At 45.3% G+C, this 70,478-nt stretch overlaps 3 protein-coding genes and 1 pseudogene across 10 annotated transcripts; 3 read left to right on the forward strand and 1 right to left on the reverse strand.

Moving 5' to 3' along the window:
- The first annotated feature begins 2,595 nt into the window (after positions 1-2,595).
- ACKR2 (atypical chemokine receptor 2) lies at positions 2,596-40,387 on the forward strand. Of its 5 annotated transcripts, XM_040479962.1 has the most exons (3): positions 2,596-2,815; positions 8,627-8,815; positions 34,952-40,387. In XM_040479962.1, exon 3 carries the CDS (start codon positions 34,981-34,983, stop codon positions 36,139-36,141), a length of 1,161 nt encoding a protein of 386 aa, XP_040335896.1. In that variant the 5' UTR covers positions 2,596-2,815; positions 8,627-8,815; positions 34,952-34,980; the 3' UTR covers positions 36,142-40,387. The 5 variants fall into 5 exon arrangements, with proteins under 5 accessions (XP_040335896.1, XP_040335893.1, XP_040335892.1 ...); XM_040479959.1 differs by lacking the exons at positions 2,596-2,815; positions 8,627-8,815 and adding an exon at positions 19,174-19,200; XM_040479958.1 differs by lacking the exons at positions 2,596-2,815; positions 8,627-8,815 and adding an exon at positions 23,819-23,971.
- On the forward strand, positions 21,026-34,879 carry LOC121034160 (putative uncharacterized protein C6orf52; annotated as a pseudogene).
- Positions 39,310-42,630, reverse strand: CYP8B1 (cytochrome P450 family 8 subfamily B member 1). The gene has a single exon (XM_040479957.1). The coding sequence runs from the start codon at positions 42,554-42,556 to the stop codon at positions 41,051-41,053; it is 1,506 nt and encodes a 501-aa protein (XP_040335891.1). The 5' UTR covers positions 42,557-42,630; the 3' UTR covers positions 39,310-41,050.
- Positions 42,631-51,349: 8,719 nt separating this feature from the next.
- Positions 51,350-59,414, forward strand: ZNF662 (zinc finger protein 662). Of its 4 annotated transcripts, none has more exons than XM_040479967.1 (5): positions 51,350-51,369; positions 53,249-53,375; positions 54,026-54,139; positions 56,194-56,295; positions 57,273-59,414. In XM_040479967.1, exons 2-5 carry the CDS (start codon positions 53,342-53,344, stop codon positions 58,301-58,303), a joined length of 1,281 nt encoding a protein of 426 aa, XP_040335901.1. In that variant the 5' UTR covers positions 51,350-51,369; positions 53,249-53,341; the 3' UTR covers positions 58,304-59,414. The 4 variants fall into 4 exon arrangements, with proteins under 4 accessions (XP_040335901.1, XP_040335900.1, XP_040335899.1 ...); XM_040479966.1 differs by lacking the exon at positions 51,350-51,369 and adding an exon at positions 51,376-51,502; XM_040479965.1 differs by lacking the exon at positions 51,350-51,369 and adding an exon at positions 51,509-51,637.
- The last annotated feature ends 11,064 nt before the right edge of the window (positions 59,415-70,478 follow it).

The following is a 70,478-nucleotide window of genomic DNA, read 5'->3' on the forward strand; positions in this document are numbered from 1 at the left end:
ATGACAGTTTATCTACATGAGAAACCGTGATCACAGGATCTGACCAGGTGCCAAGACAAGGGCCTTAGGAGTTTGGGCTTGTCTGCTTTGTCTCTCTCCATGCCTGGGAAAGAGTCCATAGAGAGTTTCAAGGTTGGAATCCTGATTTCCAGCTGTTAGTCACTGTAGAATCCTCTGGCAGCTGGTTATCTAGCCTCCACTTGGACACTCTCACCCACAGGGAGAAGCCCCAACACTCTCCACTTAGGATTTGATGATGTTGTTTGCCAACTTTGGGCAGTGAGAGAAAATCAGATTGCTTTTTAGCCTAGATGTATGCATCTTTCAATCTTTGCCTTAAAAGAAACTACAGGCCTGAAAAAAAATGTGTGTAAAGTCAACAAGGAAAGGAAAATAGCTCTAGTCAAAAGGTTGAATTCCAGTGAGATAGGTCAATGGATACTCACATGCTGACGTTAGCTAAGGAATGTCAGATCAAATTCATCCTGAGAGGGTCACTTCTGGGGAGACCAAAATGAATTATTGTATTGCGGACTGTTATCCTTCCAGAGCCCATGTGTATGTGAATGTTCTGGGAAGGTCTGAGGGTATGAGATTTAGAGAGGTGAATTCATTCCATATACCAGTTAGACATTTTATTCTAATTCAGGATAAAGGCTGATAATTTTGGAGCTAATCAGATATTTCTCATCAGGAATGCAGTGTGATAAAGGTTTTCAAGCCAGAATGTAAAACCCTTCTCTAGTAACTTCTCAAAATAGATTTATAATAGGAAATAAAATTATAATATGAAGTACAATACCTGCAATTGTGGTGGTGCCAGTTAAATAAAACAAGGGGATAATACAAGGGCTGGCCCACGGTTTATATAATAGTAGACAAAATGTGTGGTGTCTTTATCACCATCATCATGGTCATGTTGATTTACAGCCACCGAGGGGAGGGGAACACTAAGCCATCTGATGTTGGAGAATTAGAGAAGGGACAGAGCAGGTCTCCTGGTGGGTAACAGATGTGAGCAGGGTGAAAAAGAAGAGATAAGGTCAGCAAAAGGGCCATCGAGGTTGGAATGTGTAAGATATATGATTTGATCAATGCAAAGTACCCAGAAAGTTGCACACCTGGGCTTTGGTAGAGGCAAGGGACAGGAAAACTGCCACCCCTGTGTCCACCTAGGTGTGTCTGGACTCTTACAACTTTCAAACAAGATTAGTTCACTAGAAGCAAATAAATCATCCACATGACTGTGCTCCAGGCAATCACCCCTACTGAATTGATGACTAAGGCAGTCCACCTATGACTTATCAGAAATTCTCTTCCCAAGGAGATCAGGAGGGAAAATGGGTGTGGTGGACCAGGAATTATGGGCAATTCTAGGTGAGCCAGAGTGAGTCACCTTCCCCAGTTGACTTCTGGCTAATACTGGAGACTAGGTCAAGGGCTTTTGCTTCTGCTGCTCATTCTTTTCACCTTTCCCCCAAATCCTTGCTCTGTCAGCTCTTCGATTTTTCTGATAAGGCTCTGGAGCTGGAGCAGCTCTAATTTTATAGATAGGGCTCCTGAGACCCAGATTGGAGAAGAGATTTGCCCTAATTCCTATAGCACATTGTTTTCAGAGCTGAGAGTGGACCGCCTCTTGACTACCAGCCTCTTGTGCTCTGTCCTCCACCATGTGACTTTCCTCTTTGAGTCTTTTCCCCATTGTTCCAACTGAGAGGCAAAAAGGACACAAGACATGGCAGAAACTTGAAGAGGTTATCCCTCAACTGTGAAGTACCCCATGGAACATATAGAGACTAAGGAGGAATTTGGGAGCAGAGTCTCACCTTTCATGACCCTATCCTCAAGAGAAAAATCCAGTTTCAGGTTACAATTTCTAAAGTGTAAACTCTGAACTAATGAACTCTGTGATGCTTTCATCAATCTCTAATATTTTTCTTGTGGGATTTCTTTTCAAATTTTTGTTTTCAGTATCCCCCCTTTTAAGTAGCTTTTTTAAAATAAATTTTTTATTAAGTATAACTAACATACCGTGTTACATTAGTTTCAGATGTACAATATAATGATTCAACAATTCTATACATTTCTCAGTGCTCATCACATTAAGTGTACTGTTAACCCCCCTTCACCTATTTCACCAACCCCCCAACTCCCTCTGGCAACCACCTGTTTGTTCTCTGTATTAAACTTCTAAAAGTTTGTTATCTTACAACAAGATCCATATTTCTCTCCCCTGATGAATGTCATCTTTCCTGCCTGAATGTCCCAAGGCCTCTCTTCCTCCAGTGAGCACAAAAAAACCTTGGAGGGTCCTTAGGTTGAATCCAGTATCAAAGGGAGTGTGCAATTTCCCTGTGTAAAGAATTGGAAGTCCTCGTCTCTCCTGCTGATGAGCACTCCCCTCCTTCCTTTTGCAGTACAGTCCCTATAAGCGAAAACATCTTGCTTTTAAACCTTTTCTGTACCCCCTTCTCCCAAAATTTGGCCTAGTCAATGAAGTATAGAACAACACAGACTCCAAGAGGAGCAGAAGTGTAATGCAGGATGAAGCAAGTGCCTGCTAATGAGACCCCTTAATTTCTTACTTTTGTGTCCTCTTCTGGGCCTGTGGGAGCCTTCCACTCCTGGAGAGGCTGCATCTAAACTCCTACCCTGGGCTTTTCAGAAAGGCTTTGTTGTTTCAGGTAAGCATCATAAACTAAAGCTGGCTGTGTATCTGTTTGACTATCTGTCTGGCCTCTGTTGTACCTTTCATGTCTCAGACTCCTCAGGCTCCTCAAAATCAAGTGTACCTATTTCTCCTCAGGCTAGATAGGTAAGTGTTCTGTAGATGCTCCTGTCTGGGTCAGGAAGACAACTCCAACTTCCCCCAAATCAGTTACTTTACTTTAATTTTTTTTTAAGTTTATTTATTTTGAGGGGCGCCTGGGTGGCTCAGTTGGTTGAGTGTCCGACTTTGGCTTAGGTGATGACCTCCCAGTCTGGCAGTTTGAGCCCCGTGTCAGGCTTTGTTCTGACAGCTCAGAGCCTGGAGCCTCTTTCAGATTCTGTGTCTCCCTCTCTTTGCCCCTTCCCCAGCTCACACTCTGTCTCTCTCTCAAAAATAAATAAACATTAAAAAAAAGTTTTATGTATTTTGAGAGATAGAAAGCACGAGTGGAGGAGGGGCAGAGAGAGAGGAGAGAGAGAATCCAAGCTGGCTGTGCACTGCCAGTGCAGAGCCTGATGCAGGGCTTGAACTAATGAACCATGAGATCATGACCTGAACCAAAGTTGGACACTCAATCTACTGAGCCACCCAGGTGCCCCCAAATCCGTTAATTTCAAAGACTTTGGTTCCTTTTATGTATAATTAGGGATTAGTGTACAAGAGATGACCCAAAACTTCCAAGATTGATCCTGGAACCATAATATCTTGAAATGTTTAAGGGAAAAAAAAAAAAAAAAAAAGGAAACTCTCATCATGACCAGATTGGGTTAGAGATCTGTGAGAAAAGGAGGCTTAAAAAGTAAAAGCCTAAATCCTTAATTGCCACCTAGAAGTTGTAACATCTCATTAAGGATATTTCTAAAAATTCTTTTCTGGAAAGTCTTTTATGTACTTGCACAAAGCCCCTGATAGCAAAAGATCAAGCCCTCCTACGTTTAGAGGAGGTGTGCCAATTATCACTTAATACCTCCTTATTTCAGATCTATCCTTCATTGCTTTGCTTGGGATACTAGAACATTTCTTCCTTAAGCTCAATGTTGATCTTTATCAGTAGAGAGTGCTGGAAGGCCAATTTCATCTACATAAGCAAGTGGTTTCTTCCTTCTGGCTTCTGCTTACTAGTACCCCAGCTGTGGGGGAGTCCTGCTTGCCCCCCAGTGCCCACAGTTTCCTGCCTCAGCTACTGTGTACCAGCTCTGGCTAGGGCGATCTAGTGTGCTACTGTGTCATCTGATGACTTGTGACTGCAGTCACACCCTCTCCGGTGAGGTCAGTGTCCCAGCCTTAGGGAGAGGCTCCACCCACCCCTGCCTCCTCCCACCCCCCCCTCACCCTGTCCAAGTAGGTTCTTTTGGTTACCCTCCCTCTGCCTTAGGGTATTCTTTAGAGTTCTCTTTTATTCCCTCATAGTAGTTAGCTCCCTTTAAGTAGTTAATAATTCTTTATATTAAACTGTCCCTGCTCAAAATACTGTGATTGCTATCTCCTGAATGTCCTTTCATTGACCTTGATGCTGAAAATGCAATTACTGGTAAAGGACGGTACCCTAGTAGGTCAAGGTTTTGATAAATTCAAAATCCATTGAACATGTGAAAATACATCGGTCCTAATATTACTAGAAACTATACAAAATGAGTCAGAATGAGTTTTATTCAGCTGGAAGTCATATCTATGAATTTTATATTTAGAATTGTTATTAAATCATTGTATAGTTTAATGGTAGTGAAATGAACTCTAACAAATTTTGGAGACTGAGATTTCTGGAATAAGAGAGTGATTCTCCCTTTTCCTTGAGTAGCATCAGCACCAAGAATAGCAAAAAGTCTCAATTTTTTAATATTTTAGATATCCAGTTCTTTAAAATTGGCAAAAAAAAAAAAAAAAAAAAAAAACCTCCCCAATCTGTCCATCAGATTAAGAAATTCCATTGCCACACACACAACATGTATGACTGACTCTAGACCAGTGCTGTGCAGTAGAAATAGATGGTAGGCCTCAAATGTAATTTAAAATTTTCTATGGTCACATTAAAGAAAAGTGAGAAACAGGTAAAATTAATTTTAACAATATATTTAATTTAGGGGCACCTGGGTGGCTCAGTCAGTTCAGTGGCTGACTTTAGCTCAGGTCATGATCTCATGGCTCGTGAGTTTGAGCCCCGTATTGGGCTCTGTGCTGACAGCTCAGAGCCTGGAGCCTGCTTCAGATTCTGTGTCTCCCTGTCTCTCTGCCTGTTTCCTGCTCACACTCTGTGTCTCTGTGTCTCTCAAAAATAAATAAACATAAAAAAAAATTTAAAAAGCCCAATATATTTAATTTAATCCAAAGTAGTGAAAATATTATCAAGATAATAATCATTATTAAATTATTAATTAACATTAAATTGTTGATATTTACATTCTTTTATATGTACCAAGTATTTGAAACCCGGTATGTGCTTTATGCTGTAAAACTTCTCAGTGTAGACTAGTCACATTTCAATGTTTATTTATTTTTGAGAGAGAGAGAGAGAGAGAGACAGGGAGGGAGAGAGCATGAGCAGGGAGAGGCAGAGAGAGAGGGAGACACTGAATCTGAAACAGGCTCCAGAGTCTGAGCCGTCTGCACAGAGCTGGACACTGGGCTTGAACTCGTGAACCACGAGATTATGACCTGAGCTGAAGTCGAATGCTTAATTGGCTAAGCCACTGAGGCACCCTAGACTAGTCACCCTTCAAATGCTCAATAGCCACATATGGCTAGTGGCCACTCTGTTGGACAGTGCAGCTCTTGAATATGGGTTGACCACTATGTGAGGTCACAGGAGCGACTTTAAGTTGTGACTTTTTGGGACACAGTTAAGAAAAAAGGAACTGCATGAAAAATATTGGACTTTATCCTATAGCTTTATTGAACCTATTAATATTGTATTTTAAACCATTTTTTGTGTTGGATACAAATAAATGTAGTAGTGATGATGTGTATTACTTTAGGAATCAAGAATTTCAGTATAAAAGAAAAGGAAGTGCAATTACAGAATTAAGAATCTAGGTTGGGAACACTGTTGGGCATTACTGTGGAGTTTGTTACTCCTGTTAATCCTGTTGATCTGAACCCACTTATTGGTAGCATGAAGATTACAGAAACTGTTAAAAATAGCAGTTTGGAGACATTTTCTGACTCAAAGCATACTTAGTAGAATGAAACTGTAAGTTCCTGACTTGACCTTGAGTCAGGGGAAGCCATGTGAAATATCCAAAATCCAGTTGGATCTAATTTTAAAGATCCTTAGGAGTTACATTGTATGAATATGACAGAACACAATTTCATCAGGTCTTTGTGTCTTAAAATTAAATTCAAAAGACATTACTGTGGAACCTCAAGTTTAAGGGTCTCTAGATACATCTACATATCTTTACTTTTTAATGGAAAGATATTTACATATCTTAACATATGTAAATTTATATATCTTAAGATTTCAAAACTCAATCAAGGGGCGCCTGGGTGGCTCAGTTGGTTAAACGTCCGATTTTGGCTCAGGTCATGATCTCATGGTTGGTAGGTTCGAGCCTTGCATCAGACTCTGTGCTGACAGCTCAGAGCCTGGAGCCTGCTTCAGATTCTGTGTCTCCCTCTTGCCCTGCCCCTAACCTAACTCATGCTTTGTTTCAAAAATAAATACATTAAAAAGAAAAAAACTCAAGTAATCAACTTGACTAGGAGCTACAGACTTCTTAGGGAGAAAAACTTCAGCAGGGGAAGTGGGCTAGGTGATCACCTCTCTATTTATATATTTAGGTATATATTTTCTTTTTTTTTCCTGGAGTATTTTAAAGCAAATCCCAGATATCATATCTTTTCACCCAGTTATTACCCCATGACATTATGAAGTCATTAACATAATCATATATAGAGTTTAGGGTTGCTGATGGGGTCTCAAATAAGATTCTTAACCTTGCAGCCCAAGTATCTGCTAATAAATAGCTTCGGTTCACTGGTATGCTAATTGCTTTCTTTAGGTGGGTAAGCATCTTCTAACCTTAGAATAAATCATAGAAATATAAAAGAGAAGATACCATTAGTATTAATATTTTTTTGTGTTAAGAAAGTGGCTTCGGGGCACCTGGGTGGTTCAATTGGTTGAGGGTCTGACTTCGGCACAGGTCATGATCTCAAGGTTCATATGTTCAAACCTGGGCATCAGGCTCTGAGCTGACAGTGCAGAGCCTACTTAGGATTCTATCCCTCTCCTCTCTGCCCTTCCCCCACTTCTGTGTGTACTCTCTCTCTTTCTCAAAAACAAATAAATAAAACTTTTTTAAAAAGCTGCTTTGCATATTTGATGGTTTGTTTTTTTTTTTAATGTTTTTATTTAGGGGCACCTGCTTGGCTCAGTGGCCAAGCGTCCAACTTCGGCTCAGGTCATGATCTCACAGGTCATGGGTTCAAGCCCTGCATCAGGCTCTGCGCTGACAGCTCAGAATCTGGAGCCTGCTTCAGATTCTGTGTCTCCCTCTCTCTCTCTGCCTCTCCCCCACTCACACTCTATCTTTCAAAAAACTAAATAAGCATTAAAACAAAAGAAAAAAAGTTTTTATTTATTTTGAGAGAAGCAGAGAGAGAACAGGGGAAGGGCAGAGAGAGAGGGAGAGAGAAAAATCCCAAGCAGATTGTGTACTGTCAGCACAGAGCCTGATGCAGGGCTTGATCACACGAACCTCGAGATCATGACCTGAGCCGAAATCAAGAGGCAGACGCTTCACCGACTGAGCCACCCAGGTACCCCTGCATATTTGATGTTTTATAGATCTGTCACAGGAGGATGGGTTTGGACTGGTAGCTTTGTAACTAATTTGGAATGTTTGAGCAATACAGATTTTTTATTTTAAGATGAAACCTTATTAAATTATTCTTAATATTTTGAAATATCTAAGATACCTTTGGATTCCTAATATTTATACACCTAGGGTATTGGATTTACGAGTATGAATTTCTACCCAGAAAGTTTTGCTTATTATAAGTTAAAGCACTTGAAGTATGTAAAGGGAAATGCTGGAGATGAAGCAGTCCACTATGTGAATACATTTATAAGCATGCTCTTCCAATCCCTAGCTCCTTGTCACTTTCCAATGTAAGAATGACCACAGAGCCTACAAAATGGGGCTGCAATATAGAAAAGCTGCCCGGACACTAACAGGTTGCTAGCCTGCCCTATGTATTTATAGCTTCCACCAAGATGGGCGACTTAGGGACTTATGGTCTCTAAGTCCCTCCCTGCTCATCAGAGCCAGCCAGCATCTTAACACACAATTGAATGAAGGAGCATGATAGAATGAAAAATGCTAGGTATGCACCTGGGTTTTGCCATATATTGATTTTTCATTGTGTGCACTGCCTTCTGCCACCGTAATGTGGGAAAGCACCCTAGAAGAGATGGTCCCAGCATTAGGAGCATCCACAGGGCCAGAGCTGTTATGCTTATTCTTTGGGTAGCCTTGAGGCAACCCCTACTGGCAGGCAGATGCTACCATAGTCAGAAGAACTCCGAAAATGCATTCCTTCCTGGAAAAAGATAGACTCCTATCTAAACTCAGACTGATGTCTCATTTTATGGGACAAGTTGTCCAACATGTGCCTAAATTACAAACCACACATCCCTTCCAACTTCCAAATCACTGGTGAGACAGAAGCAAAACTATGGCACTAAGCAAAACTATATAAAACTTTTCAGCAAGCAGGCTTTATGTGGCCTGAGGCTCTACTAAGGATCAAGATGAACTCTAATGCTACAGTCCACCAGATTTTGGGACTCAGTCTATGTCAATATTATTATCTATCTGGTATTCCATTAGTGTCACTCCAACCTTGAGAGCTTTCTTTCTTGTCTGTTGCCTCCTTATTGTCAAGTACTCACTTATATCCTGGGTTCCTTTGCAGCCCAGGTCACCCTGGACATCATACAGCACATATGTTCTAGCAGGATGTGAAAAGGAATTTTAATAACCCAGATGGCAGTAGTCTTATGACATTCTTTTGACCATCCCCATGACTCTATGGGGCTCTAGACCATCCTTGAGGCTACAAGAGTGACAAGCCACAACTACATCAAAATTTGTAGCAAATAAGGTAAGTCTGGAGACAATTCATGGCAACTTTATCCTAGGGGGGGAAAAAAAAGGAATTACTGTGTGGCATTCAAGATGGACTAAGTGAAGACCACAAAGAAATTTTGTAGGGTGTATGGAGATACCAGATAAATAACCTCAGGTCTAGTGTATGAAATGGGAGACTGGGCTAAACCAGGATTCTTAAGTCCTCACCTTGCTTACCACCATAGTTTACTGCTGCATATCAGGAAGGTCCATCTTCCCTGCCCTTTTCCACCATAGCTCTTTCCTTCAGATGTCTTTGGCAGTGGTAATTCATGGCCACTGAGTAGTTGGTACACAACAGACTTTAACATTGTCTGTAAAGTTCTTGGCTGCATATTCCACCTTTGGGATGCAATGTGCTAGATACTATAAAAATTCTGCCATCTAAAGGTTACCTAAGACATGGATCCTCCCTGACATTGTGTGTGTGTGTGTGTGTGTGTGTGTGTGTGTGTGTGTGTGAGAGTGAGCTGCTTTGGAATATAAAGAACTCATCTTTAGCGACATTTGGTTTTATATCCTTTTTCTAGCTCTAATCCTTGGAACTGGGATTTTTGAACTAGAGAGACCCATTGTAAAACCTGTGGGGATTCTAGAAAAAGGCCTAATGCAACTAGGGATGCCACTGGGGCTCTACAAACCAAGGAGTTGTCTCTTACCTCTGTAAAGGAAGAATAAAATAGCTCAGGAATTTTAACTGTGATTCAAGGAAGATAGAAAAATATAACCTTACAATTGAAGAAGTATTCCAGTTTCTTTACAAGAGAGGAACAATGCATTAATTGGTTTGGGTAGATCCTGGACATTGGTGGACAATTACTAAAAGTTATTAATTACTGGGGGTACCTGGGTGGCTTAGTCGGTTGAACATCTGACTCTTGATTTCAGCTTAGGTCATGATCTCACAGTTCGTGAGATTGAGCCCCATGTGGGAGACTCTGCTGGCAGCATGGAGACTGCTTGGGATTCTCTCTCTCTCTCTGCCTCTCCCTTGTTCTCTCTCTCTCTCTAAATAAATAAACAAACTCTCCCCTCCACTTTTGGGTGGTGGGGGAGGTGCAGAGAGAGAGGGGAGAGACAACTCCAAGCAGGCTCCGTGTGCCATCAGTGTGAAGCCCAAGATCATGACCTGAGCCGAAATCAAGAGCCAGATGCCCAACCGACTGAGCCACCCAGGCACCCCTAGTCTGACTCCATTTTTGATGTTTGACCGCTGACAGTCCTCAAGCCCCATCACTCCCTTTTTCCGTCCTGCCGCACACCTGGACATGCTGCTAAGAAAACCCAGGTTTCCTTGGTGTGGATGGGAATCCAAGCCACACAAATCCCAGCCTGTGGAAGAGGGAGTCTTCATCTTGGACCTCCTCCACCTCCAGTCACTATAAAAACCCAAGCCACTTGCCCCTTCTGCTCCAGCCAAACAGACTGGCTTGAGTGTTGGCCATGCTTGCCCCCGAAAGCCTCACTATGTGAGAATGAATCTTTCAGACCCTCTTGGTGAGTGTATTGCATCACCATCTCCAGCTCCGAGCCAATTTTGGATGGGTGGATACCACCCTCCACGGAGCAACCACAAAGCAAACCCCAAAGTAGAAACTATTCAAATGCCCAGCCACCAGATAAATGGACAGATAAAGTATTGCATAGTCACCCACTGGAACTTTAATAATAAATGAACCTCTATTTCCTGTAATCTTACAATGTTTAACAAAAGGAACGAACGCAAAAGAATATATTATTTTATTATTATTTTTTAAAATTTGAGTGTAGTTGACATAATGTTTCACTATTTTCATGTGTATAACATAGTGATTCATAGTGATTCCATACATTATGCTATGCTCACCACAAGTATAGCTACCATCTGTCACCATACAATGTTATTACAATATCATTGACTGTATTCTCTATGCTGTACCTTTTACTCCTGCAACTTATTCAGTCCATAACCGGAAACCTGTATCTCCCCATCCTCCTCACCCATTTTGCCCATCTCCCACCCCCCTTCTTTCCGGCAACCATCAGTTCTCTGTATTTATAGGTCTAATTCTGCTTTTTGTTTATGTATTCATTTGTTTTGTTTTCTAGATTCCACATATGAGTGAAATCATATGATATCTGTCTTTCTCAGTCTGTCTGCTTTCACTTAGCATAATACCCTAGGTCCATCCATGTTGTCACAAATGGCAAGATCTCATCCTCTTTTATGGCTACGTAATATTTCATTGTGTGTGTATACATACATAAACATGGGTATATGTACATACATACATGCACACACACACCACATCTTCCTTATCCAGTCATCTATCAGTAGACACTTAGGGTGCTTCCATATTTTGGCTATGGTAAATAATGCTGCAGTAAACATAGTGCATAGTAGTGCACGTGTCTTTTCAAATTACTGTTTTCATTTTCTTTGAGTAAATACCCAGTAGTGGAATTATTGGATCATGTGGTATTTCTATTTTGAGTTTTTTTGAAGAATCTCCATACTGCTTTTTCACAGTGGCTGCACCAATTTACATTCCCATCAACAGTGCATGAGGGGTCCTTTTTCTCCACATCCTTATAACACTTGTTATTTCTTGTCTTTTTTACATTAGCCATTCTGACAGGTGTGGAATGATACCTCTTTGTGGTTTTGATTTGCATTTCCCTGATGTTGAGTGATATTGAGCATCTTGTCAAGTGTCTGTTGCCTGTCTGGATGTCTTCTTTGGAAAAATACCTATTCAAGTCTTCTATCTGTTTTTTTTAACTGGATTGTTTGTTTTGGTGTTAAGTTGTATACTTTTTTTTAATATATATTTTAGATATTAACCCTTTATCAGATATATCATCTGCAAATATCTTATGCCATTCAGTAGGTTGCATTTTTGTTTTGTTGATGGTTTCCTTTGCTGTGCCAAGTGTTTTATTTTGATGTATTCCCAGTAGTTTATTTTTGTTTTTGTTTCCCTTGCCTCAGGAGGCATATCTAGAAAAATGTGTCTATTGATAGCCAATGTCAGAGAAATTACTGCCTATGTTCTCTTCTAGGATTTTTATGGTCTCAGGTCTCACATTTAGGTCTTTACTCCATTTTGAGTTTATTTTTGTGACTAGTGTTAGAAAGTGGTCTAGCTTCATTCTTTTGCACGTAGCTGGCCAGTTTTCCCAACACCATTTATTGAAGAGACTGTCTTTTCCCCATTGTATATTCTTGCCTCCTTTCTCATAGATTAATTAGCCATCTAATTGTGGGTTTATTTCTGGACTCTCTATTCTGTTCTATTTATCTATGTGTCTATTTTTGTACCAGTGCCAGACTGTTTTGATTACTGTAGCTTTGTAGTATATCTTGAAATCTAGAATCATGATACCTTCAGCTTTGTTCTGCTTTCTCAAGATTGCTTTGGCTATTCGGGATCTTTTGTGGTTCCATACAAATTTTAGTATTATTTGTTCTAGTTTCTGTGAAAAATGCTATTGGTATTTTGATAGGGAATCATATTAAATCTGTAGATTGCTTTGTGCAGTATGGACTTTTTAACAATATTAATTCTTCCAATCATGAGCATTTGTGTCATCTTCATTTTCTAATATATTCTTTATGACTGCATTTAAATAAAGGGTAAGAGCAGGCAAAGTTAACCTATGTTAAAAGTCAGGATGGTCACCACCATTCTTAGAGTAGTAGGTTACTGGAAAGGAGCACAAAGTGGGTGCTTTTTTGAATGTCAGGCTCAATTTGGAAAAAAAATAAAAGCGGAGCAGGATGAGGGAATGTTCTCAGCTCTGAGGGACGAGGTCTGGCTTGGCCTTTTGGGCTGAAGGATTAAGAATGTGAACTGGCTCCATCCAGTGGCCAAATGTGGATATGCCATGTCAATGCTTAAAAGCAGGACATAACAGGCCTCTCTTGGACGCCTCATAGTGTCAGTCAATTTTGGGAGTGGGGTGAAGATTCTGGGCTCATAAATGGGATAGAGTATGTCAGTAGGACCTGAAATCAGTATTTCTGTCCTGCTACAGAAATCTGGGCTCAGCCAGGCTGAGGGGGGACAAATGACTTCCCTGAAGGGAAAGTTAGGAAGCCCAGGGAAAGGTGGACCCTACCCCAGCCCTCCTATCTCCATCCAGGCTTTATCTGCCCCATGAGGCAGTCTGGGCTGGGTTTGGACTTCAGCTTTACTCAGGTATATGCTAATCTAGTGATCCCCATTCTAGAAGTGAGGGAACTGAGGCCCAGGTAGTTTGGCTTATGTAAATAGCAGAATTAAGATTTCAACTCAGGTCTGTCTACCTCCAAACCCAGCCCTAAACCGTGATTCTCTATGTAGTGTCTTAACCTCTTCTGTTCCATGGCTCCCTCTGGAAGTCTGTGAAGCCTATGGACCCATCTCAGAATACTGTTTTAAAAATCATAAAATAAAATACGTACGGGGGAATGGGGGAGGGAAAAAATACATAAGATTAGCGATCCTATTGAAATTGCCAAGAACTGATGATCTTATTAAAACACATATACCACAATATTTTTTCAATTGTGGCATAGCATGTGCTATCTATGTGTTTCTTTATTGATGTCTTAAATACAAAGTGGGTCTGAAAACAATTTTCAGAAAGTGATGAGTGTAAATATTTTGAAATGTCTGCTACACTGGTGATGTGAATAAAACTATCAGTGACTTCACTGGTGACAAGTCATGTATCACATTCTGTTTGAAGGAAATGTTGAATTTCCATCAGAGGTCAGTGAAAATAAGGATATAATCGTGTTCTTATCTAAGTACCTGGATCTCCTGCATACTAGGCTGGGTCCATTGTGGATCCCAATGGGATCCCTTTCTGGGAACAGGGACAGCTTGAGCTATGCAGAGCTTAGATTGTTTTCTTGTGAAAGGAGCAGACCAGGGAGGGCCACTGGCTGAATGATATAAGGTAGAACACAGAAGGCATGTTTTATTTTCATAATTGTGTTTTGGTTTTATTTTGCATTAGGGAATAGCATCAAAGCTTTGATTTTATCGAAAGTATTCCATGAGACAGAGCTGGTATGAGTATTTAAGTTTCAAAAAGGTGATGAGTTGATTTAGAGAGAATATTCATACAATAATACGTAGTACAGGTGGTACGGGGATGTGGCAAAAAATGTGAAAGGCAGGGGGCACCTGGGTGGTTCAGTGGATTAAGTGGCTGTCTGACTTTGGCTCAGGTCATGATCTTGTGGTTTGTGAGTTGGAGCCCCGCATCGGGCTCTCTGCTATCAGTGCAGAGCCTGCTTTGGATCCTCTCTCTCTCTCTCTCTCTGTCTCTCTCTCTGTCTCTCTGTCTCTCTCTCTCTCTCTCTCTCTCCGCCCCCCCCCCCCCCACTCACACACACTCCCTCTCCCTCTCTCTCAAAATAAATAAACATTACAATTTTTTTAAGAGGTGGAAAAAATGTGAAAGTGGTAGCAATCCTGTTTTGAATCACTGGATCAGGAGATAGGAATCACTTTCATTTTACAGAATTTGAGAGGTTCTTCTGGTTCAGCCCAGCAGTCCCTGCAGCCCTGAATGGGACCGGGGGCTGACGTAAATACACGGTATTTAGGAAAAGCTCAGCAATCCTGGTCCACACCCTTTTATTTCTGGATACACTCAAGGGCAGCATTTCAAACCGTAGGTCACCACCCAGAAGCGGGTTGTGAAATCAGTTAAGGGACCACGTCCAGCATTTAGAAAATATGAAATAGAACAGAGTAGAAAATATCAAAGCATGTTGTGGGTAGTTAGGGTAATTATTATTTTGTGATGCTTATGCTGTGGACCGCCAGGCAAAATACATTTCCCCCAGTGGGTTACAGGGGAAAGCATCTGCTCTGTGGAAACAGCCTTGCCTTAACCCAAGCCTCTCTCTATAACCCTTGAGCCTCTCTCTATATTCAGTGCCCTCTATTTTGGAGGGATTGAGTTCTCCAGGAGGGAGGACTGGGACCAGGCCAAATAGGCCCCTGGAGCTTTTCAATGTCAGTGTCACCTTCCTGATCTCAGCCTGATGTTCCTCTTTCCAGATTTTCAGCTCACACCCAGGTCTTTTGCTTCCAAACATTCCATCACATTTCCAGTTACAGCATTTCTTTATCTCCTGTGGTTTCCTCATTTTGTGGCCACACTTCCCACTCCAATGTGCAATATCTGGGTGGAGGATGTGTTCATCCTGAAGCAGCCTCTGTGTTGTTCTGCCCCACCTCTTCTAGGATCTGCCATCCTGGGGAACCAGAGGAGGCAGAGGGTTCTCTATAGATCTCAAGGGGTTCAGCCCCCCGATTTGGCTTAGCACTGTCTCCCATTGATCTCCCTAAGGGTGACTGGGTGGTAATTTGAGGGAGAAATCCTTGGATAGAGTACGTAGATAACTGTGTTGGCAGACCCTAAGACAAAGGGTTGAGTGTACATTTTAGTTTGGTCTATATGAAATTACCATTTTAATAAGTCCAAGAAGATCAGCGATTGGCAAGGTCATGTGGTTCAAGTAGTAGTTTATTTAGGAGACACAGGCAGGAGAGTAGGGAAGTGAGGCAGGGGAGGGAAGGACGCCAATAAAGATTATGTTATCTCTGTTACCCTGTGGGTAGCTGCAACCTGGAGAAACTCAGGGTAGTATACAACACACATCTCAGGGGCAAGGTTGGTGGGGTAGTTTTGTACCAACTCACCCCAGTCATTTGTTAAGGAGTCTTGAGGGGAGGGGGGGGACCATATGGCTGGGCAGGGGCAAAACAGGCTTCGTTAGCCAGAGCAAGCCCTCAGAGGAAGTAGTGTGGGCACTGCCAGTGGGAAGTCAGCAGTGTATATTGAGCAGGTGAGGCCAGAGTGAGGCCAGGGGATAGGAGGACCACCAAAGTGTCCACTGCGGGTGAGGCCACAGGATAGGAGAATCACCAAAGTGTCCGCTGTAGAAGCTATTCCCATGGATTTTCAAAGTGCCATTGGCTCTTGGCCACATACTCGAGCGTATAAGAAAACACAGTCATAGTTTTCTATAATAACTTATTTTCTGTTTTGAGACCCTAATCCACAGGATATTGAAAAGTAAGCCTCAGTTACTGTGAGGGTCACCCATTTCCCAGAACCTCATCACTTCTATGAGATTCAGTCAGTGCCAAGGTTCAACACTGTACCATCTGGTCTTTGGTGGCATCTGCCCATGGGGGTCTTCACTTAGATGTCATTTCCTGCCTTCCTGTTGGTCACCAGTCCCTCCCATCCACACTCAATCTGATCCGCTGGCACCTTCAGCCCCGGCAGGGCACTGAATATGTCATTCAACTGCTTCTGTGCCAGGTGAGGGTGTGGGATGGGGGCTGCCTGTAGCCCTGCTCATCTTGGATTCACCATTACCGTGTCCCTCTGCCTCTGGACCCCATAAACCCCAGGACTCTGGCTGGGAGGCAGAGCACAGAATCTCTCTAATGTCTACATTGACTTGCTTCTCTCAGACCTCTTATCTTCTCCCTGGCCTGGGGAGTAATTTTTTAGATTGATATAGGATAGAAAGGGAAGCTTGATTTCCTCAAGCCCCTGTATTCCCGTATCATAAATGTGTTTAAAAAATATTTTAACATGGGATGCCTGAATGGCTCAGTCCATTTAGCATCTGACTTCACCTCAGGTCATGATCTCGTGGTTCATGGGTTCAAGCCCTGCATCGGGCTCTGTGCTGACAGCTCAGAGGCTGGAGCCTGCTTGGGATTCTGTGTGTCGCTCTCTTTCTGCCCCACCCCCACTTGCACTCTGTCTCTCTCTCTCTCAAAAATGAATAAACATTAAAAAACTTTTTTTGTAAATGAATAAAAAAATGAAAATATTTTAACAATTATATTTCAGAATTTTTTAAACTTTTTATTTTAAAATAAAATTATCTAAATTATAGACAGGAATTTTAAGAAATAATTCCAAGAGCTCCTGTATACCTTTCATCCAGTTTCTCCCCTTGTAACATCTTGCAAAACTATAGTACAATGTTGTGTCCGGGAAATTGATATTGATACAATCCCCCTACTTTATTCAAGTCTGACCAGTTTTCTGTGCACTAGTGTGTGGTGTGTGTGCATGTGTGTGCATTTAGTTCCATGCAGTTTTATCTCATGTAGATTTGTGTGACCGTGAGAACAGTTCTGTCACCATGAGGGCCCCTCATGCCATTCTTTCATAGTCAAACAATTGCCATGCTCTTCCTTCCTTAAACCCTGGCATCCACTAATTTGTTCTAATCTGTTTGGTCTTGAGTAGTGTTCCATGGTAGGCATGGAATTTATTTAATCATTTTCCCACCGAGGACAACTGGATTGTTTCAAGTTCTGAGGCATATAATTGGTTTTTAACATATTTTGCTTTATGTTTTTTAAAACATTATTCTGAGAGAGAGTCCAAGGCTTTGTTACACTATCCCAGGGGTCCATTGGCACAAAAGTGTAGTTCTAAAGGAGAAGAGGACTATGTATCTCCACATTTCCTTCTCTCCATAAGGACTGGGTCAGAATGGGAACCACAGAAGGAGCTATTTCAGAGCTTCACGTCTTCTGTGCTGCTGGGGGAAACCTGAGGCAGGTGGTCTCTGTCACCACAGTGAGTCACCAAGCTGATCTTCACTGTAATGAGGGGAGTGTGTCTGTGGAAAGGAGAGTCGGAATGAGAAGGGCCCGGAAGAAAGAGAGGGGCCCAGGCACACGACAAATTTAAACCCAACCATGGCCCCAAACTTAAGGAACATCTGTTATGCTCACGATGGGGTGGTGAGTGATTCTGAGGAGACAGAGGGCTTGTCTCAGGGCCAAGTCCCATACCTGTATCTTCAGGGGCAGGGAACAGCTGGGAGAAGTGAGCTGTGAGTGGGCTAGAGCATTCAAGGATGCAAAGACTCAGAGCTAGAAGTGACTGTGATAGCACAAGCTGCTGGGAGTTTTAGCAGAGGCAACCTCCTGCTAGGTGCAAGCCCATTTCATTCAGCGACCTCAGCTGGCACTGATCTACACTTGACTTCACCTCTTTTGGTTGGAGGAGTCAGGGCACACATTGTGATGACCACTGAACCTCTGTCCTCCAAGAGTAGACCCCTAACTGGGGTGTTTTGGAGGAAGCTCGTGCTATATCTAAGTACCAAGGAATGTCAGTAGCTAAGAAGCCGTTTAGGAGAAAGATGCTACAGAAAGGTCAGGGGTGCATCAGAGTCTGCAGGAGGAGACCATAAGTCATCAGAGGTAAACCAGCCACCATTGTGCAACTGCTAAAGAATGAATGGGCGTTGGCATTGAGCATCAGTGGCTGCTCAGCTTACAAGAAAATTGACAACCACACAGTACATGCCTCCCGATGGATGAATAGCACCACCTGTGAAGTATAAGAGCTGAATCTGATCAGATCTCTAGCTTCCAATTTACAGGAAAACAAGAGGGCAGAGAAACGTTCAAGACCACCACAAGGATGCAATCAGCACAGTCTAGACCATGGGAAACCTGACATACAGGACAAACAACCAGTTTCCTCAATAAGTTTTGAGGAAAAGCAAAAAGATGGAGGTGGAGAAAGAACCTATAGGTTTAAAAAGACAATATATAAACCAACCATTCACAGTGTGTGGACCTTCCTCTATAGACAGAAGAAGCCTCAGGGACTGGAGTCTGTGTACAAAAAACATTAGTACCAGCCTTAGATAAGAGTAGGTAATTCTTGGGGAGGCTTTCTACATAGAAGCATGTGTTCCCTCAGTAAACTTTTGTTGAGTGTTTGCAGTGTGTCCATCCCATTGGCCAGACTATGGTGCGAGGGATCCTCAGATGGGTGACAAATAACTTCTGTCCTGGAACAGCTAACTAGATCTGAGTTGGAACGGTTGGAGAGCAGGAAGGAGAAAAAAATCAAACAGAATATTCACGTACATTGTAGGCAAGAGAGCACTGATATGGGAGCCAGAAAACCCTGGTGGGTTCTCGTCAACCGTGTGTTTCTGGGCAAGGCTCTCTGAGCCGTAACGTAAGCGCTATATTAAAGCTAACGTGTAATATGTGGTTGAAGACATTTTGATAAGTGAACAAATACATTGATTTCAAACAAATAAGCTTGTAGCAAGGGACTGGTAAGTGGTACAAAGGTTACACATGCCCCCCCCCCCCCCCAGGCTGAAAGCAGCCCCCTCCTAGGGCCCTGAACATGACAGGCTGGGCAGATGTACAAAAGGAGAGACATGTCTGGGTGGCTGGAAGGGATCAGCCGGTGGGGGCAGCACAGAAAGAGGAAATGGAAGAGGTGAGATGAGTAAAATTTCCTTCCTGTTGTGCCGTCAATGGAGCATGATAGGAAGAAGTTGGTCTGGCCTGACATCTAATCAAAGTAAGTAAACATGGGCTTTACCAGAACTTCTAAACTTGGGGGCAAGTTTGTTTAGGAGTTCCAACTTCAAGACCCTAGAGAGGGTCCGACTGACCCTGTCACGGGCTTAGCCCAGAACGGGGTGAAGTTTGCCCAGGGAAGACAGAGAAATGGAGAGAAAGAGATCGAGAGTGAGGCAGAGGATGAGGCAGGGCCAAATTGGGGCTCGTCCGTCAAAACGTCAGCTTGTCCAGTGCTGGTTGGGTTATGTTAGCAAATCAACTGCCCGGCTCTCTAGCTTCTGCTCTGTGAGGGTAGCACCAGGTACTCTGTGTGCAGATGAACCACTCTGACTGTGAGGAATTTGTGGTCTGGTAGGAGACAGATTTGTCCTTGAACAATATTTCCCTTACAGACTCAGGAAGCTCAGAACAGGGCATTAGGGATGTTAGGAGAGGCCTGGAGAGACTTGAGGAAGCTTCTGGGGAGGAGATGGCTTAGAGTTGGCTGGCAGAGGACAGGAAGGGTCAGGCTGCAGGCAAAATGTCCACAGGTTCACAGTTGGCCCTTGGCTGGCAATAGAAGCAGATGTTTTGAAAATGTGATGCCACTTTTTGCTGTAATGGTAAATGTGTCCAGTGTGTTAAAATTGTGTGTTAGGAGTGTGTCAGGACAGTATGAATTTTAAGGTCTCCATTCTGAAGTTGAAGCAACACTGTATCCTGTAGGAGAGGCCCTGTGCATCCCAGCTGCCTGTCATCAGGGTCTGGGTCCACACTCTTCACAGGGCAAATAATTGTTGCACTTCTTGAAGAGAGCAAAGAAGATGAGTTCAGAGACTTCTTCCCCCCAGCTCACTTTGATATGGGGAAGTCCCCTTTGTCCTTGACTGGTGCTGTCTCTGCTTTGGCTGCTTTGGGCTGGTGGAGAACAGCGAGTAACTAAACCCCAGGAGGAGAGCACTTTCTCTGCAGGAGAGAATTTGGGCAAGTGCTGCCCAGCTGTCTGCCACCTGCACTTCTCAGCAACAATCCCTGGGCAGAGAAGAGGGGGTCAAGAAGGAAAAGCGCAGGACAAGCGGTGGGCCGGTGCTGCTACTGGGCCAGGATTGGGGTGGGTCTATGGAGGGTAATTCCGGGAGAGTCTACCTAGCCAGGCTCAGACCTTCCTGGAATTCCCTGCCCCCAGAACCATGACTGACTTCCTCTAGCTGGAAACTGCCCATTCCAGGAGGACCCAGCCCTTGCTCGGAAGATGCCTCAGTGAATTCCAGGGAAACCTGGCCACCCATGCAAGGGCTCTGAACCCTCACAACCTGCCCTGCATACCAGAGTGTAGGTGTTTGAGGTGCTATGGGTGGAAATTCAACTCAACAGGAAGCAGATGGGCTGAGATATTTCAAAAGAGGATGAGAGGAGTGCCTGGGTGGCTCAGTAGGTTAAGCATCTGACTCTTGATTTCAGCTCAGGTCATGATCCCAGGGTCGTGGGATTGAACCCTGCATTGGGCTTCTCACTTAGTGTGGAGCCTGCTTAAGATTCTCTTTCTCTTCCTCTGTCCTTCTCCCTCAGCTCATGCTCTCTCTCTCTCTCTCAAAAAAAAAAAAAAAATTGAGGTGATTTGAACAGCAAAATCAATGATAATAATGGAATAAAATTAATACTCATAAGTCCATGCTGATATATATAAATAAAAAGAAGGGCCAAGTCTTTCTTACAGCAAAATCCAATTAATAAATATAAAAAGAACGATAGAAGTTGTGAGAAGGTGAGAGGTCTTAGCCCCTGAGCTGGAATTTTTAATGCAGAAATTCAAACTGGCCTCATTTTGTAAAGTTTCTGGGTAAATGGCTGGGCAGGAGAGTTTTGCAAGTTTTGACATAGCTCAGCAAAAGCAGTTATCACTCGTACTGGCAAAGGGTGAAGCCAGTGTTCCAGACCTGTCAGGGTTACCACTCGGGCAACTGGTTTGAGCAATAGCACAGAGGTTACTCTCTTTCTGGTTATGCAGCAGATGGAAGTGCATGGAACCTCTGGACACCAAGCTGAAACTCTGGTCGTGTGTCAGGAAAGCACAGCTCTGGCAGAAAGACAGGATGAAGACCCACTGGAAGATCCAAATCTTCTTTTGACTATTGAAGAGTTAAATAAGGAGTTTATGGTGAAAAGTAAGGACCTATGGCTCTCTCTTGAGTTGCCACTGGCAGCCTTTGGATACAGTTCACTCTAAAATCCCAAATGAGGGGCACCTGGATGGCTTAGTTGGTTCAGTGTCTGACTTCAGCTCAGGTCATGATCTTGTGGTTCCTGAGTTCGAGCCCCGCTTTGGGCTCTGTGCTAACAGCTCAGAGCCTGGAGCCTGTTTTGGGTTCTGTGTCTCCCTCTCTCTTTGCCTCTACACTACTTGTACTCTCTCTCTCAAACCTAAGTGAAACATTAAAAAATAAAATAAAATCCCAGATGAGACCCCAAAGGAGCATGATGGTCATTAAGCTACCCAACTGTCACATTAATTACATCTTGTTTTGTTTTTGTTTTCGAAAAAAAAAAATTCTCCCAAGAATGTCCTGGATTCTGTATGCACATACAAATCTCCAGGACTTCAGTGTGACCGACATGATAAAATGTGATATAAATAAACTTTACTAACACACACACACACACACACACACACACACACACAAAGAATGATAGAGATAGAAAATCACCATTTGGGAAACAACACAGTAATAATTGTCAGAAAGCATCATCAATGAATGTTAATATTAGCGGGCAAAAGTTGGTAAGAAAGGGTATTTGCATAGTCTCAAAATACCTCCCTACAAGATGCTTCTTAATTACAAAAGAATAGGTAGTAATTTCACAGTGGAAACCCTGCAGACACTATTTTACCGGGTGATTAAAGTTAATGTTGCCAGTAATGAGACATACTGAAATCATGGACATCTGGTATAATGCACTGAGAAGGACACAACATCACTTCTGTGGTGTTCCTGCCTAAAATACATAGCCATAATTTACCCTTGAAGAAGCATCAAACCAAAAGTTAGGGATGTTCTACGGTTCTCTTCAAAACTATCAAGGTCATGAAAGACAAAGCAAGACTAAGGAACTACCCTAGAAATGGGGAGACTAAGGAGCCATAACAACCAAAAGCAATGTGGGAGTCTGCTTCAGATCTTGGACCAGAGAAATGACATTAGTGAGACAGTTGGTGACATTTGAATAAGGTCTGTAGATTAGTGAATAGTATTGTGTCAATGTTAGTTTCTTGCTTTGGATCATTATTCTATGGTTCTGTGGTTAACATTAGAGGAAGCTGGCTGACAGGCATATAAGAATTTTGTGCGCTAAGTTTGCAAATCGAAAAATTATTTTAAAATAAAAAGTTGGGAGAAGGGGAGGATGAGGAAGGAGCCTAGGTTCTAGAACTTAGCTGTCCTAATTCTCTCAAGAGAATTATACGGAATGAAAACTAGCCAGTCTTAAAAGGTTATCCATCCCTGGGATGGAACCAGGGCTCTGTGGCTTCTGTTGGGCATCTCCCTACTCCTAATTGTCCTATTGGTAACCAGCACTTAGCCTGGAGACACTTGGAGACCCCTCGCTTGAAACGTCCTCTGCTCCCTTCTGTTGGAGTGAGAACCCATCATGGCCTGGCCTCCACTCTAGATGGCCCGTGGACCCCAGGGGAAGGCAAATGTTTAAGGCCTTGTCCACCTCTCTGGGGACATTCAGTTCTCATCATTACTGTCTGAGGGAGGCAGCATCCCCACCCCCAATACAGATCTGAATGGCAAGGCTCAGAGAGGTGAAGACACCATCTCTAGATCACATAGAAGGTACACACAGAGCCAGGTTCAAGCCGGGCAGTGTGTTGACCCCAATGCCAGTGCCTGTGACCTCCTGGCATTATTCTGTTACTGCTTAATTCAAGTAGAGACAACAGGCATTCACCAAGCACCTGCTGTGTATCAGGCTGCAGGGGGTTGGAGGTAAGGGTGGCTAGACATCATCCCTGGGCCACAGGTACTGTCCCGGAAGAGAGGTACCTTCATCTTGGCAAGCATATGGTGGCAGAATGTCACACACACATATTCATTCAGTTTCTGTTCTTTTCTGGCCCTAGGCTTAGGCTGGTGGGTTCAGTATAGTCCTTGCCTGGGAGTTCCTGACCCAGTAGGAGAGCAGACAAGTAAGTAGGCAGAGGGAGAAGAGTGGGGGTGGAGAGGGAAGATGGTTTGGAAAGTCTAGGAAATGAAAATATTGCTGACACTTTGGGGGGCAGATGCAGCAGGGCTTGCTGGGAGTTAAGGCCAGAGGAGATGAGGGGCAGGATGGGGTAGGATGGTACTGGAGAGATGTCTGAAATCAATGCAGCTGGAGGTTGGGGAAAGCTGCCTAGCAAAGGCCTGGAGTTCTGAACTGCGGCTGTTCATCATCTGCTTGGCTCCCCTGCTGGGGATATGGTCCAGAGAGGTGTGGCTGGGGACACATGTTTTCCAAAGACATTAGACTGTCTTTGGGTGGGGGGAGTTGCTCCTTCAGGGGGGCAGTCATTTGAGCTTGACTCATTTCAAATGAGGGGAAATAGCTTATGGCTCGCAGCTGAGGCGGGGCAGGGGCAGGCCCAAAGGGGATGCTTTGTTTCAGCCTCAGAACAGGATGTGTTCAGGGCACTGTCCAGAGAGGAGATTCGCACTCCCTCTACACTTCCCTGAGGAAGAATGACCCGGGTGCTGTTGCTCTCCTGGATAAGGTTGGACATCCCCAGGCAAGTTGGTCTGGCTCTGGTAGGTTATGGCCACTGTTGGAATGGGGCAGACTCTACCCAGGGGAGAGGGGAGAGACTGCATCCAGGGACTTGGAGAGTGGCCACAGGTGTGGGGAGAGGGAAGTGCTAACAGGTCAGTGTGGAGCTTTCTCTCTGGGACAACTCTTGGAACAAGTGCCTCAGCACTAGGGAGTAGGCAGTTTGCTGGTTCCTTCCCTCTTTGGCTCCAGCTCTGAGAATCTGCTTTGTGGATTCTGTAAGACCCTGAAAGTTGGTGTCAAACATGGCTGTGTGGTCTCAGGGATTCCCTTTTGTCTCTGGGTCTCTGGTTCCCCAGCTGAGACAGATGAGAAGGTCTTTAAGGGCCCCCTCCAAGGGCTGAGGTTATTCTTTGCATGTCAACACTCTTTCCTTATGCTGCTTTGCTCTCTCTTGTTACCCCTCACCCAAGTTCTGAGCCCCCTCTTGCCCCAGATAGTCTCAGAATTTCCTCTTATCCCTCTTAAGCTAAGCCAAGGGTCATTTTGGGGCCTGGAAGGGAACCAATAATTCTATGTCAGGCACTCACCTAATTATTATAAAACCTCCAGGAAGGAGATATTTTACAGGTGAGAAAACTAAGGCTCAGAGAGGCTAAGTAATTTGCCTGGGATTACTCAGCCATTAAGAAGTAGACCAATCTTGGGGCGCCTGGGTGGCGCAGTCAGTTAAGCGTCCGACTTCAGCCAGGTCACGATCTCGCGGTCCGTGAGTTCGAGCCCCGCGTCAGGCTCTGGGCTGATGGCTCTGGGCTGATGGCTCGGAGCCTGGAGCCTGTTTCCAATTCTGTGTCTCCCTCTCTCTCTGCCCCTCCCCCGTTCATGCTCTGTCTCTCTCTGTCCCAAAAATAAATAAAACGTTGAAAAAAAAATTAATTAAAAAAAAAAAAAAGAAGTAGACCAATCTCTTCTGTCTATTCCATGCTGCACCATGCTGAGTATACCACCCTCCCTGGGGGTAGTGGAGGTGGTGATTGTGTTTCATTTTGAACCAAGAATAATGCCGAAATGTAAATGCAGGCAACAGTGAGAGAGACAAAGGAAAGAAATGCAAAAATGATTTGGGAAACATGTGAAAATCATACCTTCTTCTGCAACAGCAGCTCTTTAAAGAGTAGGGCTCTAAACTTGCTGAGTTTTTATTAACTGAAGTAAGCTCTGGGAGGAGGGGTTGCCCTGTGAGTTTCTCAATGACATCAACATCCCCATTCCCTGATAAGAGCCGGGAAACATTGAGTAATGTGGGGTCACAGGGAGCATGGGGAACAGGAGGGCCTCACAGATCCCAGGGGGAGCCGGGGAGTCTATCAGGAGACTTCAAAGGCACTCACACCCTGCAGGGGACCAGACAAGACCACTCTCTGCCAGTCAGGCTCTCTGTGATTCCAAAAATCCAGGGAGGTTTACTGCAGCGGATGGAGCCATGGGCATGAAAACAGACAAGATTTACCAAAATATTCCCAGAGACTATTCCTGGAGGCAGCTAGCCTCTTTTCTATTTTTCTCTTACATTTCCACATTTTACATTGAGCATGTATGATTTTTGTAAGCAGGAAAAATACATGTTAGAAAAGTAAAGAGAGAAGGAGAGCATGTAATGGTCCACTGCTCGGAGATTCAGAGCTCTAAGGTCAGCTCTGCCTAACTTGTAGTGAGTGTGGCTCTGGGCTTTCTGTGAAACCGGGGAGGTGTCACATGCTGCCTGTAACAAGGGAGCCAGGAGAACTTGGAGGGCCAGGATATAAAGGCGCCTGGAGAAGTAAGGGGCCCCGTGTACACGTCAGGACTGGTTACTATTGTTTCCACAGTGTTTTGTGCATCACAATGAATTTAAATGCAGTGCTTTCCACAGTGGACCATGAAGAGGGCATCTGTCCTTTCCCCTGAGTCTGAGGTGAGAGCTCACAGCAGTGGAGCTCCCAGTGTGTGGTCCAGGGCTCTGGCCCTGGAGCGGACTGCAGGGACTCAATTTCTGACTCTGCAGCACACTTGCTGAGTATCCTTGGGCAAGTAACTCCCCCTGTCTGAGCCTCAGTTCCTCATTTACAAAATGGAAATAACAATAGTGTTTATCTCCTAAGGTTGTTGTGAGCAGTGAGGACATGAATACGTAGAAAGTTTGGAGGAGGGAGTCTACAACTGGCCTGTTATTTTCTTTGAGAGGCAGTATAACTTAGTGTTCTAGAGCATGGACTCTGGATTTCAGTTCCTGGACCTACTACTACTCCCTTGCCAGGTGACATTGGGCCAGTTCCCTAATCTCTCTGTGTCTCAGTGTTTTCAGCTAGAAAATGGGGCTGATGATAATATTTAACTTCTGTAAGGTAAATGTGAGAATTAAATAAGTTAATACATGTATAGCTCCTTGCCCCAGCACACCATCAGGGCTCTGTGGTGTTAGCTGTTATAAAGAAGGCACGAGGGACGCCTGGGTAGCTCAGTCAGCTAAGCATCCGATTTCAGCTCAGGTCGTGATCTCCCCGCTCTGGGGTTCGAGCCCCACGTTGGGCTCTGTGCTGACAGCTCAGAGCCTGGAGCCTGTTTCAGATTCCGTGTCTCCGTCTCTCTCTCTGCCCCTCCCCCGCTTGAGCTCTTCTCTCTCTCCCTCTCAAAAAAAATACACGTTAAAAAAAAAAAGATGGCACGAGATTTACTCATCGCGACATTCTTTGCTGTAAGCGCTATTTATTTTATGGGTGAGAAGACAGGATTGTGCAAGTCACGGGTTCCAGAATGGAAGCCTTGACTTTATGTTAGGGCTGGCAGGGCCTGAAGTTTAAGTCCAAGGGCATCCCAAATGAAGCGGTGAAGCAGAGTCCCAGTTTCCCACCGCCCCCGCCCGCCATAGGTTATTCATGATTTCTCTTCCTGTGTGATTTCTCTTCCATTCAGGCACCCTGAGCAATGGCAGTCTGGTCTCCTGTCACTTCTTCATCTCTAGTCCCCATCCTTCACCCCTGTCTTTTAATGAGCTAGCCCAGACTCAGCTTGGGTTCAGATCCCAGCTCTGCTACTAACTAGCTGTGTGGCCTTGGGCAAGTTCCTTAGCCCCTCTGTGGCTATGTTTCCTTGTATGTAAAATTGACATAATAATAGTACCTGCCTCTGAGTGGTATTGCGAGGATGAAATGAATGGATGCGTGCCAAGTTCTGAGAATAGAGCCTGGCCCAAGGTAAGTGCTCTGTAAGTGGTGGGTATGTGTTACTATTGTTGTAATTGTCATTACACAGTAGAGGTTAATATCTGGCGTTTTCCCAAATGGAGGAGGAAACTGGAGTGATCCCATCACTGTTACCAGTTCCCCCAAAGGCAAGTTTTCTTCTACCTGTAACCTAAGGCCAGAGCACTTTCCGCAGCCAGACCCTGTGGTCAGAGAGTGAGTCACTTCATAACCCCTTGCCTCAACTTTTCCAGCCACAGCTAGGCCAGGAATGCAGAATGGGAAAACCAGAGTTAGAGGCACAGAGGGCTCACTCCAAGCTGAGCCAGGGTAGAGTCCAGGCCTTGGGACTCTGTCTCCATCCCAGTCTTCCCAGAGCAGTTAGGGGAGCTCCTGAGGGAGGAAGCTGGGGGTAGCCAGAGGGCACATCCTCTGACACTGGGTCTAGGGAGGCTGTGCCAGCTGGAGATAGCACTTGAACATGGCTGGAGCTGAAGCAGTGGGCCGGACATGCCACATGGCCAGGAGCTCCCAAGGCCACTGTGGCAGGGCTGGTCCAGGCTGGGAAAATGCCCACAGAAGGAGTGTCTTGCCTCTGCTGTGTTCAGGGCACCAGTAAGGGAAGGCAGGAAACCAGGCAAGGGACAAATGAGGTGAGAAAAGAAGGGATGAAAAGAGGTGACAGTACTGATGAGGTCCATGGTCATTTGTTGACTGCCTCTACGTGCCAGCCCTGTACTGGTGAGTTCCAACCCCTGGGTGTCCCCAGTCTAGCAGAGGAGGCGAGCGATTCTCTAAAGGGAACTGTACTCAAGGGGGTAGGTACCAAGGCTGAGGAGTGACCTTCTGTGAGTGCTTGGGGGCTAGTGCCCCGGGCAGGCTTCTGGGAATGAAGAATTTAGGTTGCATTTTAAAGGATATGATTTCCAAATTGTAAGGAAGCCAGCATAATTTTTGTTCGCTAGAAGTGATTTCAGATGTTATTCTTGGTTTCACATTTTGAAAGCTAGTGTGGCCTTTTTGGCCTTGTTTATTTGTTTGCTAGTCACAGCTGCACTGTGGGCAGCACACTCAGCATGGCTGTGCCGTGGGCACGTGAGAGGGGACAGGGTGGCCCTGTCTCCAAGGGTTCTTGGCTGGAGAGGAGGGCAGCCATGGGGTGATGTGGCAGGTGGAGGGGAAAAAGTGATGGGAGACACAGACAGGGACATAGTGAAATGGGCAGGATTAGGTCAGGCTTCATGGGGTCCTGATCAGGGGTATGCCAGTAAAGGTTTCATAACCAGCTCTCAGTGGTAGTGGTAGTGGTGGAGGCCACGTGCAAGGAGAGGAAGCTCCAATTCGTAGCATTTGTTGCGGTGTACATATTCCCACCATGACTAATTTCAAGCTACCAACTCATCCCCAAATGAAGAATTGGTTAATTTCATGGTGGTTTGTTGGATGCCTCCCAGATGTTGTATAACTGGCTCTCATGAGCCTGTGGGAGCTGCCTCAGCACATTAATGACTTTGAATCTTCTCTGCCACTGGTTGCTAAGGTCAGAAGTCCGCCTACCAAAGGCCCATCCTTCAAATTCAGGTTTGGTCCGTGTTGAAAGGAGAGCTAGAGGGAAAGTGTCACCCGTTCTACCTTGTACTGTGGGGGCCATCCAACCTGGGGTCCATCATTTGCTGATCTGAAGCCGTGGGCAATTGGACTCCACCATTCCAAACCTCAGTTTTCTCATCTGGAAAATGGGAATCCTAACAGTACTGCTTCCCAGAACTATGGTAAGGATTAAAAGAGAAAATTGCATCGGAGTATTCAGCTCATGGAAGGAGCTCAACTAACATGGCTGCCTTCTTGTCTAGATGGACATGGCAATATCCTCTCTCTTGTTGCCTCAACTATGACTTCTCTGAGAGGCCTTGGGAGGTGAGCCCTTGATCCTCAGGAGAAGACATTATTCTCCAGCCAAACATTCTTTCTGAGTCAAAGCTGGTGCCAGTCCAGGCCAGCAGCCTCAGGAAGTCACAAAGAGGATGATGTTACTGTTCCAGAGACAAGGTGTAGTTTGCCTTTGTGCCCTTGTCCTCAGTGTACGGGAAGCTCTGCTCACCTCGCCCTTCTCCCTCCTCTTTTTTTTTTTTTTTTTTCCCCCAACGTTTATTTATTTTGGGGACAGAGAGAGACAGAGCATGAACGGGGGAGGGGCAGAGAGAGAGGGAGACACAGAATCGGAAACAGGCTCCAGGCTCTGAGCCATCAGCCCAGAGCCCGACACGGGGCTCGAACTCACGGAGTGCGAGATCGTGACCTGGCTGAAGTCGGACGCTTAACCGACTGCGCCACCCAGGCGCCCCTTCTCCCTCCTCTTTAAATCCTCCCTCTCTAGGTAGTTCCTAGATTCCCCCAAAAGTTCCACTGCAGAACTTCACACTGCTAATTCATACTGGATGTGAATAACTGATACCCTCATTTAATCCTCTCAAGGTATTGCTGGATACACCAAATGAATTCATACAATAAGGAAAAGTGAAAAGAAAAAAAGAAAAAATCAAGTGAGTCCAGAGGGACAGGTAGGGGTCAGTTAACAGAGACCTGAAGGGCAGTCAGGAACATGGTGGTCATGTTTCAGTGTGGCCACTGATCACTCACTGTATGCTTTGTACAAGTTGTTCCCCTTCTTTGAGTCTCAAGTTCCCCACCTGTGAGTTGAAGGAGGTGGATGCGATACTCACTCCCTCAGTCTGAGAAACTGATGGGAAAAGAGAGGGTCACAGGAAGTGTATTACCTATTGTCACTGTATCAAATCGCCTCAAATTCAGTGGCTTAAAACAACACACGTTTACTATCTCAAAGTTCTAGAGGTCAGAAGTCTAAAATGGGTCAGCAGGGCTACATTTCTTCTGGAGGCTCAGCAAGAATCTGTTCCTTGCTTCTACCAGTTTCTAGAGGCTGCCTGCATTCTCTGTCTTATAACTGCATCGCTCTGACCTGTTTCCACCCTCACTCTCTGATTTGGACACTTTTACGTCCCTCTTATAATGACCCTTGTGATTACATTGGGCCTGCCTTAATCACATCTGTAAAGTCCCTTTTGACATATCAGGTAGGGATTAGGATGTGGGTATCATTGAGAGGCCATTATTCCATTGACCATAGGGAGGCTATGTTTCACAAGAGGTGCAGTAAAGCCTTGGGGGTATTAATAGTGAAGTCTACAGAGGCTAGACCAGCCACTGAGGGCAGTATCCTGGGCAGTCAGGATCTCCTGAGACCAAATCACGCATTTCTCAAGTGGCCCCTTTTGGTGACTGTTGGATAGGGCAAAACAGAGGACGGGGATGGGATGGCACCAGGGTCAAGGCACTGTTTCTAGTGTCTAAAACCTGGGATTCAGATACAGCTCAGCTATGTGATTGTGGAAAAGTAATCCCCTCCTGGATTAAATGGGGCTGACAGTTCCTTCCTGATTTGCCTTACAGGCCGGTCATAGTGGCTGTGAAGGTGCCTGACCAATTATCACAGGCACATGGGGGTGTTCCCTGATGCTGTCATTGTTGTTAGCATTATTGGTGAGAGTATGGGAGGGGGTGGTGGTCCCAGAGGTCAAGAAGACCTGGAAAGATTCCCAGAGGTCAAGAAGACCTGGAAAGATTCCCAGAGTGAAAGATCAGGAGGCCAGAGGCCCTGAGAGGGAAGGGAACAGTGTTTCAGTTGGAAGGAGCCTTGTAAAGGTGGCCTGGGCCAGCCTGGAGCCTGCTAACCCTGACCTCTGGCTTTGATCAAAGCAGTCATCCGACTTGGTTGTTTATTAAAGCAGGGACTTTGAGAAGCCAGGTCACGATCAACGTCAGTAATGCTAGACCAGAAGAGCCGATATTTAATTAGCGACAACTTCTGATTAATCATCCCTAAGGGGCACCTGGGTTGCTCAGTGGTTGAGCGTCTGACTTCAGCTCAGGTCATGATCTCACAGTTTGTGAGTTCAATTTCCACACTGGGCTTACTACTGTCAGCCTGTCAGCACAGAGCCTGCTTCGGATTCTCTGTTCCCCTCTCTCTGCCCTTTCCCCACTTGCACTCTTCCCAAAATAAAAATAAATATTTAAAAAAATAATCCCTAATCAGTTCCAAGTGCAGAAGAGTACTCCCTCCTCCCACCACAGCAGCTCATAGACTCCTGACACCAGCCATGTGCTAGGGGCGTCCTTACTGCTGCCCAGGAAAGGGAGGGGCTCAGGGACCGGAGGCCCTAGATGCACAGGAGGGGAGTGGAGAACCAGGAAAGGAAGGCACAGGGTGAAGTTTCTGGCCAGTCAGGAGCCCAGCCCTATATAAAGCTGCCCAGGCTGAGCTCCTGGATGGGGACAGGACATGTGTGTGATTTTCCCAAAATCTGGCCCAGATTCCATTTCACAGGAGCCCAAGGGTGGTGCAGAGGCTCAATGAGTAGGAGGACTTCAGGGACTCCCTGGGAGAAGTTCTGCCTCAGCAGCATTGTATATTTCCATCAGCTGTGAGGTCCCAGTGTTGCGGATACTTAGAAGAGTCAGCTGAGGGCCTGAGTCAATATTTCCTGGAGAATTCTACCTGGAAAAAAAAAAAATAGACAAAACTTCCAGGAAGGACTGGGGAAAATGTTTGCCATATATATGTAAAAAGCTAAATCGTTACCATATAAAACCTCTTATGAAATGAGAATCCCACCCATTAAAACAATAAATTATTCACAAAAGAAATACAAACTGGCACTGAACATATTAAAAAGTTCAACCTCACTTTAATCAAAGAATAAAAAATAAAACACAAAGGTATAAAGTGGGCTTGATTTGTATTTTTTGGTTTATGAACCATTGTCCCCAGCCTCTAGGCCCCACTCTGGAGGCCATGCATGATTGCTGCCAGAGTCATGTATTCTTTTTTATCTCCTACCTCTCTCCTTCAAAACCCTCTTCTTCACTGGTGAACAGTCTAATGTGTTGAACCTGAAGTCTCTCTCCTGGAACACACAACAGAATTGAGCATAATTCTTATCACTGGTTCATGTGAAGGTCTCTCTTAAAAATTATTTTTAGGGGCGCCTAGGTGGCGCAGTCGGTTAAGCGTCCGACTTCAGCCAGGTCACGATCTCGCGGTCCGGGAGTTCGAGCCCCGCGTCGGGCTCTGGGCTGATGGCTCAGAGCCTGGAGCCTGTTTCCGATTCTGTGTCTCCCTCTCTCTCTGCCCCTCGCCCGTTCATGCTGTCTCTCTCTGTCCCAAAAATAAATAAACGTTGAAAAAAAAATTAAAAATTATTTTTATATATTCTATTTTTTTTGAGAGAGAGAGTATGCACATGTGAGGAGGGGAGAGGCAGAGAGAGAGAGGGAGAGAGGGGGGGAGAGAGAGAGAGAGAGAGAGAGAGAGAGAATCTTAAGCAGTCCACACGCGGCTCAGAGCCCATGACCCTGGGATCGTGACCTGAGCTCAACCAACTGAGCCACCAGGCACCCCTTAAAAATTATTTTTTTAAAATTTCTTTTAATGTTTATTTATTTCTGAGACAGTGAGAGACAGAGCATGAGTGGGGGAGGGGCAGAGAGAGAGGGAGACACAGAATCTGAAGCAGGCTCCAGGTTCTGAGCTGTCAGTACAGAGCCTGACGCGGGGCTCGAACCCACAAACCGTGAGATCGTGACCTGAGCTGAAGTCAGTCGCTCAACCTACTGAGCCACCCAGGCACCCCAGAAATTATTTTTAATAATACAGTTAAAACCTGGGAAACCACTGCTCTGAGGGGAAACCACTGCACTGACCTGCCCTCATCCCATGCTTTGGGCTTCCGCCCAGGCAGCCACCATCTTGAATGTTGTCCCTATCATTCCCAAGCTTTCGCATTCATCTCTTTGAACTCCTTCAAAGTATTTTTGTTTCATTTGTTTTAATTCTATTAAAAGAATATCATGTATGTATTTTTATGAGTCTTAGAAATGTTGGACATTTTCAAAAAGCAGTAAGGAGGTAGAGACTCACAGGATGGTGGTGAGGGAGTGAGGAAGGAATCTGGGACGTCTCCTATGTTTCAGTCTTAGGTGACTGAGTCAGTGGTGCTGTTCAGTTAGGTAGACGCAGGAGAGAAGAGGCTGGCGGAAAGATGATGGACTCTGTTCTCAACAAAGCAACATTTTAAGCTAACATTTACTGAGGGCCTACTACGTTCTGGGCACTGTTCATGGAGTGTGAAATGCTCTGAAGTGAATGATAATTTTTAAGCCTCACAAGAACCCCATGAAGTAGGCACTATTATTATTATCATTATCATTTTACAGATGAGGAAACTGAGGAATGGAAAGGTTTAGTAGGTTCTGAGCCTCTCAACATGATGGCTCACACCTTTCTGCTACAAACCTAGATATACTGGATAAAATATGTTAAAACTATTGAATACTTACAAATAAAAATATTGATATAAAACTAAATATTTGTAATAAAATAGTTTTTAATATTTTAAAATATTTTAAAAATAACAAAAGCAAGGGAAATCCTTAGGCGACAGAGGTCAAAAAAATTAAAAGCCAGAGTGGGCACACTAGACATTTATGGATAAAACAAATCCTACTGAAGACAAGCATTTGTTTTTAAAAAAAAAAAACAATCACAAGCCACACATGAGGAAAAGTATGGTGATACAGTACATAGGTGAATTGGTATTCTCTAAGTAATAAAGAAAAATCTGAAAGATATTATCAGTTCTTTTTAAAAATTTTTATTATTTTTTAAGTTTACATCCAAGTTAGTTAGCATATAGTGTAATAATGATTTCAGGAGTAGAATACAGTGTGTCTTCCTTAATGCTCATCACCCATTTATCCCATTCCCCACCCACAACACCTCTCACAACCCACTGTTTGTTCTCTGTATTTGAAAGTCTCTTGGGGCGCCTGGGTGGCGCAGTCGGTTAAGCGTCTGACTTCAGCCAGGTCACGATCTCGCGGTCTGTGAGTTGGAGCCTCGCGTTAGGCTCTGGGCTGATGGCTCAGAGCCTGGAGCCTGTTTCTGATTCTGTGTCTCCCTCTCTCTCTGCCCCTCCCCCGTTCATGCTCTGTCTCTCTCTGTCCCAAAAATAAATAAATGTTGAAAAAAAAAATTTATTAAAAAAAAAAAAAGTCTCTTATGTTTTGTCCCCTCCCTATTTTATATTGTTTTTGCTTCCCTTCACTTATGTTCATCAATTTTGTAACTTAAATTCCACCTATGAGTGAAGTCATATATTTGTCTTTCTCGGTCTAATTTCACTTAGCGTAATATACTCTAGTTCCGTCCACATAATTGCAGATGGCAAGATTTCATTCTTTTTGATCACCAAGTAATATTGCATTGTGTGTATACGTCACATCTTCTTTATCTGTCGATGGACAGTTGGGCTCTTTCCATACTTTGGCTATTGTCGATAGCACTGCTATAAACATTGGGGTGCATGTGCCCCTTCAAAACAGCACACCTGTATCCCTTGGATAAATAGCTAGTAGTGCAATTACTGGGTCGTATCAGTTCTTTTAAATGATGAAGGGGAAAATAAAGAGGAGAAGCCATAATGAAATAAGTGAGTACTATGAGAACATCTGAGGTTAAGCTACCCACCCAGGGTGGCATGGCTAAAGTGGTAGGCTCAGGTTCCCCACACTTGCGCTCTTCCTCGCTGACCTACAGGTACTGAGGTCAATGTGAAGAGTCTGCTGGGCCTCCCAGAGCAGCAGTAAAAGCGGGTTTGGAGAGAGGTGGAGAGTGCCTGGTTTCATCTTATTTCTCTCCCACTGTACTCTGGTCCACAGAGCTCCAGAACTGGGCGTGTCCTCCTAACATGGCCTCCACCGCCTCCCCTCTGCTGCCTACCACTGAGGTTGCCAGTTCTGAGAACAGGAGCTCCTTCTATGACTACGAGTACTACCTGGACAGTGTGGCCTTCATGCTCTGCCGGAAGGATGAGGTGATGTCCTTTGGCAGGATCTTCCTGCCAGTCTTCTACAGCCTGATCTTTGTGCTGGGTTTGGGAGGAAACCTCTTTCTTCTAGTGGTCTTGCTCCGGTACATGCCTCGCAGGCGGATGACTGAGGTCTATCTGCTGAACCTGGCCATCTCCAACCTCCTGTTTGTGGTGACGCTGCCTTTCTGGGGCATCTCTGTGGCCTGGCATTGGGTCTTTGGGAGTTTCTTATGCAAGATGGTGAGCACCCTCTATACCATCAACTTCTACAGTGGCATCTTCTTCATTAGCTGCATGAGCATGGACAAGTACCTGGAGATCGTCCACACTCAGCCCCACCACAGACTGAGGACCCAGGCCAAAAGCCTGCTCCTGGCTGCCATGGTATGGACTGTGGCCCTGGCTGTCTCCATCCCTGACATGGTCTTTGTGCAGACACATGAAAACCCCACAGGCGTGTGGAACTGCTATGCAGATTTCGGAGGACATGGGACCATCTGGAAGCTCTTTCTCCGTTTCCAGCAGAACGTCCTGGGGTTTCTCCTTCCACTCCTTGTCATGATCTTCTTCTACTCCCGCATTGGCTCTGTGCTGGTCAGGCTGAGGCCCCCAGGCCAGGGCCGGGCTCTGAAGATAGTCGTAGCCCTCGTGGTGGCCTTCTTTGTGCTGTGGTTCCCATACAACCTCACCTTGTTTCTGCACTCACTGCTGGACCTGCAAATCTTTGGGGACTGCAAGGTTAGCCAGCACTTGGACTATGCCCTGCAGGTGACAGAGAGCATTGCCTTCCTTCACTGCTGCTTCACTCCCATTCTCTATGCCTTCTCCAGCCGCCACTTCCGCGGGTACCTGAAGGCTTTCCTCATCACTGTGCTCTGGTACAACCAGGCACCTCGCCCTGCACAGGCCCCACTGTCCAGCTGTTCTGAGAGTAGCAGGCTCACTGCCCAAGAAGAAATGACTGGCATGAATGACCTTGGGGAGAGGCAGGCTGAGCACTCCCCTGACATGAATGACATGGGAGAAAATGAAGCCTGAGTGGCCATACCACAGTCTGGTGAGAGTGGATGGGACCCAGCTCAGTTGGGCATCCACCCAAAGTCCTCTCTTCAGGGGCCTCATGGACCATGTTGTCAGACCCAGTGGTCAGTTCTCAGTTCTCAACCATCAGCAGCATTTACTTACTCCTGCCTCTTCCTTTCACTTTCTTTATTGCCTTCCAGGAAATCATACTCTCTTGCATGAATCGCTACAGTGTGTTCTAACTGACCTCTGTGCTTCTTATCATCATGCTACGTCCTGTCATCTAATCTGCTCCCAGCAGCCAGCATGATCACCCACCCTCAGCCATCAGTGCCATCTTCCTCAGAGTAGTCCAAGGCTTGCCACCCACCAGTGTACCCTCTTCCCTGTAGCTCAGCTGGGAAAATATTGTTGCAGTATCGTTTAATGTCACAGCTTTGATGGCACTGCCAAGGGTCTGGCAAGCCGGAGGGCCTGGAAGTGCCCCACCTGGGGAGCTTCCCAGGAACATGAGAGTCAGCAGGTGGGATGCCAGGTGAACATGGCAGTCCAGGAGGCTCTTCCTTCTTGTGCTTCCCATGCCCCGCTCTGGAGCCTTCAAGGGTCCCTGGGGCCTGCACAATCAAGTCTAAATTTTTTGTCTGGCTTCAGGGCTGGAGCTTTCACATGTAGAATCCCATATGCCATCTTACCCTTATAGTCCGTCATTCCTTTTCACTTCCTGGACACCAGGTACCCCTTGTCTCTTACACATTCCCACCTCTATGTTTTGTGCTTGCCCACTTTCTTGTGTAACAGGGATCATTTTTTCAGCCAGCTGTCCCCTCATCCTTGTTCTTTAGCTGTCTCTCCTAAGGCCCCAGAGTCCCACTGTCAGGAAGGACTCTGAGCTCCATTGGTGCCCTGGGAAATGAAGCTCTGTATCTGAAGGTGATGATTTGTTTGAGGATGTGGGGGAGTGGGGTTCTATTTTGGAGCTCCTGAAATCTGGTGCACAAGGGACCTCAGTCCTGCCCACATAGCAGCCTGACTGGTGAGATACAGCCTGAGCTGTACCAACTGGGTCTAGGTACCCAGAGTCTCTGACATCGTATCCATGATGCATAGATGAGACGGGATAAGGTATGCCAGCCAAGGGACACCTAGCAGGGCTTATCCCCAGCACTGGCAGATGTGTGTACATGTAGTCTATGTGCACATGTCTGTGTTGCTGTGTGGGCTGTGCATAGTACATATAGCTATGTGGATCTGACATGAATGTGTCACTGTGTCCCCTGGGCCTTGTGTCTGTGTGTTCCTATGTGTCTTTCTCTAGCTGTGTAAGTGTGGGTATGTGCTCTCTGCAAACAACAGGTATATAAGAAGTGCCCTGAAGCCGGTGCCCAAGGGGCAGGGGAAAGGGTGGCCACCAGTGACCCCTCGGTCCCTCTCACTGTCCTAGTTGCCATGTACTGCAGCTGACCATGGCGAGGGCTCTGACTACAGCACAGAAGGCACTGGTCAGGAAGCAAGTTGGAGCTGGGCTCTCACAGCCCAGGCCAGGACAGAGACCTCTTCATCCTGACCTTACTTCCCAGTCCGCACCTCGGTTCCTCCTGCTGCTCTCCGTTTGCCCACCCAAAGGCCTAGTTCGCTGGCTACACTGCTCACGCCTTTCCAGGAAAGCTCCCATGATTCTCTTGGTCCTCAGGCTCTGCGGCAAGATGGACTCTTCCCCTGGCTGACCCAGGGAGAGGGACAGGCATGGCTCTGCCTCTACCCTGTGAAATGTGGTTTGAGGATTTACAGCTATTACTGCCTATGGAAAAAATATTTTTCTTTCCCAGGTACCTGCAGTTCCACCTTTGGCATGCCATCTCTGATCTTACTTTGTTATAAGCTATCCTTAGAGAATACACATAGTGGGCTTTTCTTTGAGGGAGAAAAAATTTGGTGCAGAAATGAGGATTTGGGGGTCAGGACTGTTGTGTCAGGACAGGTAGTGATTAGATGTATCCTTGGGGGTCTCAATCTTCCTACTGCCTCAAGGTCCTTGCTAGGGAAGGAAGGGTGGCCCTTGCAGAGAGTGTGTCCAGTCCCCATGCAAGGGGCGTAGGACTACAGGTGCCATGGGCCCCTCCTGTGCCCGCAGCTGGGCATTGGCCCCTACATGCACACTATAATCCTGGGTGCTCACTGCTTCCTGGGAGGCCTGTTGTTATGGGCTGTGGGACGGTATACTTGTAGTCACCCCACACCTCTGACCCACTGAGGCTTCCCTTGGTCCCAGGTATACGCTCAAACATGCAGTTCCTGGGAGATCACTCTCAGTTGAGACCTCTTGGTCTTGACTTAATGGATTTGGGCCCTCAGTCCTGCCCCCCAGCCTGTTGACAGGCCAGGCCCTTGGTCCAGATTTCTTTGGGTAGAGGGAAAATGAGGGGGTGTAGCACCTGAGCAGTGCCCAGGAGGTGTGTGAAGGCCCTGCATCTTTGCCTGTATCCCAATACCTGCTCTGGCACAGGGCCTGGCTGTGTGGGGAGGTCACTGATAAGCTCTCCATGGTGGTTTCCAGCCTCTCAGTCCCCTTCTCCCTCCCCTGTTCTCCCTGTGTGTCTCTTCTTGTGCTCCTGGCCCCTTGTGGGATAGGTTAGGATATCCTGGCTTCTCCAAGGCAGTCAGAGCTCTGTCAGGCTCTAGACAGAGGTTGTCATTTGGGGGCAGTTAGACCCAGAGGAAGGCAGACTCTGGCCCACAGTCACACAGCTAGTGGGGACAGACTCCTGCCTCCAGCCCCAGCCCCAGCCCCAGCCCCAGCCCTTGCCTGAGTTACTCTAATAGCCTGTTATCTTGGCAAAACTCAGGGCAGAACAGCCAGCCTCAAAAAAATGCAAGAGGCCAGTCACAGATTTGGGAGAGGTGAGTGGAGAGAAGCCCCACTAGGCATCCTTGCAGGGGGTCTCTGCTGCCCGGCCTCCCTTCTCCAGGACTCTACGCAAGCTCCCAGTGACTGCTCCTCCTGTTCCAGCCCCAGCCGCAGCCAGGCCCTGCCATCAGCCAGCTGTGGCTCTGGTAGCAGCACTTCCAGCCCTGGTAGGCAGGCCTGGCAATGGGACTCTCCATTTCACATGCCAGGAAGCTGAGTGAGGCCAGGGAGGGGAAGGAAATGATTTGAGGACATGAAGTAAAGTAGCTGAGACTGAGCCAATTTTCTATCATTTAATCTCCATTTAGGGAATTGGGGGTCAGGGATGAAGTAATAAGATACCAAGCCCTGTGGGCTGCAGTCCGGGGGAGGGGGCAGGAGGAGGAAAGCAGGAAACAGAGAGCAACAACAAGTAACAGATGTGCTGGGACACAAGCTGTGTCAGGGGAACCTCAGGGGAGGGAGCCCATTTCTGGCCAGAGGCTGGAATGGGTGAGATCCAGGAAGGCCTCCAGGTTGGCAGTAAAAAGCAAGCAACTGTACTTTCCAGACAGTTCCACTGGAGAAAGTTGGTAAGGCTGAATTGCACTGGATTGAACATTTGGGATCAACTGTGGCAAAATTCAAATGTTAGGTGCAAGGAGGTGACAGGGAACCAGAAAAGTGAAAGTATGACAGGCAAAAGGTCTGGTGAAAGGTCTCTGGCAGCTGGGTGCGCCGAGGGCCAGGCAGGCCAGGTGTGCCGAGTGCTGAGTCATAGGAATGGCAGTGGGGCTGGGGAAAAGAGGACCGTTTCGGGGGCACGACAGAGGGTTGAACTGACAGACCTGGGGCCTGACTGTTTGTGGGTGAGAGTGGGGAGGAGATCCGGTTTCTCCCAGATCTGTCCTGGGGGATGGGGCGGGTGGTGGTGTCCGGAGCAGAGGCAGGTAGGGTAATCCGGAGAAGGAGGTGGTTCAGGACAGAGGTGGGGAGACAGATGCTGAGTTCTGTGTGGGCCAAACTGAGTCAGAGGTGCTGTGGGACCCCAGCGGGGAGATTGAGGGTCTGGAAGTAGGAGAGAGCTCTGAACTCAGCTGTGGTTGTGGAGACTACAGGTGGGATTGAGACCACCCTGAGGTGGGAGTGTGGAGGGGAGACAAGGGCACTGGGGGGGGGGGGGGGTGCCGCTTGAATAACTCCTATGTGAAAGGCAGCGTTTCTCCAGACCCGCTCTATCTAATTCAGGAGCCACTAGCCACATGTGGTTGGTGAGCACTAGAATGTGGCTAGTCTGAAGTGAGATACACTGCAAGGGTAAAAAGTACATACCAGATTTTGAAGGCAACACACACACAAAAAGAAATTAAAAAAAAATATATATATATATATATTTTTTTTTACTAATGTTTTATATATATATTTTGTCCCAATGTTACTAAAAAATACATATTTTACTAATGTTCTTATATTGACATATTGAAATGCTAATATTTTTGATCTATTGGGCTAAGTATATTATAAACATTAACTTCACCTGTTTCTTTTTACCTTTTAAAAAAATGTATCAACTAGGAAATTAAAAATTACACATGTGGCTTGCCTCGTATTGCTTTGGACGAACCTGAATTCCACAGGATGTGGAGTAAGCATTGAGGAAGATAATACAGTGAGGTGGGAGGGTGGAGGTTAACATTTGCAGGACACTGTGTTACTCATGATGACTGGTTTCTGTACGGCAAGACTCGTCAAGCTATGCCATCATTTCCCCAACTAAGTTTCCCCCAGATTTCCCCCCATTCCCCTGGACTTCATATGAGAGGAAGGTCCTGCGGAACCCACGGTGACAGACGGTGTTTCAAGAGAGAAAGATAAGCCCATCAGGTGGCTAGAGGAAAACCAGAGAGCAAGGAAGGCGACTAGGACACAGGTAGGAGGTATCGCAGAACCGGAGGCGAGGGTGGGGCTTCAGAGGGGTGAGAGGAGGCGGAGACCCTAAGGGAGCCTCCCTGGCCAGGCCTGCGGCCCCCTTGGCGGAGCTCACTTGGCAGGACGCAGGCGGTAGCGGAACCGCACCTCACGGCTCGGCTGTGTGGTGCCAAAGCCCCAGCGCCGGGGGTCCACAGGTGGCACAGGGGTATCAGGATCCACCAGTTCCAGGTCAAAGTATGTGACCATGAGCAGGACAAAAAGCTTCATCTCACTGAGGGCCAAGAACCTCCCAGGGCAGATGGAGACACCCGAGCCCCACGGCATGGTATAGTGGTGGATCTTCTTGCCTGACTTGTAGAAGTCCACTTTGCGACTACCGTTGGGGTTGAGGAAGCGATCGTATTTGAAGGCAGTGGGTTCCGGGTGGATGTCAGGATCCATGTGCACTGAAAGATAAGGGAAGAGGGCCACGATGTCTCCACTGCGGAGCAGGTACTCCTGTCCACTGGCCATCTTCAGCATATGGTCACCGTGCACCACTCTGAGGAGGGTGGGTGCAGTTCCCAGCCTCAGCGTCTCCTCCATCACGCTGTCCAGCACTGGCGTGTGGTGCAGGGCGCTGATCTCAACGCCAAAGGATTGCCTAGCCTTCAGCTTGGCCTCCCCTAGGACTTGGGCAGCCTCCTCCCTCACAGCACGCATGGCTTCCGGGTGCTTTAGGAGGAACAAAAGGGCCCAGAAAGAATTAGGCCCCGTGTTCCCCTGAGAGGCCCAGAGCATCATGAAGTTGAACTTGTCTTGCATGGCTGGGGCCGTTCCCTGCTCCCTCAGACACTGAAGCATGTAGGAGATCCAGTTGCTTATGCCATTCTTCTCAAGGTTGTGGTTCACGGAGAGCATCCTGTGGAAGAGCCGCTGGAGCCGGGCCACTTCCAGCCACTCCCAGGGCCCCAGCAAGGAATAAACAAACCTGGGGAACAAGAGATCAAACTTGCGGAACTGGACAAATAACTCCTCTGCCTGTAGCAGGTCCTGCTCCTGGTTCTTCGTACAGCCAAATAAGCTCAGGTAGCCGGCCTTGAACAACACATTGTAGCAGAAGTGGAAGAGGCCGTCTTCACGCCAGCAACCAGCATCCAGACTCTGGCCCGTGGGCCCCAGTATAACCAAGGACAGGCTGTCCAGCATGGTTTTGTTGAGATCCTCCAAGCCATCCCCCATGAGGTATTTGGTGCTGGCAGAGTGTATCATCCGGTGGTCTCCCTGCATGGAGCGGTAGCCAAATACCTTTAACACCAGTTTTTCTGCATATTTCACAAAGTCTAGTTTTCTCTGTGCATCCTTGAGGATGGAGCCAAAGGAGAGCGGGTCCATGACAAAGGTGAAGTACTGGCCCCCTAGCTGCACTGTGAACACATCTCCATGCTTGGCCCGCATATACTTCAGAAATTCAAACATATTCTTCCGGAAAGCCATGGCATGGCCCAGCCAGGGTATGAAGCCCTTATCCAGAGGGGGCTCCTGAGGTCTGCGTTGCCGGAACAGCCCCAGCAGCCACAGGCACCCCACCACGGCCACCAGCAGGGTTCCCAGCACCAGACCCCAGAGCACCATGGCTATGCTCTTCCAGGTTGAGCTCTGGACACACTGTTCTCTAAGTGCCAGAGAGCTTTTGAGAGGCCTTGACAAGCTGGGGGTGGACCTGGACCTTGCCCTGTGGCAGTAAGTTATACTAAAAATCCCTGGCAAGACAGTACCTAGGAGCAAAATGTTCTCCTAGATTTAGCACTTGCTGCAACCTCGTCGTGTGGAAGGAGGGGGTGGGACCAGAAGGAAGCCCAGAAAGAAGCCTCTCCTCACCAGCTTTAGGCTTTGCTGTAATCTTTTCAGACCCAGCCCCAGAATGGTATCTACAAAGCTCTCATGGATCCCACCCCATCCCCACGATTTACTGACCATTCACACCTGTATTTTTTCAAGGATTCATTTATTCATTAGTTTACTACCTCACTCAGCATAAATTCAACACTCATTTATTAAGTTTCACATTTAGGGGTGTCTCAGTGGCTCAGTCAGTTAAGTGTCTGACTGTTGATTTCGGCTCAGGTCATGATCTCATGGTTCATGAGTTTGAGCCCTGTCCTGGGCTCTGCCCTGACAGTACGGAGCCTGCTTAGGATTTTCTCTCTCTCTCCCTCTCCCTGTCTCTCTGCCCCTCTTCCACTCTAAATAAATTAATTAATTAAATTAAATTAAAAAGAAAAGTTTCACATCCTGTCCGTTCCTCATTATTAAATGACCCAGAGAGCCTCCCAGACTGATGACTCTTAAAGCAGAGGTTCAGACTACCATCCCTCAGCCTCTGGACTGGAGCCCTACCCCTGGCCTAGTTTGCACACTTCTCTAGCAAGAAAGACAGATTCGGAATCTTGGAATTATGAAATGTCAGAGATGAGAAGCACTTCAAACCAGTCACTTTATTTCATGATAAGGGTGTAGTCTCAGAGTATAGTGGGAACTTTCTCTCACTGCTGTCCTGGCTTGGGTGAGGTGAGCTGACCATTTACTGGGGGCCTTTTGTGAGGTGTCAGGCTAGGTCCCTGCCAGCAGGCCCAGGAAGGAGAAAGTTCTGCCATTGACTCTAAGGCCATTGTTGCAATAAGGTGAGGTTCAGAATTCAACCAGTTCTAGTGACCTCAGGTTACTCTTTAACTTCCTAATTGATTGGCAAACAGGGACTTTGTCTCCTCTGATTTCCACATGACCTCTTGAGTTCCCTTTGCCTTGTGCCATTCCCCTCTGCAGGGAGCTGGAAATGTCTACACTTTGCCTCCATGAAGTCCTCTCTGATTGCTTAGGGAAACCACAGCAAGTACTCAGAATCATCCACTCTCCCCAGCCTAAATCTGCAGTCAGAAATTGTGGGCCAACATGCATAAGCTAAACATTGTTCCCCAGTTTTTAATGGATGACAGCACCATGTTACATTCATTCTTACCTTGATTCATTTCATTCCCTCCCTCCTTGGAACAGTCCCATATATCCATTCAACAGATATTTACTTGGCACCTACTGCCAGAAATTCTGCTATAACCAACTTTGAATGAGACAGATATGGCCCCTGCTGCTCCCTCAGAAACTGAAGCGTGTAGGATATCCAGTTGCTTATGCCATTCTTCTCCAGGTGGTGGTTCACAGAGAGCATCCTGTGGAAGAGCCACTGGAGCCGGGCCACTTCTAGCCACTCCCAGGGCCCCAGCAAGGAATAAACAAACCTGGGGAACAAGAGATCAAACTTGCGGAACTGGACAAATAACTCCTCTGCCTGTAGCAGGTCCTGCTCCTGGTTCTTCGTACAGCCAAATAAGCTCAGGTAGCCGGCCTTGAACAACACATTGTAGCAGAAGTGGAAGAGGCCGTCTTCACGCCAGCAACCAGCATCCAGACTCTGGCCCGTGGGCCCCAGTATAACCAAGGACAGGCTGTCCAGCATGGTTTTGTTGAGATCCTGTCCTCAAGCCATCCCCCATGAGGTATTTGGTGCTGGCAGAGTGTTATCATCCGGTGGTCTCCCTGCACGGAGCGGTCGCCAAATACCTTTAGTACCTGTCTAAGGAAGGGAAAAATATATTAAATCATTGCCCATAGACGTATGTAATTACAATTGTGTTAAAGGTAGCAAATGAGAGGAGCAGAGTGGAAAGTGGGGTGGGGAGTCAGGAAGGCCACACTGATTAGGTGGTAATTAAATGGAGGCCTGGGGGAAGGCAAAGTCTGGTCAATGCGTGTTGTATGGTGGTGGTGCTACAGGTGAAGGTCTGAGAGCTTTTGGGGTGTGCCGCCCAACGTACTGTAGCAGCGCCGTTCCAAGGAACGGGGTGCACACACATTCGGGGCCAATGTGGCTGGAGGGCTCAGTGGAAGCCGAGGAGTTTTCAGCACCGTGCAGGCTGGGCAGGCTCAGCGCGAATTTGGGCTTTAACCTATCGCGCTGCACTCAACTCCTCTCACGCCAGCTGGTTCAGTCCACCTATAGCCACCGAAGGGCGGTCTGATGGAGGGCAGCGATCACCGGCTTTGCCAAGGGCAGAGGCTAGCCGGCCCCAGCGAAATCGGCCTATGCGGCTGCCCTCACAACCCTCCCGAGTGGCCGGGGGCCAGCTACCCAGAGCAAGCCCCAGGAGCCCAGCGGCACGCCTCACCATTCCCAAATAGGGTCGCAGCTCCGCAGGAGGGTGGGACAGAGAGTTACACAGGTGAACTCAGAGCCCTGGAAGGACCAACGACACGCAGAGATGGCCTCCGGGCGTGCTAGAGCGGGCGCGGGCCCAAGCGCGGGAGGGGCGGTGACGCACTTCCGCCCTGGCAGTCTCTGCGACGGAGTCTGTAGGGTGGTGTGTGGGCAGTCCTCCGCGCGGAGGCGCTCTCTGTCCGTCCGTCGGCTGGGCTTCACGTAGAGGTGCTGTGTGGCTGTCAGTTCGTCTGCGGAGCTGGTCAGTAAGGGCGTGGGGCTGGGGGAAGGCGTGCGGACAAGGGCTGCCTCCTTCACTGCCACCGACGAGCTCGCTGAGCGTAGCCGCCACGTGGGTCCGTATTCCTGAGACTTCTCACCCCGGAGACCTGGCAGGAGCATTGTTTCGGCTGTCCTTCAACATTTTTTTGTGCTCCTTTCTTGCACACCTCGTTTGCCCATTCCGTGGTGGGCAGGGGTGGTGGGCTGTGGTTTGAGACCTCTAGACAGCGCTCGAGAGGGTCTCTGGTCCAGTCTAGTCGCATGTCTTTTCGTTCCATATATGGCCCAGAATTTTGAGCAATCGTGCACCCATTGGAGGGTTTGCTGTGGTTTGTATATTGGGATTCTCTTTGGGGTGTTCTTTATTTAGTGCAGCTGTACTGGCTATTCTCTGCCTCTTGTTTGCCCTTTGTTCCAATGCTTGATGGTATTCACTGCTCCCTCGGTGCCTCCTGCTTCCTGCCCACTACCTCACCCGCAGAAGTCAACAACAGTACTGTAGAAATGGAGATGCAGGGGGCAAATTGTTTCACTCTGCCTTTAGATCAAATAGTAGTCTCATTTGATTTTGGGCTGAACTTGTTTATGGCTTCTCTTAATTCCTAGCTTTCAAGGTTTCTTATTTTTCTAGGAAGAGAAGGAAATACCTCCACAGCAGCTGGGTTCTTGACAGCCTGGCCCCAGGTTAATTATTTTACTCCTAGTCTGTATCACATATACCAAGTGTCAGTGAAGTCAATGAGGGACTTAAAAGGCAAACTTGGGTTCTTGTTACAACTTTGTCACCAACTCATGACATGACCCAGGACATTTCAGTTTACCTCTCTGGGCCTTACTATTATGCTGTGTAAAACAGGAAGCTAAACTTGAGGTACTTGCCAGAGTGAGATGCCATTATAAAGATATTGGGCTGTGCATTTGCTAAGAGACTTAGATGAGGGAATATAGTGGGAGAAGATGGAGGGATAGGATGGGAATTGGATTGATTGACCTTGAGCACCTATCCTGTTCATGTCTCTGTACTGGTCATCCCCATTGTAACTATAACCATCACTATTCTTATTTTGGGAATTTACCATGAGCCAAGATGCTAGATGCTTTACATGTGTTAAGCAATCTAATCCTCATCGACCTATGGGGAAGCTCCAAGACCACCCTAACATTCAGAGAGTCCCTAGAAGAACTAATGGGACTTGGCATATGGTTGTACTCCAAGATTTATTACAGCGGTGTACTAAGGATATATAGCCAGATCATAAGGGAAAAAGATACGCAAGAAGTCTGAAAGAATCCACATGCAAACTTCCTAAAGCTTTCTTCTTGAAAGAATAAATCATAAGAGAAATTACAAAATACCTTGTGATGAATGAAAATTAAAACCAACATACCAAAAACCATGGTATATAATGAAAGCAGTGTTCAGAGGTAAAATTATAGTTATAAATGCTTACGTTAAAAAAGAATATCTCGGGGCGCCTGGGTGGCGCAGTCGGTTAAGCGTCCGACTTCAGCCAGGTCATGATCTCGCGGTCCGTGAGTTCGAGCCCCGCGTCGGGCTCTGGGCTGATGGCTCAGAGCCTGGAGCCTGTTTCTGATTCTGTGTCTCCCTCTCTCTCTGCCCCTCGCCCGTTCATGCTCTGTCTCTCTCTGTCCCAAAAATAAATAAACGTTGAAAAAAAAAATTAAAAAAAAAATTAGCTGTACAAACCCCTAACAGGATACACCCAAAGAAATTCAAGTCCAGACACAATGTAATCAAACTTCAAAAATCTAAAGACAAGGAAAATGTTTTGAAAGCAGCTAGAGAGAAACAGCATATCACATATAGAGAAACAACTCAGATGACCTTGGATTTCTTACCAGAAACCGTGAAAATCATTTGCAAGTGGCACACAGTTTATCAGGTAACTGATGAAAGAAAAGAACTGTTAATTCAGAATTCTATGCCAGTAAAAGTATCCTTTAGAATGGAAGGTAAAATCAGCATATTCTCAAATGAAGGAAAATTAAGAGAATTGTCACTGGCACACCGACCCTAAAGTGATGGCTAAAGGAAGTTCTACAAACAGATAAGAAACCGTAAAAGCAGGAATCAGGAGCCTGCTTAATATTCTCTCTCTTTCACTCTCTGTCCCTATCCTCCATTCTCATTCTCTCTCTCTCCCTCTCTCTCGGAGGAAAAAAAAAAAGAAGAAGAAGAAGCTTGACAAATATGGCTGGACTGCCAGCCACACAGTTGAATAGGAAACGAAACTCTGAAGCACATAAGTCGGGGTACTGGACCTGACAAGTCCTGGCAAATAGACTGAATGGATTCCCTACCTTCATATGAAGAATACTGCTGGGCATAGACTACAGTAGACATCCTTTCAGGATATGGCACTACCATTTTCCACAAGGCATATGTGGACAATACCATTCAAAGATTCTTAGATGACCTATGTTCCATATTTAGCTTCCCCAAACACTCCCAATAAGATAATAGTGGTACTTTTATAGATAAAAGTACAACAGTGGACAACTACCTGGGACATTAGCTGGACCTTTCATGACCTTTATCATCCCCAAGAAGCAGGTGCTGTTAAAAGAGAGAGTGAACTCTGAAAAACTGAAAAAGATAGTTGGACAATCAAGCCTAAGCTTTTAGTGGTGTACAAATTAAGATAGTCTGTTAGGGTTCCAAATGTGATAATTACCTAAAAGAGTACCTCCCATTCAAGCATAATGTCTAATTATGAGGTTCAAGAGTGGAAGAAAGCCCTAACTGGCTGCAGGAAACCCAAACCACATAATAACCCATATAACTCTATTTTTTCCCTCCTATGCCTATCCCTGGAAAACTGGACTACTAGAATTTGAAAGTAGGAAAAAAAGAGCTGGGGACTTGGAGACTGGAACTTAGTGTATCCCCTCACCCCACCCATGCTTGCTGGATTTGGACAATTATAGATAATGATCATAATGATCATGAATAATAAGGTGAAAACTACTAAGGTGTTTTGGCATGGCCCACATGTCAGGGGGTGGGAGATATTCTAGAATGTTCTAAATTATAAAAGAAAGGAACTTCTGAGCTAACTAGGGATGAGTCTAAGCATATGGTGTGGGTTAGATATGGAGAGAATTGGGGGAAAGGTGCAGTGATTGTTGCAGAGACTAGTCGTAATGGTCATATGGCTGTGTAAGGAGAGAGACAACCCTGGTTGGTAAGAATTAGACCCTGAGAAATCAGGGGCAGAGGGAGGGACCATGAATCTCTTAGCTTTTGTCTGTAGGATATCTTACCAACTTAACCCAAGCTTCCACCATCACCACCCTCAATTTGACTACTGACCAACAAACAATCCTAATTTAAAGACTCTCAGAATCTCCCAACAGCCACTGACTCCAGAAAGAAATACTCTCAGCAAGAAACAACAGAATAAGATGAACTTTCTGGACATTGAAATGCCTCCATTTAGCCTTATCCTGTTATTGTTGGACTTTTTGTACATTTTTCACAGACTACTGATTGTTCTAAATTCTCTAGCATGAGTGGTAATGGAGATTGTACTACCTGGATTGTTTGCTGGCCAATTTAGGTGGGGTATGTGCCACTTGCCTCACTTAGAATAATGACACATTTAGCTGGCTTGGCTCTGCATGAGGAGCCTGACTATGGTCCATTCTCTAGTGGGCCTGGTTCTACTACTGTGTATCACTATCACGGTCACTTTCGTCTAATGTTGCCTAAGACAAATGGAATGTATTTGATCCAGGCCTTTAGCATTACAACTAATTAGAGCATCTGATGACATACATGGTGGCTCATGTTCCTGAGAATCTTTATGTGTAAAAGTTGAGAGGTCTAGTTGTAGGGGAATGGCTCCACCGTCATGCCCTGGCAAGTTTTCACATATCTATATAGTCCATGCAGGCAAAGCCTTGAGCTACAGTTACTCTGAGCCATGGCAGATCACCCTGTGATCCTTCTAGAACATGAGAGGATGAGAGGAGCTTTATTGGCCTTCAAGCCCATCTCCCACTCCCTTCCCTATCTCTTATGGGAGGCTGTCATGAGATAATTTCTCATTGCTTCTAAGATTCTGAAGAGGCATGAGGCTTTCTGGATGTAACTGCATACTGTAACTGCTTAGCTATAGTCTAAAATTGGCTCCTCACCACAGGTGTTGCAGTCATCGAGCCCCTTTTTGTTTTGGTGTCATTGTGTTTGGTGTATGGGACAAGGAGCTGGAGACCGGCATGCTTGGGTACTCTTTCTTCCTTTTGCTGTTTGTGTAAGTAATACATTGTATGAATCTAAAAGTGGCTTATTGTATCTACTGGCTGAGTCACTTAGGACATGGCCTTGACCTTGCCTGCTGCTGTGTGTTTAACAGGAAGAACAATAGAAACAGTAAAAATATATGGGTAAATATGATAGACTATCCCTCTCCTCTTTAGTTTTGAATCAAAACACTGGTCAGAGCCATAAGAGACCTTCCTTATGGTCTTCCTTAAGACCATGACTTAATAATCAGGTATCTGAGGGCTCCTTGTTCTGAGCCAAAACTCCCATAATTGTTTCGCACTCAGTGCAGTTTTCTCCATTTTTTCCAAAGAAAATCATGGGAGCATTTGTTGTGTGCTCATCTTTCCTAGTGATCTGTCCTAGGGTAAGGCTCACTGCTTCCTTCTCAGTGCTCGTGGACTATTCACTAGTGTCCATTTGTGAGCTTCTTCTGAATCCTCTTAGAAACAAATAAACATACCTTGGAGCTCATCTGAGGTCTCCTTTGTTCTGTGATTTTTCACAAGTATGGTATCTGTAAGCTTTCAGTACCTGGGGACCTAAAAGGAATATGAGCCTCTAGGCTGGAATTTCTGTGAAGCAGACATCTTCCTAATTTGTTCATCCCAAGAGACTACATGTACAAATGGAAAGTGGACAGGCCATATAGAAAAATATAACTCTGACCCACAGTCTGTAACAACCAGTCCAGGAAGCCAACCCATTATCTGTAGTTACCAATCTGGGAAGTCAAACTAGTATCTGTGGCAAATAGTTCGGGAAGCCAAAATAAACCCTGTAGCAGTCAGCCCCGCCCGGCAAGAATTTGATTAATATCCTCTCCCAACCAATCACATAAGATGCTTTGCTTCTGGTTAGCCCCCCAGGCCAACAATCTCCAATCAGAGCATACCTGGAGTCTCTTCCCGGCCCCCCCCCCCAACTATAAAGCTTTCTCACTTCTCTGCCTGACTTAAAGCCTACCAAATGCAAGTGATGGTGGTTGACTCCTTTGCTTAGAGCAAGCTCTAAATAAACAGCCTTTGCTTGCTCTCATGTTGGTGGTCTTTTATTTCCACAATTTCATTTAAAGTTTTAACTTCCCCGACATGCTATGTGATGTTTAGATAAGCCATCTCCTCTCTTTGGGCCTTACTTTCTTCAACTGAAAAATTGTTTCAACATTTATTCATTCCTTTATTCGACAGATATTCCTTGGCACTTAAAGAAGCTGGGCCATAAGAGTTGCTAGACATTGGGTGAATATTCGAGGCACAAAGTTGATCAAGGACGTTAGTTGCTCTCTGGGAATGTAGAACCCAGTAAAGGGATGCGGCTATGTGAAGTATTTGCTGCTTCATATTAGCATCCGTCCTACAAGGGTGCAGTGCAATACCGAAGAAGAGTGGTCAGTGGGAAGAAGAGGGCTGGGAAAGGATTCCCAGACAAAGCCTCCCCCCCACGCCCGCTTCCCCGCATTGCCACAGCAGCGCCCTGAGGCAGTCGGTGTCTGTGGGAGAGCTGGACTCGCTCTGCCCTCCCTGTTTCTTTGCGGGGCCAGAAGGGAGGACCACAGAGACGTGGCGCCCTCCACCGTCCTAGAGAAGCCAGAGTGGCAAGAGTGCAGCAGCCTCCACCTCTCCGGTGCGGAGCGTGGGGAGCTGAGCGTGGGACTGGCCGGGGCGTGGAGCCTGGGGCTTGCGCGCCCGACTCCTGGGCCGCTATATCAGGCCCGCCCCGGTCCGGAGCGTCCCTTCCCGACCCCGGGCAGCCCCCAGTAAGGCCTGGCGCGCGCTCGCTTCCCGGGAGGGCGGCCCTGGCCATGGCGGCCGCGGCCCTGGCGGGCGGCGCCCCCTTCGGCCCTGCACTCGAGCTGCTACCGGGACTGCGCGCGCCGGCCCGGGCGCGCCCGGTGAGTGCGGGGCCGGCGCTACGAAGCTGGCTCGGCCCTGCCCGGTGCTCTAGGTCCAGAGAAGGGGCGGAGGGGGCAGTGCGGCGGCCGGGAAATCGGGGTACAGCCCAGAGTGGAGGGTCCGGAGGAACAGGCAGGGAGCAGAATGAATTCGACATCCCCCAGACTTGCGCCAGCCGGGGAAACACACGTGCGGCTGCACAGGCATGAGCCAAATGCTGGGGAGGAGGTGTTCACAGAGTGCTGTGCGCAGCGACGAATGTCCAGAATTTCCATATCACTGGTTTTAAGAGAGCTGGTTATGTTTGAGGTGGGTCTTGAGATGAATACGAGGTTGCTGGCGCTGGAGGGAGGAACTGGATCTCCAGGCAGGGGGGGAGGGGGGGCTGCAGGTGCAATGGCACAGATTGCAGGTGCAATTTGGGCAAGGAAAGGGTTTGGATTCATAACAGAATGGTGACAGGATAGGGGATGAGGGTGGTGGTGCAGGAGATGATCTTTGGCATGTAAACTGGGTCTCTGAATAGTGAATGGAATGGTCTGCGTGCAGAGGATTTGGACATTTTGAGGTAGGTGAGGGTGATCCGGCCCCCCAGTCTGAACCCTGGAGTGTCGGGTAAGTCTCTGTGGGGACTTTGTAGGGCAAGGACTGATGTGAAATGGAACAGAGTCAGCCCCTCTATAGTATGGAGATTGAGATCCTAAATGAGGCAGTGGCTGGGAATTATAAGTAAGTCTTGATGGCTCTCCATTAGCACTGTTTATGTTTCTTATGGAGGAAAGTGAGAGAGAAGGTGCAGAAGGTTGGGCCTCCCAGAGATACAGGAAAAGGGGACATTAAAACTGGGAAGTGGGGAAGAAAGAGTAGGGTGGGGTGTTTTAGAGAGTGTGTTGGAGGGGCAGAGTGCAGGGAGCAAAGTCAGTTTGGATCTGCCTTTTGAAGTCCAGCCTCCAGAGCAACCTGAGTGTTCTCAGGTGCCCTTAGCTGCCTCTTTGGCTAGTGGCAATGACAGGAAGGAAGAGAAGAGAAAGAATCTCACACAGGGGCAGCAGGGGTGGCAGGAGTGAGGATAGAAGGCAGTGTGGTACAGTAAGTAAGAGCCAGAGAGTCAGACAGGCCTGACTTCTGTCTCAGTTCTGTAACTCTGAGCCTCGGTTTCCTCTTCTATAAAGTGAATCTGATACCCTCCTCATAGGCTGTGAGGCGTACAAAGTAATATATGTAAAGTTCTTGGCATGGGCTCAAATGGGTAAATGGTGATTGTACTTGTTATGAAGGGTTGGTGACCTCTGGAGGAGGGTACATTGTGGAGAAAGGATGGCACCTAGGGCACACATAGTTGTTCTGGGCACAGGATGGAAAGGGGAAGCTTGCAGAGACTCATGAAAAAGGTGATGTGGTGAAGTTAAGATGAAGGAATGTGAGAAATTGATGACTGATCCCTCATATCTTTGTAAGTAGGAGACGCAGATCCGCTGAGAGTTCCCTTAGACATTCAGAATGCAGAAACTCAATGGGCATCCCCTCCAGTACCACTTGGTGCCTCATCTGCCCTACTGTAGGCCTGGGTCTGGAATTGTCCGAGGGCATTTAAACACCTGTTGTTTCAGGAGTCAGTGACCTTCGAGGATGTGGCCGTCTACTTCTCTGAGAATGAATGGATCGGCCTGGCCCCTGCTCAGAGGGTCCTGTACAGGGACGTGATGCTGGAGAATTATGGGGTTGTGGCTTCCCTGGGTAAGGGTCTTTCCTTTTGGACTCGGCTTCTGCCCTCCAGAGTTCCCTGGCTCCTCCTTCTCAGAAGCTCTGGAGTCTTTGATAAGCCTCACCTGAGTGGCAACTTCAGACTCTTGGATTCTTAATGAGCCAGCCTCAGCGGTTGCTAAGAAGTGGGAAGTCCTGGTGTAAATTTGGGCCTCATATCAGCCTTTCTTGCCCCAGGGTGGGAGCTAACTCTCAACTCCTGTGCTAATGGGTACAGTAGGAAGAGAGCAGATTCCTGGTGTCCCACCAAACCCTCAGTTTCCCACCCGCTTAGTTTGGGAGACCCAGCCCAATACCAAGCATCCTGATGCAGATGTCTGAACTTGAGAGCTCTAAGAGAGGGAGAGAACAAAAAAGCTCAATCTCTCAACGAGTGGAATCATCCGTTCGCTCACTCAAACTGTTGTTGAGCACCTCTCGGTCTAATTCCTGACCTTTGTCAGCCTCCTGGCCCTGCTGCCCTGGGTCTCCTGGCCCTTCCCCTGGACTTTCTTTTCTCGCTTTCCCTGGTTAATTCCCTTCTTTTCCCTTCCTGCCCCTGAAGTCAAAGCCTGGGAGGAGCCTTGGGATTGCTCTATGTCACCCCACTCACCTGCCTGTCCCATTTCCTCCCCCTCAACCAGCATTTCCATTTCCCAAACCGGCTCTGATTTCCCAGCTGGAGCGAGGGGAAGCGCCCTGGTGCAAGGCTCCTCAGGGAGCTCTGGATGGAGAGTGCCCGAGGGGCGTCTCCACAGGTGAGTGAGGGTACATGTGCCAGTCATCTGACCAGTTCCCTTGTCTTGATCTTTACAGTGTAGTAGGTATGTGTTCTCTTAACCTAGTGCTATAGACACCAGTGGGATTCCTCTCCTCCCCCCCCCCCTTTTTTCCTGTGTCCCCATGGTTTTCCCTCTTCTTGAGTCTGTTCACCCTGGCTCCTTTTCATTTACCTCTTTTGCCTCTTCCTCATTTCCACTGTTCTTATCATGGTCACCATTTATCTGTACTCCCTGACTTTTCTGTTTACACTCTGAGGTGGCCTTTCTACTTTCTCAGCCTGCTTATCATCTTCCAGAAGAAGATTCTGACTGCCCTTTGGGCTATCATGGTCATCTTTATCATTAGAAATCAAGAAGTCTCAATAATTCTGAGCCATATACTTCCAATTCAGGGATTTATGGTGGGCAAAGCCCTGGCATTCCTTTAGGAACATAGGGCTTTCCTGTTCCTAATTTGCTAGTGACAGCTATGCCCCTTATGGCCTCCCTCGCACCATTCCATCTTCTTCCCACAGGAGCTCTTCTGTGGGCACAGTGGAACTTGAGCTGTGCCCTCAACTTCCTTGTTCTCACAGTTCCTTGCTGTGTCTGGCTGTCTTTCCAGAGTCTTAGGATATCCTTGATTATAAGTAACAACCCAGTTCAAACTGGCTTGAACAAAAAAGGAATTTGCTATTTCATGTAAGTAGGAAGTTCATAGATAGAGTGCAGCTACAGCTTGATCAGTTTCAGTCTCTGCTCTTTCTTGTCTCCTTATATGCTGCCTTTGCCTACAGCCTGGCTCCTCTCGTGGCTGTAAGGTGATTGGTAGTTGTAACCAAGGCTCTGCTGCTTCGTACCTAGGGAGAGAAATAGGGCAGGCCTCCCTCAGGCCTTTGGGATGTACCATCTTAAGTCTTATGCCAGCTCTAAACCAATCACTATGGCCAGGGAAATAGCATGCACTGATTGTCTTGGCCTAGACTGCCGATTTCTGAAACCGTCTCTCGTGTAGTGAGTAGGGCGGGCTAACCTGCTTGTCTTAGACCAGTAAGGGGTACACTAGGAACTGGAGTTGGGATCGCTCTCCCCCAAAAGGCAGGGCTCTCCATAATGGGCAGGGTGGGGGTAGGGGTTGGTGGTACTGGTAGAATGGATGTAGAGAGACAACTACACTGTCCTCTGCACTCTCTCAGGATCTCAGTGCTTACTCTCCCACCACCCAAAGGAATTTCTCGTCTTTGCTTTAGGCAGAAAACCAACAGCTAAGTCATTCCTTGAGTAAAACCCTAACTCCCTGACCTGCAGCAAACTTCCTTTGAGGACATGTCCCTATTCAAAGTCCATTTTTGTCTTAAAGAAAAGAATACTCAGGGGACACACAGTCCTTGGCTTCAGCAATATAAAAGAGTGTCATTTGGGGGATGAAAAATTGATCTGTTTCTTAGAAGGCATTGCATGGGAGTTATGAAGAGACCAATCTTAGCTAAGCCTGAAGAAGAGTTTATTAGAGTGGACCTTTGCAATTGAGGTGTCTGTCATTAGAATAAGAAGTGACTTCTGGAAATGGCTGAGTGAAGGCTGTGAGGCCATTTCTAATGGATGCCATGGAGAGATCCATCACTGATCCTTTGTAGAAAGAGAAGGCAATAGATGGACAGACGAGAAGGAAGCTAAGCTTAGAGGCTGTGGTTTCCCAACATAGCCTCAGGAATAGTTCTTTGCAGTTCAATCCTTTCCTAATTCTATTCCATGTGAACTGGAGTTCACCTCCTAGGGGAGGTGAAGAAGAAAACTTAGTCCCCTATTTTTTCTTGACACTTAAAAATGAGTGATGCGTTTTCATGTTTTAGGGAACTGATGGAATCGCATCTTCCCTGAAGGTCTGTTTTCTGTCCTTTATATTGTTAACTTCCTCCAGTTTCAGGTCATCTGTGTACCGATCTCTCCACCCACCTTCATTCTCCCTTACCACTTCCATCTCTGCTCCTTTCTTCATGGGCCCCACTCCTCTCACTGAGCTAGCCTTATTTATATCTTGACCCGGGCAGGATATCCATTTCTGAAGCCTGCTGCGATCTCCCATCTTGAACAGGTGGAAGAGCCGTTGAACCTGAAACTGCAAGGAGAGGGTCCAAGCCTAATCTGTACTGGTAAGTGAGGGGAATGAACACTCTTCTCCCAGGCACATGTTTTCCTCTGTCTTTCCTTTGTAAAATGTTAAAATTCCATTTTACCACGTACGTTCTAAATAAAGGACCTTCTCATCTTTTGGGATGAGCACTGGGTGTTACATGGAAACTAATTTGACAATAAATTTCATATACTAAAATAAATAAATAACCCTCTAAAAATCCCCAAGTCAACCATAAGAGGAAAGTTAAACTTTAAGCTTCCAGTTTCATTTGGTCATCATCAATTATAATTAAATTCAGGTGTGTTGGATCGTAGGCTGTAACTGAACAGATGGCCTACTGGTCGCGATGGCCAACCAGTATTTTAAAAGAAAATGCTGGGTTTTATTCATTCTGTTAGTTTTTAAGGTGTGATACTGAAACAGAAGTGTGGATAAAACACTATGGGAACAAAGAGGAAGCAGTCTTTGCCCAGTTGTGTATCAAGTAGTTTGGGGAATCCCTTTTCATGGTGGACCTGGTGACTGGATTGAATGAAAAGACCACATTTCCTTTTAGTGTTGACAAGTATGAGAAAGATTCTCCTTATTGTTCCCCACTGTGTGTGACAAGTTCAGGTTCCTCAGGTATACCACAAAGGATTCTTTATTTCTGAACATGTTGTTTCTCATGTTATAAACTAGACTACCTAGAAGAAATTCTTACTTGTCTCCCTTAGATTCAATTAAACTATTCCTGAAGAGCTCCCTCTGTGCTTGGTCTGGTGCCTGGGAATCCTAGCCCTCAGGGACTCTGTCTAGTTTCTGCCTTTCTGTAGCATAAACTTTGGTTGCTTTCAGTGTGTTCGCCCTGTGGTGCCATTTTCAGCTAGGACAGGGCCACTGGGACATAGAGGTAACACTTGAAGTGCAATGGACGTATGAATACCACTTGGTGATGCTATTTGCCCCATTATGGGTAATGATGACATTTGCAGCTTTGATTTCTTCTTTCAGAGGGTGTGTTGAAGAGTGAGAAAGAAGATTTTATTCTGAAGGAGGAAGGTTTTGAGGAGGCAAAAGACCACATGGTGCTGTCAAGTGGACCCCGGTGGTATGGTTCCCAGGAATTCTGGTTTGGGAAAACCTGTGAGGACGGAAAAAGCAGGTTAGGGAGGTGGCGCAACTACTCCAATGGGAAAAGTGTGGAGAACACTGCAAATGATGTTATAGAAGTGATTGTCAAAGATGAGATGATCTCAGGAGAAGATGGTTCAGAGAATACTGATGTTAATACTCACCTTGTTATACATGAGAAGATTCTCAGTGAGCAGGTATTCTGTATATGTGAAGAATGTGGCAAGTGTTTTGATCAAACTGAAGACTTTGACCAACATCAGAGAGTTCATAATGGAGAGAAGATCTATGGTTGTAAGGAATGTGGGAAGACTTTCAGTTTTAGATCACATTGCCTTGCACATCAGAGAATTCACACTGGGGTGAAACCCTATGTGTGTCAAGAATGTGCTAAAGCCTTTGTTTGGAAGTCAAACCTGATTCGGCACCAGAGAATACATACTGGAGAGAAGCCCTTTGAATGTAAGGAATGTGGGAAGGGCTTTAGTCAGAACACAAGCCTTACACAACATCAGCGAATCCATACTGGAGAAAAACCATATACTTGTAAGGAATGTGGGAAAAGCTTTACTCGGAACCCAGCCCTGCTTCGACATCAGAGAATCCACACTGGGGAGAAGCCTTATGAATGTAAGGACTGTGGAAAAGGTTTCATGTGGAACTCAGATCTTGCTCAGCACCAGAGGGTCCACACGGGGGAGAAGCCCCATGAATGTACTGACTGTGGGAAAAGCTTCATTTGCAAGGCACACCTTATCCGACATCAGAGAATCCATACTGGGGAAAGGCCCTATAAATGTAATGATTGTGGGAAGGCCTTCAGTCAGAATTCTGTTTTGATTAAGCACCAGAGGCGCCATGCTAGAGAGAAACCCTGTAATTATCACACCTCTCACCTTCTTGAACATTAGAGAAGGCATAAGGGTGATGCTTGTTTATAATTCTTATGCTACAGGAGCCCCAGAGACAAAACGAGATGACTGTCCACGGTTTGTTATAACTCTAATAGTCAGTATTATCTTGCCCCTTCTGAACAGATACCCTGTACTCTAGCAAGATGGTCCCACTGTTCAACCATGTTCGTGCTAGGCAACTTTTAGTTGAGCATCTGCTCTGTCAGGCACTTGCTAACCACTTTACATACATTCTTTTGTTTTCCTTAATCCTGTTAAGGTAGGTACTTGTCCTCATTTTACTAATGAGAAGTCTGAGGTTGAAAGAAGTTGTAAAACTCATTCAAGGTTACTCAGCTAATATGTTACAGAATAGAGATTGAAATCAGGCCTATCTGACTCCAGAGTTTTCTGTTCTTTATTTGTACACATTTCTGCTTCTGTTCATTTCTATTTGCTCAAGTTTCCCTGGGCTACAAATTTCCCTTCCTCATCTAAGACCCAGCTCCTTTAACTGAACAGACCCCTGTTCCTCTTCTACTTGTAGTCAGTACTGTCCACATTGGTATTTAACTGTGTGCTGTCTTATATTTTTCTAATGTCTCACGTGTGTTAGTCCAGCTAAATGGCTCTTTGAGGACCAACACTATTTCTTTTATGTTTTTCAAATTCTGAAACTTAACTTATTTTTTACTAGATATAACATGCTCATGATAAAAAAAAGTTGAAATAGTTCAAAAAGGTGTTCATTGAAAAGTAAATCTTGTCACTCCTGTCTCCCAGTCTACCTCCTTAGAGACCATCACTGTTACTGGCTGTGTGTCTTCCTGGGCATATTCTTTCTATATACAAGTGCTTATTAATACTGCTTTCAACAGTCTACCTCACTGAAAACCATTTGATGTAGATGATAGTGCAGTTACATTGCCAACTCCAGAACTTTCTCTTCCTCAGAAGTTGTGGTCTACTTTGAGATCACCAAGATGACTTAAGCAAAGTAACTGAGAGTAGTCTGGGTTATGCACTTGTGGGAGACCTGACTGCCCTTGTGTTACAAGATAGGAATCTGGGACTAGGAAAATGTAAACCAAGTGGGAGATTTTTGTTTCCATAAAAATTTGTATAGCTATAACCTCTCTGATTGCTCTACTATCCCAAATCCCCTTCCAGCCTGTCCCTTCTCATCACCATGATAGCCCACATCCCAGAGTAAGCTATATTTTTTTTAAGATATTTTTTTTTCAACGTTTATTTATTTTTGGGACAGAGAGAGACAGAGCATGAAGAGGCGAGGGGCAGAGAGAGAGGGAGACACAGAATTGGAAACAGGCTCCAGGCTCTGAGCCATCAGCCCAGAGCCCGACGCGGGGCTCGAACTCACGGACCGTGAGATCGTGACCTGGTTGAAGTCGGACGCTTAACCGACTGCGCCACCCAGGCGCCCCCAGAGTAAGCTATATTATTAGAGAATGCTATTGACCACCTTCAAGGGTTAGAGAAACAAAGGCCCTATTCAGAGGAGAGCACTGGCCAAAACAGATGAAATGTACATTCCAGACTTCACCTTTAGAACCATTTTCAGATTGCATTTTGCCTCTCTGCTAATTAGGCATTCTGCTTTAGAAGCTCCTAGCCAGGTAATATAATTGTTGACTAAGGAGCAAGGAAGAGAAGCCAGAGGCTGGCTTGGACTAAACTGGTTCCTGAAAATTACAAACATTAATTCTAGAGCCCCTGATTGCTGACGTAGTAAGGAGAACTTGGCCTCGCATAGTCTAGTTAGGGTGCCTCTACTAAGTAGGAAAACTTTTGTACCAAACAGAACCAGGAAATGGAAATGAGTGATGTGGACAGGCATTTGGGGGAAGTTTATTAAGCAAATAATCACTGAGTACCTGCTTGCATGTAAAGCACTATGCTTCATGCTGCATAAACAATGGTAAGTCAGATTGGTTTCCTGCCTTTCTGGAACATTAATGAGAGAGACCAAACAAAAAAAAATCAAGTAATTTATTAAAGATTGCTAAGTGTTATAAAGGAAATGAATGGTACAGAGAGAGAGAATGATAGAGAGGAACCCTCTATATGAATAGTCAGGGAAGGCCTACCTCTCCTAAGAGGTAACATTAAACCTCTCAGAATGAGAAAAAGGCACATATATGAAGAATGGGGGAAGAACAGCAGGCAGAGGAACATCTCTGCAGACTCTGATGTGTGAAGGGTTTGGCATGTTCAAGACACCAAAAGGTTTTAGGTATAGCATAATGATCAAGGGTATGAGGGGCACAAGTTAGGCTTGTAGACATAGGTGGCTCAGATCATTCAATTCCATCCCAAGTGAAAAGCTATTAGAGGACATTCAGTGGAGGAATGACATGTTTGATTCACATTTTGAGATGGTCCCTGACTGCTGTGTAGAAAATGGCTTGTTAAGGGACAAAAGTGAAAGGAGAGGTCATATTGGAGACTGCTAGCCATCCAGGTTGGAGATGAGAGTGGCTTGGAGTGGGTGGTGGTTGTAGAAATGGAGAGAAAATATATTTAAGATACAGTTTGGAAAAAAAATCAGTGACCTGTTAAAGGATTGGATATAGGAGTAACAGGAATTAGGGATCGGTTTCTGGTTTGAGCAGCTGAGTTAGATAGCAGACCATTTACTGGAATGAATAAGACTGGAATGGGAATAGGTTTGGGGAGGGAGAAATCGAGAAGTCTGTTTTGGATTAACATTTCAGATATGTGTGAGATATACAAGTAGAAAGTCCAGGTGGTGGTTGTATATATGGGTTTGAGCTCTGGGTTAGTGATATCTAGAGCTTTGCATTTGGGAGTCCTCAAATGAGCAAAAGGTATTTTAAGCTGTGGGAAGAAATGAGTGAAATCTCCTGGAGCTGCATTATCCAACACAGTAGCCACTGGCCAAATGTAGGTATTTAAATTTAATTGTAAGTTTTAGGTTCTTATCAGACTGGCCAGATTTCAAGCACACAATAACTATGTGGGAGTTGACTACCATATTGGATAGTGTTGACATAGAACATTTCCATCATTTCACAAAGTTCTGTTGGACAGTACTGCCTCCAGAGAATACAGCAAAATATGAAGACCCAGGATAGAGTCCTATGAAACACTGATTCAATATTTAGGGAGTTGGACAGGAGGAAGTGCCTGGAAGAGAGGCTAAAAAAGGTCAGTGAGAGGCTGGCAATATCACCAGTGGACACATTACACAGGCAGCAGTTGAAATAAGGTCGAATGCTTGGACCAGTGCTAAAAGGAGGTAATCATTAAAATCCTAAATGTTAATAAGCTCCCAGAGTGAAGATGATGTGTATCCTAGATGACGTCAGTATCTTAAAATGGGAGAGAGACAGATAACGAATAGGAAGCAGAAACCACAGAAATGGAACCTGGAAGAGAAGAAACAGTTTGGACTTCTGGAGGAGCACCATGGAGGTTGATCAACCCTAGGAACTCTCCCTCAAAGATGGAAATGTTTGTAGGCAGAGTGGTGGGATGGGAAGACAAATTTTAGGAGTGTCACAAAGAATTGCCCACATATGGCAAAGACACAAATTTCGGAGGGATTAAGAAGTAGCACGTAGAAATGGATGGCCCCTATCAAAAAAATTCCTCACTAGTCTTTTCCTTACCAGAGACCCAGAGACAGGCACTTGGAAGTCCTGAGCCTACATCAAAGACTGTAGTGTGTGATGAAGGAATCATAACATGGAAGATTTTCCAATTTGTAATAATACTTTCCACACATCTTGAAGTCAGAAGAGGAATGATTAGTACTCATTTCCTAAATTTTGGAGACATATAAAGGAAAAAATTAGAAATATAAGGTACTTTCTGATAAATCCCAACTAGCAATATATTAAAATCAAGAATTGATTATGGTAAATTTTTATCTTCCAAATTTTCCAAAATAGGATTGGAAAGTAAGGAAATATAAAAACAGTGTATAGAGTCATTCACATAATGAAAATTAACTGGCCTGCCCAGAATCTCTGGGGGGAATGAATTATTAAATCCCCCCTATTTTTCAACTCCGAGGTAGCTACAGAGTTGTCTTAGAAGCAACTCTGTTGCAAACCAGTGGTTGCAATTCTGAGCATGTCTTTGTCACGGCCAAATCAGGGTTCTGTACTATTCATCTCTTTGTTGGTTCCCAGCATCCATTCTTCTGTCTGGGAACAGTAACCCAAATATTCTTTGGGAAAGCATCCTTTCTCAGCCACCTGGTTTGGGTCCACCCCCAACTTCATAAGTGGATCCTGGTTAGCCTAGGTGCATCAACACCCTATTACTTTGACCACAGAGCCAATGAGATCTGAGGAGATAGTTACCTGGCCTTCTGAAAGAGAGAGGCTTTTCTTTGAGAGCAACCAAAAGAGATATTCTGTCCTCCTGTGGATGGTATATAGGAAGATATGAGGCCTTGAACTGCAACAACACTTTTATTCTGTTAAGAGGGAGGTAGTCTGTAGCTTCCTGGTGTTAGCATGTGGAGCCTGAGGATGAAGTCAGTACCAAAGGAGAGAGTGGCAAAGCAGAGAAAAACTGGGTCCCTGCTGACATTTGAGCCATTAGCCCAAGCCTTACCTGAAATAGACTCACCTCTGGAATTTTCAGTCATGTGAGCCAATAAACATCTTTTGTTAAACTAGTTGGATTTGAGTTCTCTGTCATTTGCAACTTCGTCATACTGATATAGGCTTGTATTTGAAAGCACTGGTTTCTTGTACAGCACCTAGTGTCGCATTTTCTCTTCCTCAGTAGTCACACAAGCTGTTCATTTGTATCTCATCTCAGTTGCTTGGAGTTTGCATGGCTAAATAGATACCTCTCATACCCTAAACTTAATTTCATGAACACCACCAGACCAATGTTTGGTCATACCTTAGCATACCTTCCAAATTTGAATATAATACTTTCAGTTCCAGATTCCCTAGTGGATAACTTCCTGTCTCTGACATATTTTCTAGCCTCCCCTCCCCTGCTGTATATGAAATTCGGGTTTGCTATGTCCCCTATATTTTATGTCAGATTCTTGTGAAATGACCAGATGTTTTTCATATCCACAAAGGCTTTGTTTTATTGAACAGTGTTCCAAAACTTAGGGAGAGGTAGAGTCTCCTACAGCATATTCTCTGAAATTGAAAGTCATCTCTCTGCTGAATGATTGAGGTAAGTGAAAAGTTACTTCCTTACCTTAGCAAAAAGAAAACAAAAAGACTTGCTTTGAACTTTCTTTTTCCCCAAGAGAAGAACTACTTCCCTGGTGTAAGTGATACAGGCGTTACATTTTTCAGCCTCCACTCCCATTTCCAGCATAGTCCAGGCTGAACTCAGGTGTGCTTGGCATGAATGAGAAGTGAGCTCCATTCTGATCTCTAGAACGTTGTACACACTAAAGTTGATAAAAAGTTACTAATTTTCAAGTATATAACATTTTATTTTGTTGATAATATAAGAAGAAATGAGAAAGACAATGTAGATTTGTCTATCAATTGTTGCTAATTTTCAAGTATATAACATTTTATTTTGTCGATGATATAAGAAGCGAGAAAGAAAATGTAGATTTGTCCATCAGACAATTGTTGCTAATTTTCAAGTATATAACATTTTATTTTGTCAATAATATAAGAAGAAATGAGAAAGACAATGTAGATTTGTCTATCAGACAATCAATTGTTGCCTGTATCCTCGACTATATGTCCTATACTATAGGCTGCTCTTCCTTTCAGATGTGTTTCCTGCCCACCAAAGGCACCCTATGGAGAAGTTGACACAGGCTTTTGACTCTGCCCCATTCTGTTTGAGAACATAGTAATTCTGAATGCATGGGATCTGACCACTAGGCCCCAAGTTTATTTTACTATTTTCCTGGGAGACTCAAAGGATACTCAGGCAAATGGGACTAAGCTCCTCTGATACGTCTGCCCTGGGGGTGGCAGGTCAGATTCTCTGATGTTCCTTTGGAAAATGCGAGTCTGTGTGAAGAGGAAATAGAGAAGGAGGGGAGTGGAACATGCTGGGAACTGGTAACAGATAACACAAAGGACCAAAAAACCCATGATGTATAAAGTGAAAGTATTCTGAAAAGGTAACAGACACACCTGAGGGAAGCCACCCATGGCAACGTTAATATGGAAACTGAAAATCAACTCAAAGCATACGTAAGAGGTAGGCATGATCCATTCATTCCCTTCTGCCTCCTTGGCTTTATTTCACATAATGACCATCTCAGAGTTTGTGATAGCTATTGTCTTTTCAATCCTGTCTCTGAGATCAAGAAGCTGTTCTTAAAATGAAAATCTAATTGTATCACTCTCTTTCTAAAAACTGTAATCATTTTCTGTTGCCTAAAAAACAAAATCCAAATTCCTTAGGTGAATATTCAGAACTATATTACTGATTTGCTTTAATTGACGGTTTTATTCTATTCCCGCATCAGTCTCCAACTTAGATCTCAACTACAGCCATATTTCTCTGCTTCTAGTGTTTAACCATGTGGGTTTTTTGTTTCTTTGAACGATGTTTTGCTCTTTCAAGGAATGAGGGATATATCTGTACTGATCAATAGTTCTCATCGGGAGCAGACTTTGTTTCCTTTTCCCAGACAATTTCCCAATGTTTAGAGACTTTTTTGTTGTTACGGTTGATGAGAGGGCTGCTCCTGGCATCTTGTCTTAGAGGCAGGCTACTAAATATACGACAGTGCACAGGCATTCCCCCACAACAAAGATTAGCTGGCACCAAGTGCGAATAGTGCTGCTGTTATGAAAAATCTTGTATAGGCCAATCTCATTTGGAAGTTTGTTGACATTTATTTGAGCCTTTAAAAACTTGTTACAATGGCCCCTGGGTGGCTCAGTTAGTTGAGTGTCCGACTCTCGATTTCAGCTCAGGTTGTGGTCCCAGGGCCATGGTCCCAGAGTTGTAAGCTAGAGAAAAGAGAACGTTATTAAGAAAATCATAAGGAAGAAAAGATATATTTGCAATACTTTATTTATATAAAAAAATCCATGTATCAATGGTCCCTTGAAGTTCAAATCCCTGTTGTTCAATGGTCAACTGTACTTGAAGGAAGTTATGGAAACTCATTCCCTTATTCTATTCTATTATTCTATTAGGCAACATTTAAATATATTGGCATAACACCAAAAATGTGGGAGTATTTTATTTTATTATTTTTTTTTGGTGGGGGTGGGGAAGGGCAGGGAGAGAATCCTAAGCAGGCTCCACACTCAACACGGAGCCCAACATGGGCTCAGTCTCACGAACATGAGATCATAACCTGAGCCAAAACCAAGAGTCGGATGCTTAACCATTTAACCAACTGAGCCACCCAGGCACCCCAATGTGGGAGTACTTTAACCAACATTTATAGATTTTGTAATCTTTGGCATCCATCCATCACAAGGCCAAAGTAATAGCCAAAGTTGTTTACATTTCCCCTGTTGGCTCACTTTCATGGGTGTGCAGAAATCATATTACAAATGCTCCAACTACAGACCCAACTTCTGTGTTTTGCTTCCTGCCCAGTAGACCATCCCCACCTGACAGCTTCTCCCCAATATAGTAATAAAGGCTTTTGCCTGTTTTCTGCTCACTCCTTCTCTTGACTGACCTTAGTACTTCCTTGTGTGGTAGGACATGCCCCCATCTTTTCAGGAATTGTAAGTAATAAGCTTCTTTCAAATGCAGTTGTCTCCTTGCCATTCCTGATTTTTTTTTTAATCCAGAGTACATTTTAACCATAGGATAAAACCCACAATATATACATGATTATGCCAAGTAATGATAAATGCTACAAAGAACAATAAAACAGGAAAAGGTATAAAAAGGGATAGATAAGACTTATCAGGAACAGACTCCAATAAGGGGACATTTGAGCAAGAGACCAGAGTAAAATAGGGAGTGAGATGTGCTGATATTGAGGAGCAGAGCATTTCAGACAGAGGGGAGAGCAAACACTAAGGGCCTGAGGCAGGAGAGAACATGCCTGGAGTGTGTAAATAGGAAGACAGAAAACATTGCTTAAAAGTGGGATGGCTTCAGAATATGGGAGGTGGGTTGACCTATTCTTCCCCAAATTTCTATGTTGAGCCCTAACCCCCTAGTACCTCAGAATTTGACTGTATTTGGACACGAGGTCTTTAAAGATATAATTAAGTTAAAATGAGGTTGTTAGAGTGACCCTAATCTAATCTTAGGGATGTCCTTCTAAGAAGAGGAGATTAGGACACACATACCAGGAGTGCACATGTACAGAGAGACAACCACGTGAAGAGGCAATGGGAGGCTGGCTGTCTGCAAGCCGAGGAGGGGCCTTAGAGGAATCCAACCTGCCAACACCTTGATCTTGGACTTCCAGCCTCCAGAACTATAAGAAAACACATTTTTGTTATATCACCCAGTCTGTGGTATTTTGTTATGTCCTAGAGCTAAACTGTGATGGCAAAATGTTGCTACCTTACAATTACCATTATTTAGTTGGTGTAGCTAGCAGGTTTGATCTGTGTTCTCCTGGCCCAATGTGGTTTTCTCTAATTTTGCATATTATGTTTCCAGATAACATGCAAGCTTCCTGATAGCACCGAGTTTACACATTGTTCCTGTACCCCTAACTTGGAATATCCAAGTTATTTTATTTATTTTTTGTTTGATATTTTATTAAATAATAGGAATCTCACTTAATTTTATCTTTTTTTTCTTTTTTATTAATTGTCAGTCTCCTTACTAATGCATTCAATTTGTACCCGCCTCCCCACCAGCCTGCCCAATGTAACGTTTCCATTCTGTTTTAGCCTTCTCAGGTCATTTCAATATGAGATTTCTGTGCTCAGCAATGCTACCTTCTTGTCTCCTTTGTGTCTCTGACCATAGGATCAGACTAAGGCCCCTTCCTTTTTTAATCCTAGGACTTTTCCTTGTCTTTCTTTACCCTCTATGTTCTGTGAAACCAGTTTGTAAATATACAAAAGCTGTGTATTTATAGGACACAGTCATATCCTTGATGACCTGGTTCCCTCTCTAACATTGCTAAGAGGTGGTGTTTACTTTTTTCTTTTTTTTTTTTTAAGTCAGGTTGTGAAATAGCTGAATTTGAGCTTTTGGCCTTCTTTTAGAAGAACATCTAACCAACCTTTTCAGGGACCTAGTTTTTAAGTCGCCTAGGAGTCAGGACAAGATACACATTCAGGAAATCTCATGGGGGATGGAATGAAGAAAAATAAGAGAGATTCAGCAAAGAAGGGAGTAAATAATGAGAAAATTCCTATGGAAAATAGATGTCATCCACATAAGAAATCAGAAAAAAAAATCAGTTCTTATCACGTAACACATCTTTAATTTCCAGGTGAAGAGATCTCCTATAAGTGTTATGTGTAACACACATCTCCATTGCAGTTCTGACTTTTTGCAGCACTGAGAATCCACCCTGGAGAAAAGTCCTATAAGTAAGGATCGGGGCAAAGCTGTCACCTTCAACTCTACTTCTGTTCAGGCACTTCTCTGCAACTGGGTCTGAAGGCAGAACTGCATCCATCCATGTTCACCAGCAGGGTAACCCCTGGGAGGACCCACAACAGGAGAGTGGCCCTCCACGTGCAGAGAATATGGCAAGGCTCTTAGCTGCAGCTCCCACCACACTGCACACCAGAGAATCCACAATGGAAGAAGCCCTCTGAGTGTAAAGAGTGAAGCCTTTAGCTTAAACTCAGCACCAGCAACTCCACACCCGAGGGAAGCCCCTCAGATGCAGGGACTGAGGCAAGACCGTCTCAGAAAATCACCTCTGTTCTAGGGCTGCCTGGGTGGTTCAGTCGGTTAAGTGTCTGACTCTTGGTTTTGGCTCAGGTCACGATCTCAGGGTTCGTTAGATGGAGCCCCACATCGGGTTCTGTCAGCGCTGACAGTGTGGAGCCTGCTTGGGATTTTCTCTTTCCCTCTGTCAGTCCCCTGACCCTGCGTCTCTCTCACTCTCCAAACAAGAAAGAAAGAAAGAAAGAAAGAAAGAAAGAGAGAGAGAGAGAGAGAGAGAGAGAGAGAAAGAAAGAAAGAGAAAAAGAAAGAAAGAAAGAAAGAAAGAAAGAAAGAAAGAAAGAAAGAAAGAAAGAAAGAAAGAAAAGACAAGACAATTACCTCTGTTCTACATCTGAGACATGCACTGGGAAAAAATCCTATGCATGTAATGATGTGGTAAAGATTTTAATTTGAACTCAGAGCTCATTCACCACCAAGTACTGCATGTTGGGGAGAGATTCTAACTTGCAAGCAGTGTGGAAAAGGCTTCACTCAGAACTCACATCTCCTCCAGCACCAGAGAAAACTTATCAATGTAAGGATTACAGCAAAGCCTTCAAGCAAAGTCAGCTCAAATCAACATCAGTGGATCCACCCTTAGACAAAACCCCATGAGTGCACTGAGTGTGGGAAGGCTTCAATAATAGTTCAGGATGAAGCAGGCCCAGAGGCTCCATGTTGGAGAAAAACACAATGAAGGTAAGGAATGTGGGAAATCTTCATTTGGAACTCAAATTTTATTTACCATTGGAGAATTCATCCTGGAGAGAATTTATTTATTTATTTATTTATTTATTTATTTATTTATTTATTTATTTATTGAGAGAGGGCAAAATTGAGCAAGGGGCAGAGAGGGAGGGGTAGAGGAGAGAGAGAGAGAGAGAATCAGGTCTCATGCTCACCTGAAGTGGGGCCCGGGCTCACCCGCTATGGGACTTTGAACTCACGAACTGTGAGATCATGACCTGAGCCAAAGTCAGATGCTTAAACGACTGAGCCACCCAAGTGCCTCTGGAGAGAAAATTTTAAATATAATTGTTGGTCTATGTATCCCCAAGTGCAAGTTAGCACGTCCTCCTCTTTTTGGCCTGATCATCCTAATCCAACTACTTCTTGCCCCTCCCCAGAATGCTCACTGTGCTCCAGCCATTCCTCTCTGCTCTCTGTCTGCAGTACGTACTATTTCAGTTTCTACCTCTGGGCCTTTGCTTTTTCTGCTCCCCCAGGTACCCTCTGCCCACCTCTTCCCCTTTCTTTGATCCTAGCTAGCCTTAGGACCTCTTGAAACTACAGCCTCCTTTATCTCTGTTTTCTTAAAGAAAGACTTATTCTATTTCAAATTCATATGCTGAGTTTTTGTTATTGTTGTTTTATACTTTTATCTTTTCTTTTCCCTCCAGTTGACTCAATATCATTTCCAACTCTGCTGTTGTAAGCTTTTCTACAGCAGGACAGTTCAGGAAGTTGTAATGTTCCTCAAAGGGATGAATGAATGGAATGACCAGTGAGGATCATTGTACCAGTCTGTGTCCAATTAGGAGACAGAAACAAACAGTGATTTAAACAAGAGAAGTTTAATAAAAAGAATGATCAAAATATGATGAAAAAGTAGCCTATAAGATGGAAGAGAGCTCTATATGGTATCATAGGGCTGATGGAGACACCAAAGGAAGGACAAACTTGGAAAGGAGGTTTCTTTCCAAGGCTGAGGTTCAAACCTCGTTGGGGAAAGTATAGCTGTAGTCCTCTGGATGGCAGAAGAATTCTGATTTGCTCAGGCCAGAGCTAGTTTATATTTGCTGGGCAAGCAGGAAAGAACCCTCTAGGGCATGGGTAATCTATAGCCAGTGAACAGGTACACAGATGGCACCATTATGGCCCTGAGCACATTGTATTCACATTGGGAGAGTCGCTGGGGACAAACCTGGGGTAGAGATCCTTATTGGAGATTGAAATGCACATTAATGAGTATGTGTGATTAGGATTTAATGCACAAAGAAGTAGTTAATGATCACCAGGCATATATGCAAAGAAGGAAAAAGAGGCCATCTAGACTCACTAAAAGTTACACTAATATTTACCATTGATGTGTGTCTTTGAATGAGTGTTTGCCTTTCAGATTTACTTATCTATGACATGTGACTTAGCCTTCAGAGACTGTTCACATAGTATGAATTTTCTTAAATACCAATGGGAAATATTATCACAAAATTGCACAAGTAATAAAGACAAAATATTCCTGCAATCTCACTATCTCAAGAGATTGTATTTTCATATTTATATGTCCACTTTTAGTCCTTGTCCCATATATAAACATAATTTTTATAATCTTAGTCATAACAAAATGTTAATATTTTAAATGACTGTTATATTGGAC

This window comes from Herpailurus yagouaroundi, unplaced genomic scaffold, assembly GCF_014898765.1.
Source record: "Herpailurus yagouaroundi ecotype Mexico unplaced genomic scaffold, PumYag 159, whole genome shotgun sequence".
In the NCBI taxonomy this organism is placed as follows: Eukaryota; Metazoa; Chordata; class Mammalia; order Carnivora; family Felidae; genus Herpailurus; species Herpailurus yagouaroundi.

Coding starts and splice junctions, on each gene's coding strand:
- ACKR2 (XM_040479962.1), top strand. CDS start 34,981: ATGGCCTCCACCGCCTCCCCTCTGCTGCCTACCACTGAGGTTGCCAGT.
- ZNF662 (XM_040479964.1), top strand. CDS start 51,783: ATGAATTCGACATCCCCCAGACTTGCGCCAGCCGGGGAAACACACGTG. Junction 54,140..56,193: donor CCCGAGGGGCGTCTCCACAG/GTGAGTGAGGGT, acceptor TGACCCGGGCAG/GATATCCATTTCTGAAGCCT. Junction 56,296..57,272: donor TCCAAGCCTAATCTGTACTG/GTAAGTGAGGGG, acceptor TTCTTCTTTCAG/AGGGTGTGTTGAAGAGTGAG.
- CYP8B1 (XM_040479957.1), bottom strand. CDS start 42,556: ATGGTGCTCTGGGGTCTGGTGCTGGGAACCCTGCTGGTGGCCGTGGTG.